The sequence below is a fragment of the Rutilus rutilus genome (genome assembly GCF_951802725.1).
Source record: "Rutilus rutilus genome assembly, chromosome: 17".
NCBI classification, from domain to species: Eukaryota; Metazoa; Chordata; class Actinopteri; order Cypriniformes; family Leuciscidae; genus Rutilus; species Rutilus rutilus.
Window position 1 is genome coordinate 31,255,784 of NC_140230.1, and position 60,948 is coordinate 31,316,731.

Sequence of the window (60,948 nt, forward strand, 5' to 3'; positions counted from 1 at the left end):
ACATACATACAAAGTATGATGTTTCGTGTGTAATAAAAGCAAATTAGGCTCCAAAACCTTAGGTGGCGCTACTTGGTTTAGAGCATAAGCTCCGCCCCTCACTTCCGGTTCTGTGGCTGGGGTTCTGAAAGTGGTGGTGCTGCGGGTCTGCAGCTGGATACTATTGGGAGGAAACGAGCCCTGCTGTCCCCTGACACTCGATGAAGGGAGATATTTTATCTCACTATCTTGCATTTCATTGAAGATGATTCAAAACATGCGGAAGATAAAGAAAAACGTGCACACAAATTACCAAATAATTTGAGAACTTTTTTATAATTGGTCATAATTATTATGCTTTAAATATCAAATAATCTATGATAAACAAACATAAATAGGCTATATACATAATTTTAATTTGTTACATTAAAAATGTTACCTTAGCATTTGATGGTTTATGTAATGCAGGTTTGATGTTGTAGGGAATTAACCACGGGCTGATATTTAGTACTACAGCAACATTGCAGGTGTAATATTGCTTTTATTCATTTCTATAAACAAGCAGATAACATCAATTTTACTGAAATAAGTCGCACGTTTAGTATCAAACTTAGGCTAACTTAATAGCCAAACAAGTAAGAGATTGAAAACAGGTCTGGAATTCCGAATATGAGTGGAGTGGAACGACTCTGTACTCAAAACGTAACCACTCCGCTCGAACTCCACTACAGAGTATGGCTTTTATTTAGACTGTAAAGTCCATAGACTGTAATACTTAAAACTCTTGCACATAAAATCTAGTTGCGTGCCCGTTTCCACTTGACTATAGCGAGATAAAAAGTGTGATCATGAACCTAGAGAAAACGCGAACCGTTGTACCGGGGACAACCAACCCGGGTAGGCTAGATGAAAAATAAAAGAACTAGTTACCCTTCGGCAATCGCAAAAGAAAACGCCAATGTTTCGACTTTTTAAAGAAACAATCTAAAAGCGATAGGACAATCTTAACCAATTTCGCCACATAAGAAACAAAAATCATGCTTGTAAATCATAATTATGACATAAAAAGTTAAAGATAAAGTTAAGTTAAAGACATAAAAAGAACTGACATACTGACATATGACATACTGTAAGTCATATTTATCCGATGTCGAAATTGTGACTTCAGTCATAATTATTAGCCTAAGCCTACATAAAAAGTTCCAACTTATTTGGCTACTTAATTGATTCTACTTTTTAATATCATAATTATGACATTTAATTAAGTAATCATTTGTAGGCCTATTAGGCTACATAAAAAGTCATTTATGACATAGGCTACTAAGTCAGTTAATATGAGATTGAAAAGTAGAAATTAGATTATTATTATCATAATGACTTTTTAAGTTGTAATTTTTACTTTTTATGTCATAATGACTTTGTATGTCAGAATTTCGACTTTTAATGTAGCCTAATAGGCCTACAAATTTAGCCTTAGTAGTACACACAGATGTCACAAGTAGTAAGTACCATGGACCTCCTGTCAAAAAATGATTGATTGACAGGTAGTTTTGACTTTTGATTGACAGGTTGTCCCCTCCTAGCCCTTGATCATGTAGTTTTTGACAGCTAGTTTGAGGTTTTGAAGTCTTTTGATCGTTTGATATTGACAGAAGATTTCGGGTTTTGAAGCCTTTTGAACGTGACAGAAAGTGTTATAACAATATGTCATATTGTGACAGTTAGTCTTTGAAGCCTTTTGATTTTGACAGAAAGTTTTTGGGGTTTGAAGTTGATATAATAATAATAATAATACATCATGATTTGGACAAAGTTTTAGGTTTTGAAGCCTTTTGAAGACACTGTTATCACACAATACTCCTCCTACATATTCCTGAACTATCCGGGCTGTAATGTGAAAACTGATAAGGGAAAAACTGTGGAAGTTTATCTCTCACAAATGTTGAAAAACCATTCAGTTCTTTAAAAAAAATATAAATGATTCTAAAATAAATAATATAAAATAAAAGATCTTACTAAAACCTCACACCAAAAGTTTAAAGTAAGATGGAGTCACAAGAAATTGCAATGAGTCTCAAAGCACCGTCTCAAAGCAGGACTAGGGACACGCGCATCTGTGTGTGTGTGTGTGTGTGAGTGTGTGTGTGTCAAAGCATGGCTAGGGGCGCGCGCATGTTTCTGTGTGTGTGTGTGTGTGTGTGTGTGTGTGTGTGTGTGTGTGTGTGTGTGTGTGTGTGTGTGTGTGTGTGTCACAGGATTCCCCTCCTTCCATTCCTGAGGTAACAGTGAGAAAAAGAGATTAAACAACGTTGCGCAAAAACATCATATACAATAATATTAAACAATATCTTGCTAATTTAACTAAAGTTGAAAAACATTCTGTTCTTTAAAAGTATATAATGAAATGCTTATAAAATATATCTTACTGAAACCAATTCTTTCAGTTTTAGATAAACAAAAATAAAATCATCTTACATTTTTAGAGAGTCACAACTCTTGAACTTACATGTTCAAGAAGCTCTTAAGAGAGTTAAACATAAATAACAGAGTGGTTCTCTCTCACACCAGAGTTTGTCTGTCTCTGAGCCAGAGGGGTGTATTCAGTGATGGGATGAGACATTGTGAATGTTGTGTTGAATTTACTTCAAAGTAAAATCTTAAAAGTTTAAATTATATCTTTTAAAAATAAAAGATGTTTTAAATAAATTATTAAAAGTCTTAATAAAACCAAATATTCTACAACGATGGTCTGTGGAAAAACTTGACTTGAACTTAAAGTATATTTTTTATTTATCATGGGTATGTAAAATAATTTGAAACGCCTGTGAAATGTTCAATCATTCTTTAAGTATATTTAGTAATTAGTCTGCTAACGTCTTTCCAGAGCCAAAGTTTTGTTCATACTAAATTGATTTCAAAGCATAATCGTAAAAGTTTAAATATGATCTTTTAAAATGAAAGATTGTTTAAATGAAATCTTTAAAGTTTGAATACATTCATATCTTCTATTTATCTTTTAGAAGACTTATGTATGATATAAATAATTTTGTTTAATGGTGACCTAAAGTATAATTGTTATTAAACAATGTCTGTTCAAAACCTTTAGATTGTTGAAAAACTGTACTTAGTCGTCTTAAATCTCATTTATATGAAAAGATTCAATCAGCATTTTTTTTGTCCATGCGGGGTTTCAGTTTTTATGGTGGTGGGCCATAATGATTTTTTTGTACCGTAACTGTATATTCTATCCCGTACACCTAAACATGACCATCACAAAAAACTACATTTTCAAAAATGAAATAAATAAATAAATAAATAAACAATTTAATAAAATGTAAACAAAGTTTTAGCTAAATAGCCCCAGACCCTCCCAGTGATTAACTACAGTGTGAACTGAAGCTTCAGACCTGTACAGAGACTACATGTTCTACTGTTATGCTGCCTATATAATGATTTACACAACCAAGCAATGAAAAAAGCTTGTAATTTAGACCGTAACTTTGACTTACTTGTCGAGAAGAAAGCAGGTAACTTCAGCATCCCTTTCAAAGTCTTTCCACCTGTGAAAAGTTACCCCGATATTTACCCTCGTTTTGAATTCGCCGGTCACGTTTCCTTTTAAATAAAATTTTTGCTTTTTGGCCATGAGGATTCCTTCTCCTGTGGCTTGGCATAAGTATGATCCAGCATTATATTGTCCCGTGCAGTGCGGCCTTTTCAAATTTGCTGGGGGCAGTATCAATGCCTCCCATATGGTCTAGCGGTTAGGATTCCTGGTTTTCACCCAGGCTGCCCGGGTTCGATTCCCGGTATGGGAAGACAATTTTTTTATTTTGCCAACAAAATTCAAGTTATTCAAGTTCATCAATAATCATTTTTAGTTATTCATAGTCTTAGAGGCCTACACAAACTGCAGAAACAAGCAGAAATTAGAGCTGCAAGCAGCATTTATCGGGGTTCAAGCAGTTAAGGCCTTTAAGGCCTTTAAGCACATAAGCATCAAAAGACATTAAGTTTTATTTAGCAAGCATTTAACAACTGTCATCATAGATGAAAAAGTCCATTTACAGCCAATACAGGCAGTTTACCATAGGGAATATATGGTTTTAAAGCGTTTTTACAGTTATAGCACCTTTTTGCCTGAGTCTTCTTACAGTCTTGCCTGATCTCCACCACTTTTATTAGTAGTACTCAAAGTGTGCCCATATATATGTGTCAAATTTGTTGTAAATATGTAATTTTGATAAGGAGTTTAGACAATTATATTCAGTGGCGTAACGAACCAACACCGGGCCCTTAAGTAGGATTATCAAGGCGGGCCCCTTGATGATGCAATTGATGACATTGATGACGCAATGTCTGCGAGTAGGCTACCATGAATAGGGCAGGATATGATCATACACAGCATATAAGAGATGAGATGACTAACAAAATCAGGAGTAGCCTACGCTCACCAAAAACAAAAAAAAACAAAAAAAAAAACACTGTGACAGCGCACCATAACACATTGTTAGGCCTAGGTCCAAATACATAAAAAAGATGCTCTCTTACATTATAGCAGGATTTTCCGGGCTTTCCTATGTGCAACTGCAAAGTTGTCGATTAGATCAGGATTGTGCGCACGGGCATTCTCAATTGACCCTTCGCAGGGAGTTTGATTGACAGGCGATCTGACTAATTATAATCCGCCATTTTGTCCAACAAAGCAGTCAGGAGAGTTAGTAGATTAACATTGGAGGATTTAAATTTGAAAAACAAAGTGTACTGACGTCTCAGCACTTTAAAACAACATTCCTTTTATGTTCATTCATGTTTATTTTAATGCTATAAATTAAATGAAAGCTTTAGCTTAAGTTCTGCCAGGAAGACTCAATTACTCCGTCACTTATTACCTTCATTACTATCCAATCACGTCTCTATACTTTTCGTATAAAAGATCGGTACTTACACATGTTTGAGTTCGCAGATGCCGACGCAACAACAACCTCCACCCTCCCCACCACCACCAGGATGGTCCTGTCCTTACCTCCCAGGGGGGGTCGGCTGCGCCCCTGCCTTCGTCTTCAGGCAGGAGATGCAGATCCGCTACCCTCGGATTACGAACTATGGACGGGGCCTACGCCAAAGAACTTTATAATAATGCTTGCTGAGCTGTCAATAAATGTATGCTTCGTTACATCATTTTATCTCCCGAGTCTTTCTGGTAGAACTAGAAGGAAGAGATGATTGGTTCACGAGCAGCTTTAACTGAGCCTCGAGTCTACAGCGATCTGTCAGACACATTAAAGAGTCACAAAACGGTATTTATTGTTTAAATGTCTCTAAAAAATGACTACATTTGAAAGGTGAGACTTTGTTTCATATCAAAAGTACTTGTCTGTCAGCGTGCAGTCTCCTCTCTGATACGCAATGTATTTTTCACTGCGTGAGAACTTGGTGTGGTGTGAGAGTGGCTTCGCTTGTCACATAGCAACAGTAACTAAAGTGGGGGGTCTTTGCGAACGGTCATTGACAGTATGGACGGGGATTCGCCAGTCCCAATTCAAAACAAATTTCATCACAATCCATCATTGTTCGTTTCAAACATGTGAGAGCATCAAAATGATCCATGGGTGAAATTGATTGGATTTAATAAAAAAAATTGTCAGTTCCTATCATAATTTTAACATTTTGGCGGTGTTGTTTAGCTATTTACCTATGTTTTCAAATTTCCTTTGCTTTTTTGTTGTTGTCTCGATCGGACTAATGGCTTTGAAGATAACCACAATTTTTTAAAGCTCTAAATGACACTTACAAAAACCATAAGGCGAAACCTGGCATGTTTGGTATTGTTGGACTCGGCAAGGGTTCAGGAGTCTTAGGAGGTCACTCCTGTGAAAAAACACTGGCTTGAAACTTCTAAGGCTCCTTTAAGGCATTGTGCCAATGACGTATACTGAGTTTTTTGAGATACACCAATGTTCTCATAGACTATCATGGCACCCTCGACAAAGACACTGCGTGCCAATTTTCAGTAGACTAACGGTTGGGTGCGCTTATAGTTATTTTTATGATTTTTTTCACTGTTATAGCGCCACCAAGTGGTCAATTTTCACGATTTTTTTCATGTCAACTCAGATTGAGCTCAGGAAGATGTATCCCTAGTTTAGCAAAAAAATCTCTTTCCGTTCACAATTTATAACCGTTGTAGTAAAAGTGGCCCTGGTGCCATCAAATATTTTGGTTCCCCTTATCGACCGTTAATTGAAATTTTGAATTTTTTGGATGATTATTGATTGTCAGACTCCAGAGAATATTCTTGCAGTGGTTTGGTTCCAATCGGGCCAAAAACCTAGGAGAAGTTCGCAAAAATAGGTTTTTCAAAAAACTGCAATTTACTCGAAATTAGCGCCGAAGGGCAAGCAAATCCGAGGCATGCATCTGGTCCGCCTCGAGCCACAGAATCCAACGATATAAGACATTTGAGCCTAGGCCTAACGGTTGATGAGTTATGAGCCATTTCGTACTTTTGAGTGCTGTAGCGCCCCCGTCAGGCCAACCGGGGCGGGCCTTGGTGACGCTGTAGGCGGTGTGAGTACTACCAGCCCCCAAAGTTTCAAGTCTCCACGACTTACGGTTTGGTCTGCCCGATCAGTTTTATGTCTGAATGTTGCATCATGGGAAAATTAACAATAACAATAGGGTTTCAGCACTTCGTGCTTGAACCCCTAATAAGTGCCTAAAAAAGGGCCACAAAAAGGCCTCTAAAAAAAAATTATAGGGTCTAGGCACTTGCCGCTTGCGCTGCTGCGTTCCAAAAACTTTATCAAGCCTTTTAACATGTGCCTCGGAGAGGAAAAAGTAAGTTTTTTGCCCTTTTAGCTCATATATCATGTAAATGGGGTGATTTTTTTTTTTTTGCCTTTTAAACTGTGACACCTCCACTGATGGCCCGATCTCCATAAAAGTTTGCACACTTCTTTAGAATAATATGGCGCATGTGCTCAGCTAATTTGGTGAAGTTCTGCTCTTTTTTTCCCCCATTTTTCAGTCATTTAAATGTCATTTTGCATAGGATAATACAGAGGCCTTCTCACCTTTATGACAGTTAAAGCGCCACCAATGGCTCGACGTCCATGAAAGTTTCCAAGCTTCTTTAGGATCACGTGACGCATGCGCATGCCCGATTTTGTGAGGTTGTATGCAAATCAGACAGCAAGATGGCTGCTTTCAGCCATTTCATGGGATTTGCCATAATAAAAAATACCATTTTGACACCCTTTTAACAGTCATAGCGCCACCAAGTGGCCAGTTGCCGCATCCTTTTTCACGCGACCACAGAATGAGCTCATACATACGTGTGCTGAGTTTGGTGCAAAAATCTCGTTCCGTTCACGAGTTATAGCCAATTAAGCAAAATGAGCTCCTCCCACTTCGAACATTTTGGCGGCCCTTAGGGACTGTGAACCGAAATATTTTTTAAATAATTATTGACAATCAGACTCAAGAGAATCTTGCCACACTGGTTTGGTTCCGGTCGGGCCAAAAACCTAGGACTAGTTCGCGAAAGTAGGTTTTTGGAAAAACCCCAAATACCCGAAAATTTTCCCAGGGTGACGAGCAAATCCGAGGCATGCATCTGGTCCGACTCGAGCCACGGAATCCAAAGATATAAGACACTTGAGCCTAGGCCTAGCGGTTGATGAGTTATGAGCCATTTGATACTTTTGAGCGCTGTAGCGCCCCCGTCAGGCCGACCGGGGCGGGCCTTGGTGACGCTGTAGGCGGTGTGAGTACTACCAGCCCCCAAAGTTTCAAGTCTCCACGACTTACGGTTTGGTCTGCCCGATCAGTTTTATGTCTGAATGTTGCATCATGGGAAAATTAAGCACTTCGTGCTTGAACCCCTAAATATGTAAAAACTCATAAATGCTGTTTCAGTACTGAATCATTTTCACAAATACAATTATATTGAATTCAGAAAATTTCACTATGGAATATTTACTTTATCTATCATAATTTCAATTTAGTTATGTCATCATTTAAACTTTTCATCTCATATTAAATTTTAATTTCAACTTTTAAGTCATAATTTCGACTTTTTGTCATAATTATTACTTAATTCAGAATTACAATTTTTGTCAATTACGCCTTTTTAATGTAAAACGTTAAAACGTTTTTAAGTCATAATTTGGTAACACTATTTTGATGGTCCTTTTGAACGTGCTGTTGACTATAGTAGTGTTGCACCTGCATGTCCACTAACTCGCTTGTGAGAGTCAGAGTGTGTAAAGTAAACTCTCATTAGTGTTAGTAGAGTATTAGTGGACTGGCAGGGTTAGGGTTAGAATAAGTTGAGATATAATTTAGTTACTTTTAGTCAGTAGAATATCTGTTGGGGAGCATCACAATAAAGAGTTAGCAGATATTAAGCACAGTCTATTTTTTCAGATGTTTAAAGCCCCACTAGGTAAGATTTCCGTTTTGGTCAAACAACGACCCCTACAGTCGCTGTGGAATACTTGTAATTAACGTTACTGTCGTAAATACCACTCACGCAGCAGTCTCTTCACTCACGGCCTGATCCCCTGTATACCGGTCCCTGTTCAGTCGGATGGAAGCTGTAACGAGTGGAAATAAGGTGTGGCCCCTTTAAGAGCTGCGCGCGCCCTGTTTAACTGGCAGTCTGTATTGTATGTGCGCCTCGAACACCCCGTAAGCTGGTTGTTTCTGTTTGATGCTCATTCTTGTCCTATTTTTGTCTATCAAGTAATGCTGTGGACGGTAGAACGTGTGACAGACAGTTACACGAGTTCGATTGGGGAATAAACACAACGCGTTACAAATCGTCGGACATCGAACAAGCACAGCTAGCCTCTGAAGATGTCTACTAATCCATCAACAAGAACGCCAGGTGCTTTTTAGCTCACACCAACCAGTGAAAGCTTGTCCGAGTGATGTACAATATAAGCAATATAACGTTATTTACAAGTCCAACAGCATGTGAGGACGTGTTGTGGGAAGTGAGGTAGCCTTTGCCGTAAAGCAGTCGAATTTTGTAGTTCTTTTTGTGCTGCTCGGGTTACTACCCGAAACCCGAAGTTTTAAAGTACGATTAAAAACGATACAGACCCCGTCAGGCTATGGCAGACGTGTCATTCAACCTATTTTAAGTCGATGTACCATCACAAGAGTCTTGGAAATATACTATGAAGGTTGAAAAGTTACCTAGTGCTGCTTTAAATGACAAAATACCATTTTTCAACCGAGTGAATCTAAACATGAGAGGCCTTCAGAAGTCATAACTTCAGGGGTCAACGGCTTAGGTCAGTTGGCGAAAACACTACGGGCCCTATTTTAACGATCTGAAACGCAAGTGTCAAAGCGCAAAGCGCAAGTAACTTTGTGGGCGGGTCTCGGCGCTGTTGCTATTTTCCCGGCGGGATAAATGACTCTTGCGCCGGGCGCAAATCTAAAAGGGGTTGGTCTGAAGTAGCTTCATTATTCATAGGTGTGGTTTGGGCGTAACGTGAAATAAACCAATCAGAGCATCATCTCACATTCCCTTTAAGAACAGACGCACTTTTTCCTTGGCGGATTGCTATTATAACGGCGGATTTGCCAGGCGCGCGCCAAGAGCGGTTCACAGCCGAGGAGACCAAAGCTCTCGTCACGGCCGTAAAACACAGAGAAGTGACATTGGGGATGGGAGAAACACACCCAAATTAGCTTCGGTTAAACAGGCATATAATAATGTGGGTAAATGTGTAAGCTAGATGTATGCTTTTATAATAAATTATTATATTTATAATAAATGATCTATCTATCTATCTATCTATCTATCTATCTATCTATCTATCTATCTATCTATCTATCTATCGTTAATATGATTTGCAAAAATGAAAACTGCTGCTTCTGTGTAGATTAGAGAATCACAGTGTATGAGCGTTGTGCACTCTATACATTATGGTCAAGCATGCGCCCTAAAATAGCATAATGAACAACGCGCAACGCGCCACTGACTTTAGACTAGGTTTTTTTCTGGCCAGTGGCGCAATTGTTTTATGGAACAGTAAAATAGCACCAGGGAACGTTTGCGCCGGTACACGCCTCCTTTTTTGCGCTGAACCGCCCAGGGAGCGCATGTTCATTCCCTAGTTTAGCGACGTGTTTCTGTGGAGGGAAAAGCGCGCTTTGCGCGGGTGCAAAATAGGAATGAAACATGCGTCGGTGTACAAAGTCAATTGCGCTGGGTGCAAGATAGGGCCCTACATGTGTAAAAATCAAATACTGTATTACACTTTTCAAAGGATAATCTAGCTCTGAAAACCAAACATATCTTCATACCTGTTGTGTTCTGACACAAGGCCATTAACTGGTTCTTTTTGTTTTATAAATGTATTTCTACAAATATCAACCTGATAAATATGGACTTAATACACGATTAAACAAGATAATCATGCTACCAAATACGTCTGACACAACGTTTTTAAGAAAAAGCAGTTTTAAAATACAACTAAACCATGAGAATGTTTAGTTTAGATGTTGATGACTAGTTTCAGGCGTAGTGCAACCATGCAATGTTCGAGAAATCTAATATTGGTGTAATCTTTGCGAGGTCAACTTTGTGTTGGGTGATCCAGGCATACCTTTACTAAAAGAAAATATTATGGAAGTCATTGTACTGTAATTGTAATTTAACCATATTTTATTTATTAATATTGTGGCTTCATGATGATTTAAAGTTTTTGTTTGTTTGTTAGTAACTGACATCCGGCACAAAATGAAAGAGATGTATGAGCTAAGGATGTTCTCTGACCCCAAATAAACAGATAATGGAATGTTCACAATCTACAATATATAGTTAGATATTCTCCTACTTAGTATGTGTGTAAATAGTTGCACGGCAGTATATTTTGCCACACCATAGTGATGCAAAGTTCCACACCCTATGGACTAACTTTAAAAAACAAAACAAAAAATACTCATACATAAATATATATAACATACACAAATCATTTCTTAACTAAGCAACTGTTTCTTAAATTATCAGACACTCACCGCACTGATGTTAACATCACCATATATTGTGTTTTCTACCATGATTGTAGTAACTATTGTCCCACCATTCTTCTGGGCAATTGTTAAAGGCAGGGTAGGTAGAAATGGTCTAAAAATTTTATTTTTCAAATTTGTTTAAACTTTATGTACATATCAATACATAATTAAAATGTAAGTACTCTGAAAAAGAAAGTATCAAAATCGAGTGTCTGTAGACCTCTCACGACTGTTTTAAAGACATCTCATTATTTCCATTCACTCCACCCCCTCATTTCTGTGCTTCTTCCAAAGCCACACCCCCAAAACACATGAACGCGCGACTCCGACCGCTGAGCTAGAGGACGCATTATTTACCTGAGACAAGCGGAGGGGAAGGGGCATTTTTTTGCCTGGTTTGCCTTCACTAACTGCATATGCCGGTACTGTAAATTTAGATTGCTCTTTCTCTGCCATTGTTTTGGTATTCCTAGGTTCAGTGCCTTCTTCTTCTTCTTCGATAGATTTTATTGGCAGCTTGCAAACATAGTGCATTACCGCCATCTACTGGACGGAGGTGTGATCAGGTTCCGTGCCTCTCGCACTCCTCAAATCAAACGGTCGCGCGCAAGTGGGCAGGTGCTATGTGGCAAAAGGGTGGTTGCCATGGTTGCGAGAGAGTGACAGTCGCCTAAGCCAATCCTTTGATTCGTCCCGAATCGAAATAATGAGCTGTGTTTAATACAGATTAAACGGTCTAGAGTCACTTGATTTTTATACTCTTTTTTTCAGAGTTCTTACATTTTAATTATGTATTGATATATATAGAAAGTTTTAACAAATTTGGATCTTTAATTTTTAATAAATCCTACCTACCCTGCCTTTAAGTTAAGCTGATTAGGGTTCTGAATTAATGGCTGTCCGAATGATGTAGAATTATTATGCTGTCGGTTTGGAAGGTTGTTAGGCTGTTGATTTGTCATGTTTCCAGAATGTGTTTGAAAGCTCAGCGTTTGAACGTCACCATCTGTTAAAAAAATTAACAATTAAATACCCAACCAAAACCATGTAAACATTATAGTAAAGCTTATTGAAGACTGAGAAACATATTGACTACTAACAAAGTAAATTATAAATCTTTTCCTACGTTTGATATTCTTTTTTCAGATTTTTTTTCACTATGGACTTGATCCTTTTTAATGCTGTTTTCTCTCCATATTTATTCTGTAGTTCCTCTACTGTGTCTTCCAACCTCCCTGTTGTTCTTCTCCAGCTGTGTTAACCAAAGACAAACAGTAAGAAGAATAAAATGTATGTACAATAGCAAAAATAAAGTTGGTCATTAGTTGTTAGGGTTAGATACACCTGTAGACACATTCATACACCTGTTCGCCTGTTTTCATTTAGCATACACCAGAGTTCAAACATTCACTTTTTCAAAGGCCAGATAAGCTTATAAATATGGCAACCAAAGCCAAACGGAGAAAGGCGGCCAGAAATAACAATATTCTTCATATAACACACCAGTTCAAAGTCAATGAACCGGCTGATGCTGCAGGTGTTAGAGCACATGATGGACGGTGAACAGACGCAAAGCAGGTTAAACCAGAGTTAAAACAATAGTCTATGTTAGGACAATAACAATAATTGTCTATGTTAGGACAATAGTATGTTCACAGGAGCCACTGAGAGCGAGTTCGAGCTGATAACGGTCATAAAGTGCGTGATAAGGTGCAAGTAGCTAAACTAAACATTTCATATTTGACAGAAACGTTTTGAGAAATGTTAAACAACGACAAAAATAATCAGGCAAACTAATCAACTTTTTTCTAATTTCACCATTTTGAACTTAAAATAGGCCTATATAATACATGTGATTTAATGTGAGAGGAGAAGAAACAAATAACAGCCATTTTCATCATATTAGGCATAAGATTAATAATGAATGTGTACATATTGTGAATTAATTTAATAAACATATTTACCTAACATCCATAGCCTTAAGTAAATTAAGGCTAGACAAAGTTGGCTTAAAAAAAGGCTTAAAGTGTGGGGCTCAAAAATAAGTGTCATTTGGAACTCTTTTATAGTGATTTTTATCAAAAAATATGTTGATCATGATTAAAAACTTCAGTGCCCTTCGAAGGCACCATTTTAGATAGTTTGGCATGCATGGGATTGTGTGTCCATATGCTAGTGAGAGAGAGCGTCTGGTGCTCAGAAATACATTCTACAATGATATAAAAAATATAAAATATGTCTTCATTAAATGCCGCAAACTGCTGTGCTACTGCATCATCTCATTGTCTGGTTGTTACATGGACTGTCAAAGCCCGCTTCAACATTCCTGTTTGCCTGAACCTGACGCAAACTACGCTTCTGACCCAGAAACACAAACTTCTGAGCGTTAACGCACAAACCCTGGACGACTGTGCCGCAAGGACTCACTCAGGAGATTCCAGGAACGAAAAGCATCTTTCATCATCGAATAGTGGACTATTCGAAAAGTTGAAAAAATGGCGACGCAAAACCTGATGGAGAGCGACTCCCCGTTGAGTTCTGGCGAAGCTGGGCACAAGTATCATCCGGTGTGTGAGTGCGCCACGGGCAAAGAGTGTCGTTTAAGAGATACGCTGGACTGTATGTTTAAAGATCATTTTAGAGGCCAGATGGTTGGCTTGATGCACAGGATCATCGATGCTGCGTGTGATATGAAAAACGATTGTGCGCAGGATACCAAACGTGTGACAAATCTCAAAAATGAAATGGATGTCGTAAGAGGCTTGACAAAGTCATGGCCTGATGTAACGCCCATGTTTTTTAATGGCAAAGAGCCGAACGGCGTTATCCTCAGAAAAGTTCTGGATGTGTTGCGTGCATGTTTTGACGAATTCGGAGTCACCGAGATACTCTCTATATGTACTTTTACATAGATACTCTCTATATGTCACTGGTGTCAAAAAATGCAAAAACTGACGTTGGTGAAATAGTTGAAAGTCTGGTCAACTATACCCTAGAGCAAGACATGATAGCCTGCAGAGATTTTCTATTCTGGTTAGACCGTCTGTAAATGTCGTTATTGTTTGACTTTATGTACGTAATACCAATCTATCATTTTCTTCACTACTTCAACGTATGAAAGTATAATGTTGAAATAAAAAAATTACAAAAATGACTATTGTGTTAATGTCTGACCTCATAAAAAATAGTATACATAATAATAATAATAATAATAATAATAATAATATTTAAAAGATAAAACATTTCAGAGATCCTTGTAAAGAGTTGCGGAATGTTTTCTGCATTTTAATTACCGTATTGTAACACTGTATTCAGTTGGCTTTAAGTTAATTTGACCAACTATTAAGATGTTAAAGTTCATAGACCTTTAGCGCATTCAAATGTATTGAGTTAAAATTAAAACGTGATATCCATATCGCATTAAACGCATCATTACCGAATTCAGGGGTGTTTATTAACTTCAATAGTTATCTAGCACCAGCTAATTTAAGTTTTTCTTCAAACAAAAGTAATTTTCTGATAAATCATTGTACACATACATGTTGTATACTCTACTAACACTGTTTTGTTGTATGCATTTTGAGGGTCGCTTATAGAAAGAGGCATCCTTGTCTTTGTTTCGTGGCATTTTAAAAAACATAGCTAGATCTACATAGATGTTTTACACACGATAAGATATGTCAGAGAACCTTGTGCGACATTCTGTATCGGCATAAAGGGTTAAAATATAAAATATACATTTTAGCGCTATTTACAGTACAATAATAATATAATGTAAATGTCTCACATGAAGATGATGGTTTAAACCATAATTTTATCAAATCAAGCCAATTCATGTGAATACTGTCGTATATGAACAAAGTGATATATAACAAATATGATATCCGGGGGAAAGTGTAAAGAAAACACCATACAAAACATTACAATCACACCGACAATCCGACAAGTGTTACACTAGTGATGCATTTTGTGGTGTTGAACAAAATTTGATTTTGTTCTTAGCATCGGCTCCTGCATCATAGAGGGAGGAAGCACATACCCCCACGTAGACCTTCTATCTGTTCAGGAGTTCATTACATTTTTTAATAAGATTATGTGTTGTTGTAAACTTTTTCTTTCTTCAAAGCAGAGACCAGGAGACGTTTGGGATCTCGTTCAAGTAGAAGTTATTCTTTATTGAGCGTGCTGCAGGTCTTCCAAAACAGTCTAACTCAAACATTATACCTTGTAGGTTATATACCTTCCAAGAGGGAGGGACTTACATTGAGGTTGAACAAAGCATGCAAATGAAGTAGGAACACACCCTACTCTGAGAGCGCTACCAGTTTCAATTGAATATGCGTAACTCTTCAAATGCTGATATTGGCCAGGAACTCCGGTTCTACGAGCCATCACAGAGCCATTAAAGACAAACGGTTAAAGTCTCACCTAAAGCTAATCCAATCAGCATAAAACAGGTCTGGCAGAAACTGTTGGTACCATTATCCTAACCTAACCTTAAAATGCTAACTTCAATGTACTCAACTTTTACTGTTGCAAACTAAATTAAACATTTAATAAATTTGTAATCCAACATTTCCCCCTTTGAGAGTTCTAATAACTCTCACATAATATACAAATTTATACACTTAAAAGTTAATTCTTGTAACTTGTGTAAGTTACAGGCACGTATAACTTATTCTGTGTTGTGTCCTTGATTTACATGAGTGTCATAGTTCTTCTCAAAACCATAACTGTTGACACATACGTCGCAGGGTGTAAAATGTCGTATAAACTACATGATTACACAGAAATTATGTAGCATAAGAGTGGAAGTCTTGAAAGTTCATGGCATCTGAATTGCTGTGAAGTCTGTTTCCTGTAGAGTCAATTTCCCACGTAGAGTCGCTCTGATGACTCGTCCCTCATGAGGCTTGTTCATGGAAATCTGAGGTGATGCTTTATACCAGGATGCCGCTTGTGAAGACATCATGGCATACACACATACCTGTAACACAATAAAACAAAGAAACGGCAGACCAGCAGTATTCATGCATGGACTTTCATTCTTCCATAAGTCGCACATGTTCTGTGTTGATTTTCTGTAGTTGCATGTTGACACAGAAACGAACATGCGATTAGGGTCTGTGAAGTCTCTGCGTTGTGTATTTTTTTCTTTTTCTTTTGGGATAGTTCGTTCAGCAGTGGGTCTAGTTGTCTTCTTGAGGTTGTGGCTTCATATGCAGGTGAGACGGTCGTTGCATATGGATCTCGGAACAGCCATCAAGTGGTATCTGCACAGAGGAAGAAAGAAAACAAGAGATGACAGAGCAGTATTTGTCCAAACACTAAGGTTGTAACAGTATTTGTTTAAACACGGGTTGTATCGTTTTCAGAGTCTGCTGTTGTTGTTTCATTCTTTCCCTATTTCTTAATTTATTTGACACCTATGAACCAGTGAGGCAAGGATGGACTAAATGGGGAAAGGCCTATGAGGTAGTGTCTTCACCCTGGGTTCACCCCCGGAGCCTGTTGCGTTCAGTTCCTCCCAGGGCACCTCACTTGTCCGTGTGTCCTATCCTATCCCTGTAGGTGCTGTAAATAAGTTAGCAGATGACAGAAACGTATTGTACTAAGCAACAGCATATCCTGCCTGATTGTTGCCTTTCAATAACCTTATGCAGTATGCAATTATCCTTATGCAATAACATTTATATAAATTTACGAAAATTCCCAGAATAATGCAATTATGAATTGCCACATTTCCATTCTCCAGTGAAACATCAGTCCTAATAGGCATCATACAGTGAATGGGTGTCTGACTGGAATATTCTGTGGTATAACATTTAAGGCTGTGAGTATACTGAATGTCCCCCAAACAAAGGCTGTGACAGTCGATAAGTCTTTCATCTTTGTTGTAAGTTACTGGGGAGATTAAGCAATCACAGCCCAAATGGTTAACACCTCAAAAAGCTTACCCACGAGTCCAATGACGAGGGGAGGGGTTGCTTCAAAGTAGCAAACCAATTTAGTAAAAGCTGCATAACATTGTTAACTTGTCTTAAGTTATTTTTGTTTTTTCTACATTCTTTTCCAAGATGTCCGTGCTTGCCACAGTAAGAACAACTGGCTTCTCTAGGACTTTTGCGTTTCTGTTTCTCTGAGTTGACCTTAACAGAAACTGCTGCAATTCTTACTCTCTCTTTGACATCAGAGTCTCTTTCCCAAGTAACTAAATTGTCCAAGTTGTCTTGCAGGGTTCTCGTACACCATGTGATGTTTAAGTAAGGCAACGCCTTTCTGTGTTCTGGCAAAAGACAATGAAACCATGTGCGAACCAAAGGACCATTATCATCTAACACCTTCTCTGAAGTGTCAGCAATCCCGCTGTAAGCTGCAGCGGTCTGGCAAAATCTTTCTGTGTACTCACAAACAGTTTCACCCTTCTTCTGTAAACAACTAGTGAGCTTTGACCAGTCCACGTTCGGGTCCAACAATGTTTTTTAACACTTTAACAACTTCCTCTCTCAATTCATCTTTACTGGCCTGTTGAAACTCAGAATTGTTTACAGCACTTTCAAAATCATTGAATTCTGACTCAGTCAAGATCTGTGATATTAGCTGGGTGATTTCAGCTAGAGACATATCGTAGAGCCGCATCTTTTTGGACAACTCTCTCCTAAACTCAGAAAAATTTATTTGCACTGATGGCAAACTTTCAGAAATTCTCTCAATATCTTTAGGACCTAAAGATGATTTGACTGCTTGTAGCTGCAGTCTGGGGGTTGCAAATGGAACTGTATCAACACCTTTTCCCTGAGGCTTTTGTCTAGCTACACACACTTCAACTGCATTTACATCTGCATTGACATTGTCTTCTATTCTATCAAAAGACTGTAAATCAGGATAGCTTTCATCTGACTGTTGGTCTTCTGAGTCACATTTGGTTGAGGCCTTGTTATGGCCCAACTTTTTCGTGAAACAGGACACTTGAGTATGCAATTGTTTGTTCTGTTCTTTTAACTTATCAATACAACGAGCTTGTTCTTGTACAATGGATAAGCTAAATTCTCTGTGACAGAAGATAATACCTTTCACATTTTTCTTCCTGATACATGCACCCAACACTTTCTTGCAATCTTCAATTGACCATACTTTGTCTGCATCAATGCCAAATTTCTTTGTTAAATTCAATCTGACTTCCTCAGTCACGATTGAGTCCATGTGCTCTCTTAACAAAGACTTAAACTCCTTGTCTGTCCATAACGGGCTAGCTAATCCACCTTTCTCTGTTGTGGGAATCAGCCTAGTATTCATTCTAACCATTTTGTGAGTTGCTTTGTTACCACACAAACAAACACTAAAAACTTCTCTCTACTGTCTTACAAACAGAGGGTACAATCTTATTAGCACATGACGCTAATCTTCTCTAGCTTACAGAGGATAGGTCTTCTCTAGCAAGAGGATACACACAATATTAACATGTAACTGTTAATCTTCCCTGCCTGAACAACAACAGAGGATAAATTTCATCTCTAAAAGAAAACATTTTTAGAGGATAAACTTAATTAACCAAACTCTACAGCTGTTTGTTAACTACTTCTCTGAACGGCGCAGAGGAAAACAATTTTGTACTGGTCTGCAAAGGTTCTTTGAATGGAGTGAAACTCACCAAGTCTTTTGTTTGTCGTGAAAGATTCCGTCTGGAAAAATTCAGTCTTTGAGATCTTTTTGGAGCTTGAAGTTTTCAATCTGGAGGAAGCTGGAAAGATTCAGTCTGGCAATCTTTGTCTGATCTTTTGTTGAGCTTGAAGTTTCAAGATTCAGATCTTTGAGCTAGAAGTTCTTTGAGTTTCCTTTTTCTCCATCCGGGTCACGGCACCATCTGTTGTAAAGTTTTTCTTTCTTCAAAGCAGAGACCAGGAGACGTTTGGGATCTCGTTCAAGTAGAAGTTATTCTTTATTGAGCGTGCTGCAGGTCTTCCAAAACAGTCTAACTCAAACATTATACCTTGTAGGTTATATACCTTCCAAGAGGGAGGGACTTACATTGAGGTTGAACAAAGCATGCAAATGAAGTAGGAACACACCCTACTCTGAGAGCGCTACCAGTTTCAATTGAATATGCGTAACTCTTCAAATGCTGATATTGGCCAGGAACTCCGGTTCTACGAGCCATCACAGAACCATTAAAGACAAACGGTTAAAGTCTCACCTAAAGCTAATCCAATCAGCATAAAACAGGTCTGGCAGAAACTGTTGGTACCATTATCCTAACCTAACCTTAAAATGCTAACTTCAATGTACTCAACTTTTACTGTTGCAAACTAAATTAAACATTTAATAAATTTGTAATCCAACAGTGTTCTGTCATGGACGACTAGACACTAGTCATAGGATGTCCAGCAGAGAGAAGGGCTTGAGTGGACACGCCCTGTGGTCACATTTTTATGTCTTCATCCAGAGTTTATATGAAATTTTCGTCCTCTCACTCTGCCTTTTCCCCGCTTCGCAACGTAGCCATCCTACAGATTTCCGCCCCTGCGACACCCGTGACATCTACCACCACGGCATCCGTTTCAGGCCAAACGGAGGAGCAGGTGGGTTACTTAAACCTGGCCCCCTCCAGTCCCATTTTGTCCCGTGGAGTTGAGGATATGTCTCACCAGCGACCTCCGGCTTGTCACAATCCTGGCATGCGTCGGGAACAGGAACGCCTTGACACCTTTCAGAATTGGACTCTTGCTACAGTCACTCCAGCCAAGCTTGCCAAAAATGGTTTCTACTACCTTGGCCAGGGAGACAGAGTGGCTTGCTTCAGTTGTGGAGGCCAGCTTAGCAACTGGGAACCGGGAGATCGGGCAATATCAGAGCACCAGAGGCATTACCCCAACTGCCGCTTCGTTCGAGGTGACCTTACAGATAATGTACCTTTATCTGGTGGTGGCCTTTCCAATGTATCTAACTCGGCAATGCAACAGTGTGAAGAAAGGATGTTCACATTTGTCAACTGACCCTCAAGAATAACTGTTCGACCAGACCAATTGGCTAAGGCTGGTTTTTACTATGTTGGTCGTAATGATGACGTGAAGTGCTTTTGTTGTGATGGTGGACTCAGATGTTAGGAGTCTGGTGATGATCCATGGGTAGAACATGCTAAGTGGTTTCCAAGATGTGAATACCTGTTGCAAGAAAAGGGCCAAGAGTTTGTTCATCAGATTCAAGCAAGATTTCCAAGACTATTTGAACAGCTATTGACTAATGGAGACAGCAACTCGAGAGAATTTGTTGATCCACCTGTTGTACACCTGGGTCCTGGAGAAGACCGTTCAGAAGATGCAGTGGCGAAGTGTGAAGTCTGCATTAGAGATGGGATTTGAGCGTGGCCTGGTGAAGCAAACCGTTCAGAGCAAAATTCTAGCAAGTGGAGAAAATTACAAAACCGTTCAAGAGTTGGTGTCTGATTTACTAAGTGCAGAAGATGAGAAGAGAGAGGAGGAGCGAGAAAGTAAGTTTCTTACTTTTCTTAAGAAACATCATCTTGTCGTGTCACAGCACCTAAAAAGTGTGCAGAGCTTAATGGACCATCTTCTAGAGGAGAACGTCATCTCACAGAAAGAGTATGACATTATTCGTAACTGCACTACAGTCAAGCAGCAGACAGGACAGCTCATTGAGTTAGTCCTGTCGAAAGGAAATGCAGCAGAGGTCTTCCGCAACTGGATCAAGAAGAATGATGTCTGCCTGCTGAGAAAACTGATGGCCCAGACAAATGAAGCTGCATCACCGAGTCAAGATCTTTCAGACTTGCCTATGGAGGAACAGTTAAGAAGACTTCAAGAGGAGCGCACATGCAAAGTTTGCATGGATAAGGAAGTGAACATTGCCTTCATCCCCTGTGGTCACCTAGTTGTGTGCAAAGAATGTGCGCCTTCTCTGCGCAAGTGCTCCATATGTAGAGGATTGGTCAAAGGCGCTGTCTGTACTTTCCTATCCTAAAGTGAAGATATTCATCATCCAAGTAACAACAGTTTTTGGATTTGCAAATTTACATTTAACTTGATGCATAAAAACAAAGGTTTCCAAAATGTTACGCGCTAATATTTGGTCTTGTTTCAGAGTCGGTCCGGTGAAAACTATGTGAACTTTGATGAGGCCGAGAACACTAGCGCTGTTAAACATGCGGTTCAATATAAGCAAGAATCCAACTCTAATGTGGACTAACTCTTAAAATATTGCCGATGAGGCCAAAAACTGCTTACCACATAAAAAGTAAGAACAATTATTAAGACATAAAACACAACGTCTGTGTGATGAGGTTCAGTTCTTTTACAGTCAGGGAAGGAAGAAGACCGGGGTCGGCTTTAACTGGGACTCTCGTTTATTCACTCGATTAAAAAATACAAACAAAAAGGTGCGCACGTAGCGCGTTCACCGTGCGACAGCACAGCATAAACACAGTCAATAATTCAGAATATAAATCGTCAGTCTTTCTCTCTCGGTCGGCAGCAGCACACGAGGTCCCAGTTCCTCTCTCTCTCCCTCTCCCTCTCTCTCTCCCGGTCGGGTTTATATCCAGTCTCTCCACGGCAATTACTGAAATCAGACACAGGTGTTCATCATCTGCACTTGACCTACTTACTCACCGCTCTCTTCCTTCCTCTCTCTCCCGCTAAGGACTCCGCAGAACCACGCCCCCCTCGCCACATACCCCCACCGCCCGACTCAGGCCGGGGAGCCATCCGGCCTGCAGCCTCCCCCCCTCTCCTCCTGGAGAGGAAGTCGGCCACAGCCATCTGTGCACCCGGTCTGTGGATCACCTGAAATTTAAAGGGTTGTAAAGCCAGATACCAACGGGTGATCCGCGCGTTGGTATCTTTCATGCGGTGGAGCCATTGCAGGGGAGCGTGGTCCGAACAGAGTGTGAACTCCCGCCCCAGGAGATAATACCGGAGGGTGAGAACGGCCCACCTGATGGCCAAACACTCCTTTTCTATGGTGCTGTACATCGTCTCTCTCTTCGAGAGCTTCCGACTGATGTACAGCACCGGCCGCTCTTCACCCTCCACCTCCACCTCCTGGGACAGGACGGCGCCCAACCCCCTGTCCGACGCATCTGTCTGTAGAATAAAAGGGAGAGAAAAGTCAGGAGCATGTAAGAGCGGTCCGCCACACAGAGCAGCCTTTATCTGGGTAAAAGCCTGCTGACACTGCTCCGTCCACTGAACCGTATCTGGTGCTTCCTTTTTAGTTAGATCAGTCAGCGGGGACTGGAACTCCAGGAACTGTCTAACCTCCTTTTTGGTCTTGGGTCTTGGACAAGTCGCAACTGCTGCAGTCTTGTCAATTTGGGGACGCACCTGTCCATGACCCAAGTGGAAACCCAGATATCTGACTTCCACACGCCCAATTGCACACTTCTTCGGGTTGGCCGTGAGCCCAGCTCTTCTCAGCATCCTCAGTACAGCCCGCAAATGCTGCATATGTCGCTGCCAATCACCACTATAGATGATGATATCATATAGATATGCAGCGGCATATGCAGCATGCGGCCGGAGAATTCTGTCCATCAGATGCTGAAAGGTCGCTGGAGCCCCGAACAACCCGAACGGAAGAGTAACAAATTGGTGTAATCCGACCGGCATTGTGAAAGCTGTTTTTTCTTTAGTCATGGGAGACAAGGGGATCTGCCAATAACCCTTGGTTAAGTCCAGTGTCGAATAAAACCGAGCAGTACCCAGTCGATCAAGCAATTCGTCAACTCGGGGCATTGGATATGCGTCGAATTTCGACACAGCATTCACTTTTCTGTAATCCACACAGAACCGTACTGAGCCGTCCGTTTTAGGAACTAAAACTATCGGGCTCGCCCAGTCACTGTTGGATTCTTCTATCACTCCCATCTCTAGCATTGCTTCTAATTAGCTCTGAACCACTTTTTTCTTGTGTTCAGGCAAGCGATACGCCCGGCTCGGTCTCAACATGGTGCTGAATGAGATTCGTTCGACCAGGCAGGGGCGAGAACACATCAGCAAATTCTGCTTGTACTGTTTTTACATCAGTGAGCTGTGAGGTTGAGAGGTGGTCTCCCCCAGGGGCCAGAGAGAGATTGAGACTTCGAACTCACTTCTGGACCAAGATCCTCCTCTCCGCTCACTACCATCGCCAGCATCACTGATTCTGCCTCAGACCATTTTTTTAGCAGGTTGAGGTGATAGATTTGATGTGCTCCGCACCTATCTGTTCGAGCTACCTCATAGTTGAGATCCCCAACTCGCCGTGTGACCTCAAAGGGTCCTTGCCACTTCTCGAGTAATTTTGAACTAGAAGTAGGGAGTAATACAAGCACTTTATCTCCCGGTGCAAATTGACGCAGTCTAGTCCCCCTGTTGTACAGCTGACTCTGTTTGTCCTGTGCCTCTAACAAATTCTCCATGGATAGCCGCCCCACCGTGTGGAGTTTTGTTCTCAGATCCAGGACATATTGAATTTCGTTTTTACTATTAGAAGGTCCGTCCTCCCAAGTTTCTCTAAGGACATTCAACACCCCACGGGGCTGACGTCCATAGAGAAGCTTGAAGGGGGAAAACCCCGTGGAGGCTTGCGGGACCTCCCGTACAGCGAACAAGAGGGGTTCTAACCACTTATCCCAATTTTTGGCGTCTTCTTGTACGAACTTTCGAATCATGGTTTTCAACGTGCGGTTAAACCGTTCCACCAGCCCGTCTGTTTGTGGGTGATAGACGCTGGTTCGAATCGATTTAATGCCCAATAATTCGTAAAGTTCGCGAATAGTACGTGACATAAACGCCGTGCCTTGATCGGTGAGAATTTCTTTCGGAATTCCCACCCGGGAGATTAGTTGAAACAGTGCGCTCGCCACGCTTTTCGCGGAAATACTGCGGAGCGGCACTGCTTCAGGATACCGTGTTGCATAATCCACCAGGACTAACGCAAAGCGGTGTCCCCGCGCTGACCGTTCTAATGGCCCGATGAGGTCCATAACAATTCGTTCGAAGGGGACCTGCATTAATGGTAGAGGGCACAATGGTGCTTTTGGGTTGGCCGGTGGATTCACCAACTGACATTCATGACAAGACGTGCACCAGCTGCAAACGTTCTCGTGAATGCCCGGCCAGAAGAACCGGGCCATGAGACGGTTAAGTGTAGCCGTTTGTCCTAAATGCCCGGCCATTGGATTACTAAATGCCCGGCCATTGGATTACCTATCCTTTTAGGTATCAATAACTGAGTTGTATCTTGTTTTGTCTGGGCGTCTTGGGTCACCCGATACAACTTATCTTTCAAGATTGCAAAATATGGATAGGAGAGCGGTTGTTCAGGGTGAAGAAGCTGACCGTCGATAGATCGAACCTGATCAAATGTGTAGGATTGAGTGCGAATCAAACACAAATGAATCTTCCAGGTGAATTGTTACAAACATAATTCCACACAGAACTCAACATTCCAGACCCCAAATCAGCAATCCAGAGCCATAAAATCAGGCTCCAGCCAGTCTACCTAACCAACGAAAACCCCCAGCTAAGAACTTTACAGCCATGCAAGCTTCAAAGAGATGAGCCAAACTAAAGGAAGAACTTGTCAATGTGAGATAGCTTGGAAAAGAATGATTGGCTCAGAGATGGCACAGCTCAGTGCTCGATCAAGATAACAGCAGAGAAGCTGCTGGACTCCACACAGACACAAAACAGACCCCAGTCTCCTCTGAATGACCCAGAGTTTTGAAATCACTTCAAACCAAAGAGACTGAGACTTTGACTACAAAAATAGATAAAAATCATCCCAGAACAATTCTCGATGGACTTATAATCAAACATCATGCAACTACATGATTCTATTTTGTGTCTACAATATATGTGTGTGTCTAATATGCTTAGATCCCATATAATTCATGTAATTGTTATAACTATTAGATGCTTGAATGAAAGTGTGTCGTGCTTCCTATCAGTACGATCGTATGTTCTTAATTCAAAAGATGGCTTGAGTGAAATCTGTGTGAAATGTTCCGTATTCTTATAATAGTAATAATGTCTAAACTGTGGCCTCTTTCCTCTCTGCTAGAGCTTAGAGAGTAAGGAGAGCACAGATAAGCTTGATTTATGATAAGAAGTGAAGAGAACGCCACCTCCTAAATAAAGACAGTGTCTAATTGGTCAGAACTGATCCAGGAGGCTGGGCGGACATTTGAGTTTAAAATCTTAACACCAGAACAAAGTTTAAGTTTAGTGCAGAACAACAATGCAGCGGGAGATGAAGATCTAAACCAGACTAGTAACCATGTAAACACGCAGACGAAAGAACCCAAATCAAGATCAGAAGAACATGGGTTAAACAACTTCATTCAAGCCATCATCTACTCTCGTCTCAATTTCCTTTCTTTTCTTAGTTTCCTTTCTTTTCCGTTGTGAGTCTCGGTTCTAAGTTAAGTTTTGCGGCAAGATTTCGGTCCACATTTCTTCTGCAAAGCCAGCTTCAACAAAGACTTTCATCCGCCAGCACACCACGTGACTGGCCGCCCCAGACATCAGGCACGAGGAGACCAGCCAACGAACGAACTCGGGAAACCCCTTTGACGCTGACCAAAGGAATTCCCAAAAGGAACGCAAAACGAGCAAGTAACCTCCAGACTCTTAAGCTGAACTGGTGTATTGATATAACTTTAATAACCTGTCTAAGAAACGATAGAAGGGTTAATTAATGATTGATGGTTCGTTCCAGGTCATGTCTTATAAGTGCATATAGAAACTTGGGATTTCATCATCTCACTCTTAAAACTCATTTCTTTCCTCACTCTCTTTCTTGCTGCAACTCGTATGAATGTGTGTGTGTGCGTGTGTTTGTGTTAGATATTAGTTTTATGTGTTAGAATAATCAATAAAGTCTCGTTTGTATTTTAAAGAGAAGTGTTACTTGTGTTATGTGCTTACGAATTTAATGTCTTAAACTGCTGATCTAGTTACCCTGCTAACTATAGTGTTTCACTATAGTTTGGGAAATTTATATCCGCTGCAGAGCGGATGGTTACGGCCAGTTCAAATGAACCCTGAACGAGTCATTTGCTCGGTCGTAATAAGTGATTCTTTCGAATTCCCTATAAATTGATTAATAATTCCTTTGAGCTAAATTAAGTTGTCAGAATCACACAAATATCTTACAAATGCGTTTTTCAGCATTTCATCCTGGGACTGTTCCCCTGAGACAGACCCCAGAGGTTCCGGTTCAGCCTCTCCCAACTGAGCAACCGCTATTCTACTCTCATCTCTTTTCCCCCAAGAGGCATTCGCACATAAATACCCCAATAATTGATGAAACGCGGGCCAATTGGTCCCCAAAATTATCGGATGCCGGAGGTGCGGGTTAACTGCCACCTCTAGTCTATGCTTTTCTCCCCTAAATTGAATTTCCACAGGCAAAATAGGATAATTCACCACTTCCCCGTGCACACACCGCACCTTAACCATGCGGCTATTATCCAATGCCCTAGGTTGAATCAGGCTTTGATGTATGGAGGATTAGTTACATCCTGAATCCACCAAAGCCTGATAGGTACCCCCCTTGATACTCACTGGTATTTGGTATAGGCCAGCTTGATCGAGGGCAGCCTGTGGCGCGTCGGGGACCCGGATCAGTGTCCCCACCTCCATCACTGGACACCGGTCGATGAAATGTCCTGGATACCCGCAGCGCCAACAGGCCGGCCCAGACTTTACCGCCGCCCTGGCGGCAGGAAGCGGGTCAAGCGATTGGCGTGGAGAGAGCGGCGGCGCACTTTGTGACGTGAAAAGTCCACTGGTCGAGCTCCCTCCCCTGGGAGGAGCCCTGGGCGCAGCCGTTGGTTCCGTCGACGAGCCCGTCCTCCACCTCGGTGCTGGCTTTGGCGGGAACCCTCCACGCGACCTGGGGAGTGGAACAGGTTTAGGGGAGAGAGAGTGAGAGGGAGGAGAGAGAGAGAGAGAGAGAGAGAGAAGCAGATGGAGGGGGTTCGCCGACCCCTGGGCACGCCACCATCTGGTCCTCCGCCAGCTGGATGGCCTGGTTCAGTGACGTCGGGAGGTGGCACTGGACCCACTGAGCAGTCTTCCTCGGCAACCTAGCCACGAACTGCTCCAGTACCACACGATCGATGACTCCCTCGACGTCGCTTCGGTCGGCCATCACCCATTTGCGGCAGTGCCATGACGAAGGGTCGGCCGGACTCTTCCAGGGTCAGCGTCCTGAACCTCTGTCGATGTTGTTCCGGAGTCCGACCGACCCGCTGGAGGATGGCACGCTTGAGGTCTTGGTAGACCAGGAGATTCTGGACTGGCAGTTGGTGTGCGGCCACCTGCGCCTCCCCGGACAGCAGAGGGATCAGCCGCATTGGCCAGTCCGTGGTGGGCCATCCCCGATCCTCCGCGGACCTTTCAAATAGATCCAGGAATGCCTCTGGATCATCTTGAGGCCCCATTTTGTTGAGCGGCAGCGGTGATGAAGTCTCTTTTGCTGGGGGGATGGCCCGAACCTCCCGGTCTACCCAGCTCCGGAACAGCTCGCGGTCTTCATGCTGGGATCGGAGGAGCGCCTCGAACCGCTTGTCTTGCTCCTCCTTTATCGCCAGCAGGTGTTGATGTTGTTCCTGATGAAGACCGGCGAGCGACTGGATGATATCCGCAAATGGCGTGCCTGGCGGGGACTGCATGGCGGCGGCGATCTTCTCCCTTCCCGGGTTTCGGCACCAGTGTGATGAGGTTCAGTTCTTTTACAGTCAGGGAAGGAAGAAGACAGGGGTCGGCTTTAACTGGGACTCTCGTTTATTCACACGATTCAAAAATACAAACAAAAAGGTGCGCACGTAGCGCGTTCACCGTGCGACAGCACAGCATAAACACAGTCAATAATTCAGAATATAAATCGTCACTCTTTCTCTCTCGGTCGGCAGCAGCACACGAGGTCCCAGTTCCTCTCTCTCTCCCTCTCTCTCTCCCGGTCGGATTTATATCCGGTCTCTCCACGCCAATTACTGAAATCAGACACAGGTGTTCATCATCTGCACTTGACCTACTTACTCACCGCTCGCTTCCTTCCTCTCTCTCCCGCTACAGACTCCGCAGAACCACGCCCCCCTCGCCACAGTCTGTTTTCTGGATCAGGCCTAAAAGACCGATGCCTAAAACTCAAAGTATTGCTGTGGACAGAATAAAAAATGAATCAACCCTCCATTCACGTAAAAACTACCACGTATCAACTGTAATTCATTAGCTTAACTGTTGTTTAGTGACACACACACACATACACAAAATAAATTAACTGTGTAATAATAACAAAATAAGTGTAATAGTTAGACGAGTTTGAAGTGTAATACTCATCTTTCACATCGATATTTCATAGACATAGCAGAAAGATGTTCCAAAATAAATATGATTTGTTTAGTCTTAAACACTCTCGTACTAGAAGGACCGTGATTTAATTCTCTTTATGCAATATTTGTTCATATTTTTCATACATCCCTATATGAACATGTTTGACCACGCTCTGAGACTATATACTTTTTGCAAACTGTACAAAACTAAAAGAAGCAAGATGTAAACGGCGTAATTGAATAGTATGTAAAATGTCAATTACAGACATTCAAAAGCTAAAACTGATCACTATAGTGGCTTTTCTGTATTTGTTTTAAATGGCTCATGATGATGTATTTACTTTTAACTATTTCTATAGACAGCTCTCAAAGAAACATCTTCACCTAAAACACACACAGTCCAACATACAAAATGTGAAACAGCGTTGTGCTATCTGAACAGGATGACTAAATCTAGCGGGGTAATAAAACCATAATTTGGAAACTTTTATGTATTTATTATAAACGGCTCTTTTCTTAGTGATTTGGTCTTTTGAATCTTACATGGACACGTGTGATTCCTGTGTAAAGATTATGTTTTAAAGTTAGTCCATAGGGTGTGGAACTTTGCATCACTATGGTGTGGCAAAATATGCTGCCGTGCAACTATTTACGCACGTACTAAGTAGGAGAATATCTAACTGTATATTGTAGATTGTGAACATTCCATTATCTGTTTATTTGGAGTCAGAGAACATCCTTAGCTCATACATCTCTTTAATTTTGTGCTGGATGTTAGTTAAAAGATAAAGGTATTAGTTACTAACAAACAAACAAACAAAAACTTTAAATCATCATGAAGCCATAATATTAATAAATAAAATATGGTTAAATTACAATTACAGTACAATGACTTCCATAATATTTTCTTTTAGTAAAGGTGCCTGGATCACCCAACACAAAGTTGTGCGTTGTGAGACCTCGCAAAGATTACACCAATATTAGATTTCTCGAACATTGCATGGTTGCACTACGCCTGAAACTTAGTCATCAACATCTAAACTAAACATTATCATGGTTTAGTTGTATTTTAAAACACTGTTTTTCTTAAAAAGTTGTGTCAGACGTATTTGGTAGCATGATTATCTTGTTTAATCGTGTATTAAGTTCATATTTATCAGGTTGATATTTGTAGAAATACATTTATAAAACAAAAAGAACCGGTTAATGGCCTTGTGTCAGAACACAACAAGTATGAAGATATGTTTGGTTTTCAGAGCTAGATTATCCTTTGAAAAGTGTAATACAGTATTTGATTTCTACACATTCGCCCACTGACCTAAGCCGTTGACCCCTGAAGTTATGACTTCTGAAGGCCTCTCATGTGTATTCACTCGGTTGAAAAATGGTATTTTGTCATTTAAACATCTGAAAAAATAGACTGTGCTTAATATCTGCTAACTCTTTATTGTGATGCTCCCCAAAAGATATTCTACTGACTAAAAGTAACTCAATTATATCTCAACTTATTCTAACCCTAACCCTGCCAGTCCACTAATACTCTACTAACACTAATGAGAGTTTACTTTACACACTCTGACTCTCACAAGCGAGTTAGTGGACATGCAGGTGCAACACTACTATAGTCAACAGCACGTTCAAAAGGACCATCAAAATAGTGTTACCAAATTATGACTTAAAAACGTTTTAAGTATTACATTAAAAAGGCATAATTGACAAAAATTGTAATTCTGAATTATAATAATTATGACAAAAAGTCGAAATTATGACTTAAAAGTTGAAATAAAAATTATGACTATGCGTCATAATTATGAGAAGAAAAGTTTAAATGATGACATACAAAATTTAAATTATGATAGATAAAGTAAATATTCCATAGTGAAATTTTCTGAATTCAATATAATTGTATTTGTTAAAATGATTCAGTACTGAAACAGCATTTATGAGTTTTTACATATCTTCTGCTTGTTTCTGCAGTTCGTGTAGGCCTCTAAGACTATGAATAACTAAAAATGATTATTGATGAACTTGAATAACTTGAATTTTGTTGGCAATATAAAAAAAATTGTCTTCCCATACCGGGAGTCGAACCCGGGCAGCCTGGGTGAAAACCAGGAATCCTAACCACTAGACCATATGGGAGGCAGTGATACTGCCCCCAGCAAATTTGAAAAGGCCGCACTGCACAGGACAATATAATGCTGGATCATACTTATGCCAAGCCACAGGAGAAGGAATCCTCATGGCCAAAAAGCAAAAATTTTATTTAAAAGGAAACGTGACCAGCGAATTCAAAATGAGGGTAAATATCGGGATAGCTTTTCCCAGGTTGAAAGAGCTAATGAAGGAGAAAGACTTTGAAAGGGACACTGAAGTTGCCTGCTTTCTTCTCGACAGGTAAGTCAAAGTTACGGTCTAAATTACAAGCTTTTTTCATTGCTTGGTTGTGTAAATCATTATATAGGCAGCATAACAGTAGAACATGTATAGTTAAACTCGATGATGTGCTATTGGAAGACATGTTGTCATAGCTTCTTGGCACATAACGGCTCCCGCAGTTGCAACACGCATTTGAAAAGCGAGGCGCTAGAATATGCAGTTACGGTACAAAAAAATCATTATGGCCCACCACCATAAAAACTGAAACCCCGCATGGACAAAAAATAAATAAATGCTGATTGAATCTTTTCATATAAATGAGATTTAAGACGACTAAGTACAGTTTTTCAACAATCTAAAGTTTCTGAACAGACATTGTTTAATAACAATTATACTTTAGGTCACCGTTAAACAAAATTATTTATATCATACATAAGTCTTCTAAAAGATAAATAGAAGATATGTATGTATTCAAACTTTAAAGATTTCATTTAAACAATCTTTCATTTTAAAAGATCATATTTAAACTTTTACGATTATGCTTTGAAATAAATTTAGTATGAACAAAACTTTGGCTCTGGAAAGACGTTAGCAGACTAATTACTAAATATACTTAAGGAATTATTGAACATTTCACAGGCGTGAGATGACTTGTGACGCTTCAAATTTCAAATTATTTTACATACCCATGATAAATAAAAAATATACTTTAAGTTCAAGTCAAGTTTTTCCACAGACCATCGTTGTAGAATATTTGTTTTTATTAAGACTTTTAATAATTTATTTAAACTTTTAAGATTTTACTTTGAAGTAAATTCAACACAACATTCACAATGTCTCATCCCATCACTGAATACACCCCTCTGGCTCAGAGACAGACAAACTCTGGTGTGAGAGAGAACCACTCTGGGATCTTTTGTATTATATTTATTAATTTATATACTTTTAAAGAACAGAATGTTTTTCAACTTTAGTTAAATTAGCAAGATATTATTTTATATTATTGTATATGATGTTTTTGCGCAACGTTGTTTAATCTCTTTTTCTCTCTGTTACCTCAGGAATGGAAGGAGGGGAATCCCGTGACACACATACACACACACACAGATGCGCACGCCCCTAGTCCTGCTTTGAGATGGTGCTTTGAGAGAGTCATTGCAATTTCTTGTGAGATTTTTTTGTGTGAGGTTTTAGTAAGCTATTTTATAATCATTTATATTCTTTTAAAAGAACTGAATGTTTTTCAACGTTTGTGTGGGATAAACTTCCACAGTTTTTTCTTATCAGTTTCACACAGCCCAGATACGCTCAGGAATGTGGAGGGGGGTCCTGTGACAACAACTTCAAACGATCAAACTTTCTGTCATTCCATGTATTATTATTATTATTATTATTATTATATCAACTTCAAACGATCAAAAACTTTCTGTCAAAATCATGATGTATTATTATTATTATTATTATATCAACTTCAAAAACAAAACTTTCTGTCAATATCAAAAGACTTCAAAACCTCAAACTTTCGACTTACGACTGAATTCCTTCACCAATCGACCAACGCTGCAAACTACAGGGGTCAGCCCTATGAACACTCAGAAAATAACACTGAAAATGTGGAAACAGAAAAATGTCCAAAAATGTCCCATTAGGCCAATCTAAATCTGTCCCAATGGGCCAGGGGCCGTCTGTAAGAACGGATTTTCCTGCTAAGACAAAACTCACCCTGCGATAAAGCCATAAAACACACCCTGGACAGAAGATAGCAAAGACAGAGCACAGGACATTGTCCTGTCCAAACTTTTCTCCTTCCTTATCTCTGCATCCCCCTCCCCCTCCATCCTTCCCCCTGAGTCAAGTCACCAAAAGTTCACTAAGAATGTCTACAGTGGGTACGGAAAGTGTTCAGACCCCCTTAAATTTTTCAATCTTTGTTATATCGCAGCCATTTGCTAAAATCATTTAAGTAATTTTTTTTCCTCATTATTGTACACACAGCACCCTATAATGACAGAAAAACACAGAATTGTTGACATTTTTGCAAATTTATTAAAAAAGAAAAACTGAAATATCACATGGTCCTAAGTATTCAGACCCTTTGCTCAGTATTTAGTAGAAGCACCCTTTTGATCTAATACAGCCATGAGTCTTTTTGGGAAAGATGCAACAAGTTTTTCACACCTGGACTTGGGTATCCTCTGCCATTCCTCCTTGCAGATCCTCTCCAGTTCTGTCAGGTTGGATGGTAAACGTTGGTGGACAGCCATTTTCAGGTCTCTCCAGAGATGCTCAATTGGGTTTAAGTCAGGGCTCTGGCTGGGCCATTCAAGAACAGTCACGGAGTTGTTGTGAAGCCACTCCTTCATTATTTTAGCTGTGTGCTTAGGATCATTGTCTTGTTGGAAGGTGAACCTTCTCCAGAGTGCTCTGGACCTCAGACTGGGCCGAACCCAGTCTGAGGTCCAGAGCACTCTGGAGAAGGTTTTCGTCCAGGATATCCCTGTACTTGGCCGCATTCATCTTTCCCTCGATTGCAACCAGTCGTCCTGTCCCTGCAACTGAAAAACACCCCCACAGCATGATGCTGCCACCACCATGCTTCACTGTTGAGACTGTATTGGACAGGTGATGAGCAGTGCCTGGTTTTCTCTTCATATACCGCTTAGAATTAAGGCCAAAAAGTTCTATCTTGGACCAGAGAATCTTATTTATCACCATCTTGGAGTCCTTCAGGTGTTTTTTAGCAAACTCCATGTATCTTGCACTGAGGAGAGTCTTCCGTCGGGCCACTCTGCCATAAAGCCCTGATTGGTGGATGGCTGCAGTGATGGTTGACTTACTACAACTTTCTCCCATCTCCCGACTGCATCTCTGGAGCTCAGCCACAGTGATCTTTGGGTTCTTCTTTACCTCTCTCACCAAGGCTCTTCTCCCCCGATAGCTCAGTTTGGCCGGACAGCCAGCTCTAGGAAGGGTTCTGGTCGTCCCAAACGTCTTCGATTTAAGAATTATGGAGGCCACTGTGCTCTTAGGAACCTTAAGTGCAGCAGAATTTTTTTTGTAACCTTGGCCAGATCTGTGCCTTGCCACAATTCTGTCTCTGAACTCTTCAGGCAGTTCCTTTGACCTCATGATTCTCATTTGCTCTGACATGCACTGTGAGCTGTAAGGTCTTATATAGACAGGTGTGTGGCTTTCCTAATGTTACGGGGTGTTGTGCAGGTGGAAGGAAACTCAAAGTCCAAAGGCTTCAATGCAACAATTTACTTCAAAAGATACTCAGCAATACAGACAGGCAGGAAAACACTCCAACATAAACGCCATAATGAACAAGTAGAACCGACACTGAAGACTGAAACACTCAGGGCTTAAATACACAGGAGAACAGATCAGGGAAACAAGACACAGCTGACGAGACTAACGAAGAAACAGGTGAAACAAATGAACTAATGCTGCCTTCACGTGCTATGGAAAAGATGATATTTTCCACTTGTGAACTGGTATTTACCAGTGTGTTGTGTTCAAGTGCTTTTGTTGTCGTAATGTAGTACCCGCAAGGTCTGTGTCAGTAGAGTATCTTTTTTATCTTTACAAAAAAAACAACAAAAAAAAAACGTAAGTGTGGTGCTTTCTGATGATTAAAACATAATTAATAATTAAAAAATAAATAAAACATGACAAAAAATTATTAAATATGAACCAAGGATATTGCGGCGAGGTTGAAAATTGAGTGTTAACGCATTATATTACAATCGTTAATGACACAACATTGTATAGGCTACAAAAACTATCCGCTAACAGTATTCAAGACTCTTGCGTTGCTCTCCGCCATTTTGAAAAGGTCAAAGGTTATCTCATCTCGGCAACTCGTGCATCAAAATATTCTACGAGTTGCCCAGTTGAAAATACCACATGAGGGGGTGTTCATGTGCATTTTCCATGTCGGCTTTTGGTATTTACCATAATTACCATAGCACGTGAAGGCACCATAATTACACAGACCGGGGAAAACAGGACTAGACCAAAATCAACAGAAGACAGGGGAGAACGGAGTTCACAGAAAACTGAAAACAATGAAACAGACTCAAAACCAGAACTCAGAACACATAACATGTAACACCTAATCAAGTCCAATCAGTATAATCAAACACAGCTGGACTCAAATGAAGGTGTAGAACCATCTCAAGGATGATCAGAAGAAATGGACAGCACCTGAGTTAAATATATGAGTGTCACAGCAAAGGGTCTGAATACTTAGCACCATGTGATATTTCAGTTTTTCTTTTTTAATAAATGTGCAAAAATGTCAACAATTCTGTGTTTTTCTGTCAATATGGGGTGCTGTGTGTACAATAATGAGGGAAAAAAATTAACTTAAATGATTTTAGCAAATGGCTGCAATATAACAAAGAGTGAAAAATGTAAGGGGGTCTGAATACTTTCCATACCCACTGTAGTTCCTGTATGTGGCCTCCTGGTGTAGCACTGGAACTAAATTATGCAATACAGATTATGGTAGGATAGACACCACCCATCTCCTATACACAAACATACACAATACACACCATTACTACGACATCCTCAGAACATCTCTACCTGGCATAGATCATAAGACTATCCAGGCCAAATTTATTCACATCATTCAAATCTATAATACATCATTCACCTTCACACATATAGGACAAGGGAAATTATTTTAATAATTTCTTTGCAGCATTACAGTCTTGTCAACTTCCGTTGACCTAATGTAAATACCGTTCTGTGCATAGAACGAGCATGGCTATGGTCACACATCAATTGGTTTAAATTCCACATATAAAATCAAATTGAGACCTATTAATCAATACATCTGGTCTTTGGACAAAATGTTTATTATGTCCAGTCGTTAGCATTGTTGCAAACCAGGAGGGCCCCCTAGTTTCCAACAAATGACTAATGACAATAAAAAATTATCGAAACAGTTCAATTTAAAATGCAGGCATTTATATTGGTCAACTATACAATTCCCAGTCAGACCTGCATTATTGAGTGTGACTTAGCCTGTACATCAAATGCACAGAGGATGATTACAAAAGTTAAACAAGAGAATTTAAATCTCTGTTTCTATGCATTTCATTCTCTAATTGAACGTATTAAAACCTTAGGTTTTATTAATGATTTGCACTTAAAACAACTAATGTAGACAATTTTATAATTATAAAATTGTGGATTTACATGATTAATTATGTGATATACTCTAATTATGCATACCGCTAGTAAATATACTAGTTTTGGTGACTTTCTGCTACCCTTCCTTATTTTATCGAGACTAGTCTAAATTCCACTAAAAGATCACCGTGGTAGTCAAGAATTTGGGGATGAAATGAGACCTGCTCACTAAATATATGATTCTGAAAAAGAGACCTTCTTTACCACTTGCACTTTTGATTACATCATGTCTTGTTATTTTGTGTTCTTGTGTTTATCTAATAACTTTTTTCTCATCTTACAATAACCACAAATACATCAGTGTTCAATGATTGCATGGTCATTCAGAAGTTGTTCAGGTGTTTCACAATCAATGGAGCGTCATCAGTGAAATGATTCCTTCAACGATGGAGTTCTGACCTGCCCGGCAAACCAAACCTTCTGCTTGAAGGTGACCGAGGACTTCTCAAAGGGTCAGTTAAAACATCCTAGGGAGGACACAGATGTTTCCGCAAAGCGTTATAATGACACTTTCCACTGACACTTTCTGATCATGCTGACCAACGCAAACAGACTTGATACAACAAGTCATTCCACAGACTGAACACCACTGCAACCAAGTGCAGGTGGAAGCAAACCCGGCCAAGAGGGTCATGTGACATCCTATCCAGCTGCTGCAGCATCCATGCATTCTGCCATGCTTTCATTTTAATGTTCAACTTGTCTTAATGCTGTTATTTCAGGTGACGACTGAATTCCTGCACCAATCGACCAACGCTGCAAACTACAGGGGTCAGCCCTATGAACACTCAGAAAATAACACTGAAAATGTGGAAACAGAAAAATGTCCAAAAATGTCCCATTAGGCCAATCTAAATCTGTCCCAATGGGCCAGGGGCCGTCTGTAAGAACTGATTTTCCTGCTAAGACAAAACTCACCCTGCGATAAAGCCATAAAACACACCCTGGACAGAAGATAGCAAAGACAGAGCACAGGACATTGTCCTGTCCAAACTTTTCTCCTTCCTTATCTCTGCATCCCCCTCCATCCTTCCCCCTGAGTCAAGTCACCAAAAGTTCACTAAGAATGTCTATATATCACATATGATGTATCTTGTGAATCTATTGTTTTTCCTTTTCATGTTTGGTATAATTTTAAATGTCTCAGTGCGATTGGAAAAATGGTCTTAATTTCATTGCAGTCATTGGTTTAATGAGAAAGATTGAGAACTTAGGAGACCTGTTCTCCTCTCTGGGTGATGTCTCTTCAAGACATCTCCCCTCTCCCCAAAAACCAGGTGCTACCCCCTGGGGTACATGAATTGACCCAAAAATATTGGTACAACCCTTTTGTTCTGGTCTGGGTATTTAAGGGTACACTGTAAAAAATTCTGCTGTGATTTTACAGTAAATTACTGGCTACTAATTGCATTACTTTCACAGTAATTTACAGTAAGAAATTTAATGTAAATTATAGTAAAATTACACTTGTGCACAGTGATTTCACAGTTAATTATATCACATTATTACTGTAATTTCACAGTGATTTATTGTGTTTCGGCTGTAAAAGTAATGCAATTAGTAGCCAGTAATTAACTGTAAAGTTACAATTAAATACAGCAATGCAATGTGATCACAGAAAAGTAGTAATAAAAAAAACAAGATTAAACAATGCTTTCCTCAATTGTTTTATTTTTTACAATTGATACAATAATATCATAACAAACATGTTGCATTAAGCTGTTAGGACTGCATCCCAAACTCTAACTTGACTGACACTATTCTCAGAACACAGATTCTAATTCTAATTCTTCCAAATGCAATGACACAAGAACTGGTAAAGGTGAATGTGTATGTATGTTGAATGCATGTTGGCTTGTGAATGTGTGTTTTACCTTATGAATGTGCACAGGTCAGGTAATGGGTAAGGACCCAAAAAACAAAACTGTTTATTCATTTATACTGGCAGCGACCCCAGAAGGATGAGGCAGATTAAGTGTGAGAGCAGGCAGGAGTAGGCAACGAGATTATCAGTCCAAAAAACACAGGGAAAATCCAAAACAATAGCCAGGTAGAAGGTCTCAACCATAAGGGCAGTCCAAAATATTCAGTGGCAATGGCAGGTGAAAATGAAGAGAGGCAACAATGACTGGAGCAAATGGAAAAAAAGCACAAAATCTGCTTTGCCATCCATTCAAAATCCACAAGTTTTCACAATAGAGAACAAACTTGCTGATCAATGCCACCCTGCTTCTTTTTGGATTTAGATCCTGTATCAAGGTTGATGCCCAGGAAGCACCTAAGACGACAAGTAAAAAAGTTACATTTCAGAGTCTGATAGATTCCCTATTTATTTTTATAAATTTGAAAAAGCAGTCTAACTTCACAATATATTTTACAGTGATTATTTTTCAATAATCCATTAAGTTTTTCCACATTTGCTGATCACAACAGCACATGCAAAATACCTTAGGTAAGAGGTGCTGGTCCTGTTGCTGGGACAGATATCCAGGAACAGGAATGAGCACCCTTTAACATAAGGCGTTTTAAAAATAGTCTTAATGTTATGGACAGAAAAACAAGAGTCATGATATAGAGTGAAATAGGATTATTAAACTTCAAAAAGTGATAGTTTAATTAAAGAAATGCAATGCACGCTTGCAAAAGCGTAACGTAATGCGATTACAAGACACGTGACCAAGTGCACATCACAGAGCGATGGAAAAGGTGAGCGTTTGCAGTTAAAAACTACATAATTATCGTTTTGTTTATAAAAATGATCAATCGTTTCAGATCAGAAGACTTTTATTTGTCGACTAGAATCGTGTGGATTATTTTGATGCAGCCTAAATATGCATTTTGGACCAGCTGAATTTTAAGCTGCAGATAAATAGTCACAAATGTTAAAATGTCATTCACAGAAATAAAATGACAGACACAAACTTGTACTCTTTCATTCACATTCCCAGTATACACTAAATTAGGCACTTCCAGCTTCTCAAATCTGCCATTTCAAATTGCCGCGCCTATCTCTCTTACTGCCACTGAGTTTGAAAATGCAAAAGTTAGTTACGCATCTAATATATCGCAAAAAAAGTTGCAAAAGTCAATGTGTGAAGATTTGATATTGCAATGGCAGATTTGAGAAGTGCTTAATTGAGGTTGTGCTGCGAATGTGAATGAAAGAATACAAGTTTGTGTCTGTCATTGTATTTCTGTGAATGACTTTTACATTTGTAACTATCTGCAGCTTAAAATTCAGAATGCATGTTTGTGACTATTTTCTGCAAGTGCTGATCTCAACATTCAACAAGTTTTCACATTGGAGATGTGAGTGTAAATTTTAGTGTACAAGTACAAATATTAATTGTACAAGTTCTCAAATTCACATCTAATCTCGAGTTTTGCTACTCTTTTACCTTCATAAGATCACGCTGGCAATTGGTGGGAGAGGAGTTGAAGCTGGCCGTTGGGTCTGTGTGGAGGACTGGTCTGGTTCTCGTGGATCTGATACGATGACTGTGCCGATGACTGTTGTGTCAACAAGGTCTTGACAGGCGTTTGTTTCTAGGTCTCGTCTAGTTGTCATGGTCTCTTCTGACATTCAGGGCTCACTGTGTTCATCTTAGGGTGCAGGTAGAGCATCTGATCTGGATACGGACTAGATCCGGCTGACAACAGTAACCTCGGGATAAGAATGAGACAGAGAGACTAACATTAGCAAAAATGCCATTGTTCATTGTTATGAGAAGTGTTTCCGGTTCTGGTTGAGCTAATTTATGCGGCCTAACAATCCTTTTTGAATTATATAGGATTATAGGGATTTTAATGATATAAATGTATTATGTTTATGCTAGGTTAGAGAGGTGTGTTTTTAATATAGATTTAAACTGCCAGAGTGTGTCTGCCTCCTGATCAACACTAGGAAGACTTACCTTGTGTCTGCTCCTCGATCTACTGCCAGTTAGACGGCTGGATCCACCAGTCCATGATCCCTCGACCTCCATTTCAGAAGCATTAGCTGTCAGGGTTTCTCTGAACTGCATCTTTTAAATAAAGCAATACATATTGTGAAGTCATTATTAAATCTTAAGCATTCGTTTTTAATGTGCATAGGTTTGATAAATGTTGTTGTCAGAGTTCACGCAGCAGTATATGCAAAATATCGGTAACAGTTTACAATAAGGTCTCATTTGTTAACATTAATGTGTTAACTAATATTACCAATACATTTGTTACAGTATTTGTTAACATTAGTTAATACAAATACAACTGTTCAATGTTTGTTCTTGTAGTTCACAGTGCTAATGTTAACAAATACTGTTTTATTTTAAATGTCAAAATGAAAATGAACTAAGATTAATACATTTTGAAGTATTACGCATGGTTACTCTGTTAACTAATGTTGAAAACTAATATTAACAAATAAAACCTTATTATAAAGTGTAACCAAGACTGCAAAAACTGTTGGTGTCAGATTCCAAACAGTGCGATCAGATAAACATCAATTAAGTTAGTATGTTCGCTCATAATCATCATATATCCCCACTGCAGTAAAATGTTAAACCATTTTAATCGCAATATACAGTGATATATACTCTTTCATTTTTTCTTTCACTCTAAAGTGCACCTGCTCTAAAGCAAATTACGTTGACGTTAACGTAACATTCAATAACAAAAGTCGAGCAAAAGACAAAGAATTAATAAGCTGCACTTATCTATAACGCTTTCACGTTTCGGAGCTCCCCACAGAAGTGTTAGCTACAACAAAATAAGTCTTTTAATTTCAGATTGTACATACAGTATAATGAGTTGTCTCCGCGGGTGTTATGCAGCAGCGTGGTGGTCAGTGTAGTTCGATTCACAAGTAAATGACTCTTTTGAAATGTTAGTGAATCAAATCTATGCACCGAAAGCATAGTCCGACTCCTATGATTCGATAATCACTCGTTGAAAAACACGAAATAACTGACTAAATTTTAGCAAACAAAATGGAATATAACTACTAAATATAATTTCATTAGCCAACATTACAGTGCACTGGATCCAGCTCAGCAGTTTTTCTAATAAAACAAATACACAATCATCCTAAAATGAAACCGTAACGTTAGGCCTTTTCATCAACACTCCGTATCTCCGCGACCGAATGGGTATTCTGATGTTACGAAGGCCTAATTACCATCGCAAACCATCTCAATTAAAACATCAAACAATAGAACAATAAATGAATTAAATTACTTACCCGTTTTTTTCAGCTGAATGATTCCTCTCGGAAACGAAATGGTCTGCGACGCGTCTGTTGGATCATCCTCAGGATTTAACCGCCAAAATCTTTTTTTTTCTTCAGTTTTTTCGTGGCCCGCTTGTGACAAAACGAACTCGGGTCGAAGGTACACACAGCAACACCGAGTATGGACCTGACACCATTACAACTGATTTCAGCGAGGCTCAGGCTGGCCCATACAGAAAAAGCCGTTGGCCCAACTGTGCTTGCTATCTGGGTGGGGTCTTCGTTCTCAGCTGAACAGCCTATTTTTTTTACAGTAATTTGCTGTCATATCACAGCAGATAGTAAAAAGTCAGTGTGCGAATCCACATTACTGTGAAATTACAATTGTTTACAGTAAATCAATTAAAACAGTATTTTACTGTAATAAAACACAGTTAAATATTGTGAAAGTCTGGAAATATTTTACAGTGTAGGTGACAGAGCAGTCTTTGGGAACCTTTAACCAGGAACATCCCCCATACAGTGCTGTTTCAGTGTTTTCCCGTTGGAAAACACTTACACACCACTGTGTGTCTCTGTCAGGAATGCATTGCTTACTTTTTGAGTCATCTTTGAGTAACTGATGTTATGTATTTATTATTTCTGAATTGGCTTTTAATCATTTACTTGTGTAATTGGCATGGTACATTTTTACTTGACAAATAAATGTTACATCTTGATTTATTCTGAAGTTTTCTGAAATCATTATTTTAGTAGATTATGAGGAGGCTGGTGCTACCGCAGCTCTGTGTCCAGGATAGGTCAAACTAAAGGCGCATATGAACGGAGCAGTAGGCACATCATCTGAAGACCTTTTGATTTCTGTCTATCACTGACTTGGCAAGTTGTAAGGAAGTGGCTAAATAAACTACACTTTTTTGTATGAGTGAGCAGTAGGCAACCCACTTAAGAGGAATTAGCAAACCCTGCACCCTCTGACCAAGAATAATGAGCTTTAGTAAGCAGGTGTTGTAGATATTTTTCTCTTTTTATTTAAAAGAAATAGTTGTGAATGCATTTACACTGAGTACAAAATCACCATAGGTTCAAACATTAGAATGAGTATAAAAGCATTAAAGAAATGATATATACAATGTACAGTGAAGGTAAAAAAATCATTAATAAATCTATATGTACATCTTTATGCATGCATCTGTATTTACATCCACGATTAACGTCACTTGACCCCCCCCCCCAAAAAACTAAAAAAACATACACAGTGTATTTATGTAACAATATATGATTTAGAAATAACACTTACAAATAAAATGCAAAGTTATATCTATATTAAAATGGTTCCTTTTTATTATTGTTCACATAAATTTTTTAATTCTGTCATCATTCACTCATCATCATGCCAAACCCTTTAAACTCCTTTAATCAAGATTTTATACAAACTATACAAGCATAGGTTAAATGCGCAATAAATTAACAATAGTGATGCGTCTGCGAAATATTATGCTCCCATTATGACATTCATTTTATACTCCAAAATATCAACATCATATTATACTTAGCTGCATTCTGCATTCATCTGCTCACTACTGAACATACATTCAGCTCAAGCAGCATTTGTCATGTACAGAATCTTCTGTGCTAGATCACACTGATAATGCTTTCAACATCCTACATTTAATAACAAGCATAATCTAAATCTCGAACGTGTTCCTGCAAATAACAGTCGTCTTTCATGATGTTTATATATTTGTTCCAGACTACATCACTTTAAGGTCAAGCGTGCCATTTCTGTGCTCGAATTTTTTTCATCTTTTTGAAAACTCCCCCATCTGTGATTGGTCGGACCAACAGATAGTTCCGCCCAAATCTCACACTATTGGTTGAGCCGTTCTTGCGATGTTGGGCCCGTTGAGATGCTCAAACAAACACAGCAATGTTTTCATAGCACCACAGAGCCATAGTGTTTAAACCTTCATGGACTACAAATGGATTATGTATAGTATTTTCACACACAAAAAAGAAAAAAGACACACTTCACCCTTAAGCTCACAATCGGATGTCTCGAGATTTGTGTGAAATTTCTTCACTCAGTGAATTTAAATTGTCTCCTGTATAATCTCTTCTTCTACGCCTCTCCTGTTGGATCATCAGATTCTGCTTTCTTCCTACAGAAAAGAGGGAATATATCATTATTTCTACAGTGCAAATGATACAGAATACAAAAAGCTGCTTTCTGGGTTAATTAGGCAGCTGAATTGTTTTACTTTTTTTCAGGGGGAATTGATAATTGAAAAAAGAATAAAACTTGTGGGACATGGGTTGAAAAATGGCAATACGAGTAAGTTATATCATGGCTTAAAGGAATAGTTCTCCAAAAAAAGAAAATTCTGTGATCATTTACTCATTGTTTACTATTTAATGGTATTTTATGTTTTTTGGATCTGTGCAACCGACGCCATTTTCAACTAAAAAGAAAAGTTTTAAAAACGGGTTTCAAAGAGCAAGTTTTTGAAAACAATACCATTATCGTCTCTTTGTAAACTACAAAAATGCGAATTTGTGAAAACGGTGACATCATGCGCATGCATGTTGCATGTTCATTCTAAAGACACGTAGTGTTTCTTTACAAAGTGACAGCGCCAACTACTGGCCTGGCAGCAGAGTACAGCGTTTTTAGTCATTCTCGTGGATGCGTGTGAATGGGGATCATTTTTACAATGTTGTTGTCTGTACGCAAAAAAGCAAAGGAAAACCTAGTGTCGCGTATACTAAAGGAAGACATAAGCTCAGACATTTTGACTAACATCTCCTAAAGTAAGTCAAATACAGCTTGAGGATGAGTAAATGATGACAAAATGGTAATTTTTGGGTGAATTAGTCCTTTAAGTCAGGGTGCATAACACAAAAACCCACATGCCATTTTTTTGTGAATGACAGCTTTGAAGCAAAGCAGCATTCAGCCCTTTGAGATTGGCACCTACTCGAATTTGGTAAGAGGCGCTTTGTCACACGTGACCTCTGAATGAACGCCATTCACTGCCCCATTGGGTGCCTGAAGCTTTGGGATGCTGCCTCGTGGAAGCGTTAGACCGCTCAGCTTCATGTCTCTGTATCAAAGGACACATGAGGACTGAAGCTTAGAGCGGTGAAATCACACACAGCAAACAGTAGATCTGTCTAAATAAAAACCTCGAAAATTGGACTTATAGATGAAAAACACTGTTTAAAAAACACTGGAAGATTCATTGACTCATGTCAAAATATAATAATAAATAAGGGACACTTAAATAATTGTTTTTTTTTTATTGACACTTAAATAAAAAATGGTAAAAATTCATTAATAAAAACATTTTATTATTTATTTATTTATATAAAATAGAATTAGGCTATATATAATTTAACATTAACCAAGATTTGAAAAGACTGCAAAAATATTTTATTCTTTATTGTTAGTTTGTCTTATTACATTACACTTTGTATAACCTTAATTCTGTCAACCATAATGCTGTGTGTTATCATCATTTCAGTTATAATCAGCTTTTTATACAAATTCAATTATTTCTACTTTTCGGCCAATTTTTGTAGTATATATACTGTACATACAGGAATAGTTCACCCAAAAATGAAAGTGATGTAAGGACTTTTCCTCACACAAAGCTATCATATAAAGTCATAAGACTTAGTGTACAAGTCTTGTAGATTAACTTTATAATTTTATGGTGCTATTTGTCCTTTTTTTTACATCCACTTTTCTTGTATAAAATTGTCTTTTGAAATCGAGAGACAACATTTTGGGGTGAACTATTCCTTTAAAGAACTATATGCAATCACCCTGATCTAACATTATGTGCAAACAATGGCTCTTTGTAGGAAAACTAAGAACAATCGTATTGTGCATCTCTGCAACACAAACATCGAAGGATGAAGTTATCTTACCCAGTTGAATTATTCGCCTCTTCATCCATCCCTTTAGACTCTGGCATGTTGTGTCCAAATAGTTTACGAGCGAGGAAATTAAGCAGGCCGCAGTGGTTGGTGTAGCAACAGAAAGCATCTACTGATACTATCAGCACCAAGAAGATGAACATTACTATTCCCACCACACCACCTTTCCCTAGCATCGGCTGACTGACTGCAAGAGAAAGAAAGGGGAATCAGTTGATTTCACTAAAGAGTTTGCATTTAAGCATATAATACATAATAACATTTGGCTCGCTCTAATCAATCCTACCAGGTTGTGGGACGGTGAAGTTAACTTTGGCAGAGCTGGAGGAGCCGTTGTGGTTTACTGCATAAACTTCCATTTGATATTCAGCGTTGTACTGGAGATCATGGAGCTGGATTCTGCTGGAGTTTCCAGGAATTTCATTTTCAGTCCATTCCTCATTCTCCTTGTTCTATTCGAAATGATAAGATAAGATAATTTTATTGTATAAAGAAATGAAATGTGAAATGGCACATTTTACACTGATATAAGGCTTGTACTTCACATATTTAATTAAAAAAACATGAAAGATACGATAAAGTGATTCGGACTGACCCCTTTGTAGCGTACAACGTAGTGTAGGATGGGAGAGCCTCCGTCTTTCAGCTGTTTAATGGGGATGGAGACAGAGTTCTTCTCCAACTCTTTCTCGTTCAGAGAAAGAACAGGGCTGTCGGGTTCCCCTAAATGAGGGAAAGAAGAAACATCAGACGAGAACAAAGAAACAGTGTAACGGGTTGATCTTAGGGCTGGGTGGATTTGTATGGAGGTAGATTTGTGTCTTTATTATTCAATCAAAAAAAAGGTTGCTTCAATCAAAAAATATATTTTCAATCAAAAAAAACCGTTTCAATCAAAGAAAAAAAGTGTTTGAATGCAAAAATATATTTGAGACTCAAAAAAATGCATTTGAACACTATTTTTTTTTGCTTGAAAATGTTTTTTTTGATAGAAGTGAAGGTTTTTTTGTTTGAAGCAACTTTTTTGATTGAAGTATTGTTGTTTTGTGTTTGGGCCATATTATGGGTAGGACATTTGTGTCTTTATAATTCAATCAAAAAAGAAGTTGCTTCAAACAAACAAAACATATTTTCAATAAAAAAATCACTTCAATCAAAAAATAAACCTTTTCAATCATAGAAAAAATGTTTTTGAATGCAAAAAAATATTTGAGATTCAAAAAATTGCACTTGAACACTTTTTTTTTGATTGAAAATGTTTTCTTTGATTGAAGTAATCTTTTTTGTGTTTGGACCATGTTATGGGTAGGACATTTGTGTCTTAATTATTCAATCCCAAAAAAGTTGCTTCAATCAAAAAAAAAACATTTTCAATCAAAAAAAAATAATTTCAATCAAAGAAAAAACTGTTTAAATGCAAAAAAAAAAAAAATCATTTGAAGTGTTTTTTTTTTATTGAACTTTCTTTTTTTTTGAATGAAGTGAAAAAAGTTTTGAAGTCGTTTTTTTTTTAAATCATTTTGACACAAACGTACCGCAGTGGGGGCGGGTGCTTCCCCATTGGTCAGACATGCTTGAGTGACAAGTGTCTACACCAACGACGTCTTTCTGACAAGCAAGTCATGGTCGCCACTCGCCAGCGAGCCAGGAAGCAGTGGTGGAGTTGTTGGTAAGTAGATAAAACCGTATTAAAATGATTGGTGTCACGTTATTAGCCTACTCTGTTTGATATTTCGATTAAACATACAGCTTGCTAACTTAGCTCACGTTGACTAATTTGTGTGATGGTGTTAGATATCTGACGCCTCATATTGTCAGGCAGGCTAGCAGGGTGCGCTAACGGCTAATTGAATTGTTTATTTCACTTAAGTAACGTTACAGAGGCTTGCTATGTGCTAGTGCTATATTGTGTTATAATACGTAACGTCATTAGTGGTCAAACAACAGTCCACAGGCCAACTGTTGCCCACAGCGCTGCCTGTTTAGCAGCAACAGGTCATGCAGAGCCTGAGTCTATCTTCTCACACAGCCCACAGGATTACAGCTATTTGACCGTCCCGCTCTCTCTCTCGCTCACGGGTAGTGGTCTCCCCACCATCACAGTCAAATGCTCGCAGACACAGAGGCAGATGCTGTTATTTTGAGAGCGATCAAATACAGTTTACAAATACAAATTAGCTCGGTGCGCAAACTAGCTGTGTCAGGCATTATTTATAAGTAGCCTAATAGTGTACAAGTAGTTACTAGCTTAAAGTATTGTGCCAATAATGATCCTTCTGGTAAATTTGGCATTCAGTTATAAAACATCTTACATAAACATGTCAATAAATCAACACTGAATAAGGCAAGACTTGTAATGGGTTGACAGGACAATACTATATGATATTAGAAATATAAATAAATGAATACTAATTAAACAAACCATCTTGTCTTCTTTTCCAAAGATTTTCATTAAACTAAGAGCTTTTGTGTCTCAACTGAATGCCAAATTTACCAGAAGGATCATTATTGGCACAATACTTTAAGCTAGTAACTACTTGTACACTATGTCAGACAATAAGCATCACTTCATTGAACTGCCAGTTTTCCATGTGGAGTTGTGCAGGACTAGCCTGACGTCGTCATACTCAATTCTAGTCAGAATGTGAGTCTGATACTTTTCCATAGAGATTTGATTATGGGGCGTGTCTCAACCAAACCAGGAAAAAAAAAAACTCTGCACTCAATTGGATAGACCTACAACCAATCAGAGCAACGGAGTAAATGACGCATGTTCTTCATTCATATTTTCAACCAACAAAATGTCGCGGCTCTCTGTTCCTCTTTTAAAATGAATGCGCTGTCGATATGTTTAAGATGTTTAAAATGAACAGACGCGATGGCGGAATCTACACATGATGTTTCATAAACAAAGTTCGGGAGGAGCACGTACAAATAATCAATCCAATATAAACTTGTCATCAAACAATACCATGTCTAACGTTACCCTATCTATCAGCATGAGGAAGCATATTCACTCTGTAAACTTACCTAACACTCCTTGACAGTTTTTCAGCATCCCTCCACCACCCCGAATCCTCACTCTTGTCTTGTTCTCTCACAACCAGGAATACGGGGGAGTATGGCTACCGAGCCCACAGCCCTCTCCTCGGACAGCACGTCATATACGCATTTATTCTATCGACTTATTTGTGTGAAATCTTATAAACGCATTTATTCTATCTGACTTATTTGTAAATGTGAACTCGTGAAATCTCAATTCTCCAGCAGCAGTCGTCTTTGTTGTAAACTAATTCAAATCAAGCGCTCTTTGGTGACGTGGACGATTACGTTGCATTGCTCATCTGTCCATCATCGTATAAAGCCCGCCCTGACAATTTGATTGGTCCGAACAATTTTTGTTCGGGCATAATAGCTCCTCAACGGAGCGAGTCCAGACCGAACTTCCCGACCAAAAAATATTGTGGGCGGGGTTCGGGCTGGCACCCAGGCTAGTGCAGGACATTAGGCTACTTATAAATAATGCCTGACACAGCTAGTTTGCGCACCGAGCAACGGAATATATATTCATGTTACCGGTGGTATGCAACATTATTTTCCGTACGGGACGGCATATGTAAGCCCCGCTCTCAAAATAACAGCATCTGCCTCTGTGTCTGCGAGCATTTGACTGTGATGGTGGGGAGACCACTACCCGTGAGCGAGAGAGAGAGCGGGACGGTCAAATAGCTGTAATCCTGTGGGCTGTGTGAGAAGATAGACTCAGGCTCTGCATGACCTGTTGCTGCTAAACAGGCAGCGCTGTGGGCAACAGTTGGCCTGTGGACTGTTGTTTGACCACTAATGACGTTACGTATTATAACACAATATAGCACTAGCACATAGCAAGCCTCTGTAACGTTACTTAAGTGAAATAAACAATTCAATTAGCCGTTAGCGCACCCTGCTAGCCTGCCTGACAATATGAGGCGTCAGATATCTAACACCATCACACAAATTAGTCAACGTGAGCTAAGTTAGCAAGCTGTATGTTTAATCGAAATATCAAACAGAGTAGGCTAATAACGTGACACCAATCATTTTAATACGGTTTTATCTACTTACCAACAACTCCACCACTGCTTCCTGGCTCGCTGGCGAGTGGCGACCATGACTTGCTTGTCAGAAAGACGTCGTTGGTGTAGACACTTGTCACTCAAGCATGTCTGACCAATGGGGAAGCACCCGCCCCCACTGCGGTACGTTTGTGTCAAAATGATTTAAAAAAAAAACGACTTCAAAACTTTTTTCACTTCATTCAAAAAAAAAGAAAGTTCAATAAAAAAAAAACACTTCAAATGATTTTTTTTTTTTTTGCATTTAAACAGTTTTTTCTTTGATTGAAATTATTTTTTTTTGATTGAAAATGTTTTTTTTTTGATTGAAGCAACTTTTTTGGGATTGAATAATTAAGACACAAATGTCCTACCCATAACATGGTCCAAACACAAAAAAGATTACTTCAATCAAAGAAAACATTTTCAATCAAAAAAAAAAGTGTTCAAGTGCAATTTTTTGAATCTCAAATATTTTTTTGCATTCAAAAACATTTTTTCTATGATTGAAAAGGTTTATTTTTTGATTGAAGTGATTTTTTTATTGAAAATATGTTTTGTTTGTTTGAAGCAACTTCTTTTTTGATTGAATTATAAAGACACAAATGTCCTACCCATAATATGGCCCAAACACAAAACAACAATACTTCAATCAAAAAAGTTGCTTCAAACAAAAAAACCTTCACTTCTATCAAAAAAAACATTTTCAAGCAAAAAAAAATAGTGTTCAAATGCATTTTTTTGAGTCTCAAATATATTTTTGCATTCAAACACTTTTTTTCTTTGATTGAAACGGTTTTTTTTGATTGAAAATATATTTTTTGATTGAAGCAACCTTTTTTTTGATTGAATAATAAAGACACAAATCTACCTCCATAGATTTTCTTCATGATATTTTCAACTTTATTTTGACAATATTTGATGTACACTAACATTCTAAAGTTTGGGGTTGGTAAGTTTTGTAAGTCTCTTATGCTCACCAAGGCTGCATTTATTTGATCAAAAATACAGTAAAAACAGTAATATTGTATCATTTAAAATAACTGATTTCTATTTGATTATATTTTAAAATGTAATTTATTCCTGTGATCTAAAGCTGAATTTTTATTATCATTATTCAGTGCCACATGATCCTTCAGAAATCATTCTAATATGCTGATTTAATGCGCAAGAAACATTTCATTATCAATGTAAAAAAAAAAAGGTTTTTGCTACTTAATATTTTGTGGAAACAGTGATAAAAAAATTCAGGATTCTTTGGTGAATAGAAAGTTCAAAAGAACAGTATTTCATTGAAAAAGAAATCAATAGTAGTTACATTATAAATGTTTTTGCAGTCTAATGCAGCTGAATAAAAGCTTTCATTTCTTTAAAAAAAAAAAATCCTAATGACCCCAAACTTTTGACCAGTAGTGCATATATTGATATTTATGAATTTGCCCTTAAACAGCTAATTTCTTAAATTATTCAAAATGTTTAATTTAATAACTAAAATACAGTAAAAATCTAGTTAAAAATAGTAAATGCATGTTTTGGATACTAATTCACTTAATAAACACAAGGAAGACTAGCGTGAAGAATGAATCACTGAATCAGTGTTTTGAACCATTGAACTGAAATGGACAGTGTTTTTGTTAAGTTTAAAGGAAATGATAGTAATATTTTCACAAACTAGTCATGGGCAAATAAACAGAACATTAAGATCAATGTGAATATTAGTTATATTAAGTTATTAGGGTATGTCAGTGTCACACTTAAGTAATTGACAATCCAGTGGATAAGCTCCAAAATCATTCACTACAGTATAGATGTATGAGTTCAGCCGACCAACATTGATTTCATGCTGAAGGAAACCTAGCAATTTTCAGTTTTTTCCACTTTCTTCAGCATTGAAACCATGCAGGTAAACTCATTTTCACACTTCTATATCACAGTAAACAATTAGGCTTTTGTTTTAGCCTATCAACTGGAGATGTATGCATTCAAAACTTTGATTTACCATCTACAAAGGAAGGTGAGAATAAGGCAACGGACGGGCCCCGGGACCAGGAGCAGGTCGTATTGCATGGAGAATGGTCATCGTCAAGCAGGAATGAGAAAGAATGGGCAGCGAAAGCAAATCATGAACATATGTGATGAGCAAACAGGCATTTATGCATGACAAGAATGACAGCATGACACAAAATCAACTGCAATAAAATGTCTTATCATTATTAAAAACTGATTTTGGGACTGTAGACCAATTAATCTGCAGATGTTTTAACATTTTCTGCACTGATTTTGTGGGAGATCTCATTTCATATAAAATTCATAATAGCTATCAACATCAAAAATGGTGGATAAGCAGCAGATGAAGTGAACAGACCGGAGAGAATCCTGCTGATACTCACGTTGGGACTGTGTGAAGATCATGTGTTCTGTGGAGAAGTTCCCCTGGTAATGCGAGTTTTTGACCGCGAAACGAACTGAGTACTCTGTGTACGGCTCAAGGCCCTTGAACACCAGGGGATCTACAAATATACGTTTTTTCATCACACATTCAAATTTAAAAAAGCATCAAAATATAAACTACACTTCTCATAGTCACTTATTTACTTGTGGGTTTGACGAAACTTTGACTCCAGGTTTCTTCGGACGGTTTCTTCCACTGGAGGATGTACTGGGTAATAGAGGACCCTCCATCCAGCACTGAGACCCTCTGGATGAGGAGAGAAGATGAGGACCCTGAGGACACACTGAACTGAGCGGGTGTCCCAGGCCAGGCTTGTGAGAGAGAGGGAGAGAAGTTATTAATGAGAAGAAGCAATATAGAAAGTTTATGCCAAAATAAATATATATTAACAAACTTTGGTTTGCTTCACCATTATATATATATGTATATATATATATATATATATATAAAAATAAATACACACACACATATATACATATATATATATATATATATACACATGTATGGTGAAGACAGACTTATTCTTGGAGTTCAAATTCCTGAAGCCACTAAAAGAGCCTTACTTATCAGCTGGAAGTCCTCAGTGGCTGTGCCCGCCGTGTTGCTGGCTATGCAGGAGTACAAGCCACCATCAGAGGGCACTACATTTTCAAGAATCAGCTCAGATCCCTCCACACTCGTCTGCCCACACATGTCCATGCAAACAGGAAAGACAATAAGAGACAGGAAGAGGTAATTAAGAGAAAAGTACTGAACGTGGGTCACACTTCCTGTAGATACAGAATCCCCCCTCGTCGTCACCACCATCACAGAAAATTACAATCCAATTATACTCCATTTCCCATTTATTCCCACTGGTTTAAGACAATATTTGATTGTATTAAACATATTTCCAAAGCCAATTAATAATTTCAGTTTTTTTCAATTGCAAACAACAATAGAAATGGAGCAGCTATTTAGATGTTCCTCACCATTTTTTCTTGGGTGGCCTTCTTGACCCACTGTACGGTTGGAGTTGGATGTCCTGTGGCGTTGCAGAGCACAGATCCAGTTTCTCCTGGAATAATGGTCAGCTTGCTTGGATCCAATGTTATAGTTGGACGCTCTGAAAATTATCAATAGAACAAGCAAAAATGAAATGAAATTAATCTTCGAAAGCTAAACCATAAAATAACAAAATACACGAGCCAACTACTGCAGACATGCATTTGTGTATAAAAATCTATTTTAATATTTCCATTATCCTACAATAGTTTTGTTTGGGTCTGGCCTATTGGAAAGTGTCAATGTGATGCTTGCATGGGATCACATTCCCCGTATCTGTGTTTGCAACTATAGTAAACATCTGACTTCATGGGAGAAAAAAAGATTTCCTTGGAATAAATCTTTGGCTAGACTAAATAAATAAAAAAAGGAAATAAAGCCGAGGAAAAAAAAACAGTTGAGCCATAAGCAGATAAATTTGCTGCAGTTTAAAGTCAACATTCACAACCCATTCATAACCCATTTGATGTATAAAGTGAACAGGATATTTTGACTGAAAATATGAAGCTGGTCTTGATTTGATCCATCAGGAATTGATTGACTGGATCATAAAAATGGGTGTCGCCATCCAAAAAGGCCATTATTTATCATTTTACAACACGAATGGGCTAATTGACAGAGCTTACTGGCCATACAGACCTGAAAAATTCATCAAGATCGTAAATAGTGACAATTGATATCATGTTGAGATTTGGTATTGATTAAAAACAAATTATGCAGACCAACTGCCCTCATTCGATGCTTTCAGCCAAGTACAAACACATCACTTTATTCAAAGTTTTGAGTCTTCTAAGAGGGCCTTGTCTCACCTGAGACATCCAGAATAAACGTGTCACTGTTTTCCCCGATCTTATTGTTAGCCATGCAGACATACTCTCCAAAATCGCTCCTGGTCACTGCAGAGATGGTGAGCACACTCTTATCAGTGTTGTATTTGTAACGGGAGTCGTCAAAGGTGGAAGGGCTGAGGGGAGAGATACAGAAACTCAGTCTTTTGCCACTATTGTTCATTGATACAACACAAATATACTCATGGGAGGACGACTAACAACTAAGAGACAAAAGGAAGCTCTAAATATACAAAAACAGTCTGAGACTAAAAATATGAATAAACACATACAGGCTCCGTTCCAAAACCTAGTGAGTTGCCTTGCCTTGATTTAAATAGAGTTTAACATCAGCATGCTGCTAAACTAACAACACGATAGCAATGCTTATGGGTAAAACAGTATTTTTTTACTAGACTGAATACAAAAGTTTATATCAAAACATAATTAATTATGCAAAACCTTTGAGCAAAGTTTCTCAGGGAAACGCAAAAGTTTTACGAGGGAATGCAAAGTTTCTCTGTGTAACGCAAAGGTTTTGCAAGAGAACGCAAAAGCATTGAAATTTTTTTTTCCTCTCATATTATATGTTTTCTATCACCATGTCCCTTTAGGGGCTCCATTGACGTCCCTACATCCAAGAGTTTTCTTAGACATTTAAAAAAAACTGGATGTTTTAAATCTTTGGAGCACATTCAGGAACAATTTTTTCATAACTTAACATTATGTTATCAACGTTAGGAACGTAAGCAAAACATTCTTAGAACATATTTTTGTTAGCTGGGTTTGATGCTGCCTATGGAGGTACAGTAGCTCACTAGGTTTTGAAATGGAGCCTTAAGAAGTAGTCTAGATGGATTATTTTCACATATCGTCGACAAACTTTTGATTTCAAAAGTAGATTGACAAATATAAAAAGACGTGAAAGAAAAATGATAGCATTATCTCTTGATGTACATACAGTCTCCATGAAATAATTGGAGTGGGTACTCCTTTGACCAGGCAGACTATAGACACACTGGTATTGGGTCCGGCAAACACACTCGTTCTCTCCTGATGAATCAGTACGGTGGGTGGCTCTGGAGGATGGGATATTGAAAGATATTTTAGAGGACATATTCACCCTGGCCACACTAAGAACAAACATGATTAGTTCCTCTACGTCCTCACCATTAACAACAACAGAGATTTGGAGTTCCTTTTTTATGGGGCGTCCCTTGATCTTGCCTTCACATGTGTAGATGCCACGGTCTTCTGGCTGAATTCTCACAATCTGCAGGGATCTATCATTCAGGATTTTGAGATGACCTCGGCCTGTACAAAGAGAAGAAGGATGGTAGAGCATGATCAGCGTCAAAGATGCAATCTTACAACTTTAGAATTATGAGGCGAAGCCTTTTAAAGCCCACAAGCACACTCTTAAGGCCAGCTCACCCAAAATGAAAATTCTGTCATTATTTTGCAACGTACCTCATTGAAAAAAAAAAAGTGCCTCTGCCTACAGTACATTTTTGCAAAACTCAAAAAACATCCCTATCGATATTAATTCACTGCAGTTTCACTAGAGGCTGTCAAACACCAACAACTTTTGTTCCCGTTCAATGTTCACACAAATTATGATTACAGTTAAAGGGACAGTTTACACAAAAATGAATCTTCTGTCATTAATTACTCACCCTCATGTCGTTCCAAACCCTTAAGGCTTTCGGTCATCTTCAGAACACAAATGAAGATCTTTTTGATGAAATCTGAGAGCTTTCTGATCCCTCCATTGACAGCTACGCAACTACGTAGCTACATTAATGCAAGAACACATGCTTGAGCTTCTGTTTACCACAACTGATGTGTGCGTTGATGAATGTTTATATGTGAATAAAAGCCTAAATTCAATCTGTTCATCATATAAAGCGATCAAGTCTCTTCAGAAAATTTGGACTAAACCGCTCAATTAATATGGATCAGTTTTACGTTCTCTTTATGAACTTTTTGAAGCTTCAGTTGCATAGCTGTCAATGGAGGGACAGAAAGCTCTCAGATTTCATCAAAAAGATATTCATTTGTGTTCCGAAGATGAACGAAAGTCTTACGGGTTTGGGAAGACATGTGGGTGAGTAACTAATGACAGAATTTTGAACTATCCGTTTAAGACCACAAAACACTTTTATCATAGTGCATGATCTTACCACAGAGCATATCCATATGTATGGCTTGCCAAATGTTGCCAGTTTTGATTCAAACTAAATGTGCTGTTAGCGACACTCACTGTACCTTTCACTTTGAAAGTGTCGCAAAACATGCAAGAAGACGTCAAAACAAACACCAAAGGAGAAATGTGAGGTGAGCAAATAATGATTGACTTTCCATTTTGGGGTGAATTGTTCCTCTATGGTTGTCAATGGTGGCGTTTACTTGAAATGGGGCAAGACTGAATGTTTCAGAGCTGTTTCTTACGGCCTCATGCCCACCAACAGACAGGAAGAAAAAACACTAAATCAAACTGTTCACCGATGTTTCCCCGAAAACTAGCGAGAAACATCTCTCGATTTGGTTGCAAATCGGTCAGAAAGCGAATGCACAGATCCCTCCCACCCCATCATGACTCGTCCACCATCGCCATCCTGCCATTCTGCCAACTACAGGCATCACAGAGAGCTAGGAAGGTGAGGAGACCCCCATACCACATAAATGATTGGAAGAACCTGCAGCATGGCCACCACCCCTACCGTCATCATTCACGATGCGATCGTTCCGATACCAGTAGACCTCCACCCTGGGCTTCCCAGAGACGAAGCAGGGAATGGTCACAGTCTCGTTCACCAGAAATTCATGGTATGTCCGTGTGTTGCCAAAGTCCGGTGTTTCTGATTATAGGACAGAATTTCACATGAGAATCATTATGGAGAATCAGCGCTTGATGGAAAAATAACGGAACATTAAAGGAACACTCCACCGTTTTTTGAAATAGGGCTTATTCACCTTCTTTCCCACATTTAAATAGGTGGGCAAATGCATTTTTGTCTCAGTGCATGCATTGTTTTAGTTTGACAGGGTCGGCGCTAGTTTAGCTTAGCACAATGAATGGAATCCTTTGTTGCCAGCTAGCATGTCCTGAGTAAAAGTGATAAAAAAATAAAACAAAACCACACCTAATTACTTCTTGTGGCCTGCGTATTCACAACAAGTACAAATAGCGATGCAGATTAACACTAGGCGATTTCCTAGGCAGATACTGACTTGGGACTATATTAGGGGGAAGCACAGGCGAAGCACTGCTACTTGGGCACAGAGATATCACGCAACACATGAAATCACACGACTTCCGTCAACATACCGGCGTGAATAGTAGCTGGCTATTTTTCCTACAGTACATGAATGGCAATGAACATGGCTAATTTTGTGAAAGACAAAGAGGGTGACTTCTCAGACAGTCAAGAGCCAGAGCTAGAACCATACCTGAGTTTTCAGAAGATGAGTTGCGTGCTTTGGAAATAGAATGACAGGAGGAGGAGGTCACGATCGCTCAACAGCCTGAGGACGTGAGGATGAGAGCCAACACGAACTGGTGGTGTGAGTGTGGGGGAATATGCCAATCTATCCCGACTGAAATAATGTCTGTGCTGTGGAGAGTGGGACAAGTTACCGCCGTTGATGACCAGGCTCAGCGCGTCAGATCAAGATGAGCGCGCCCACAGTTGTGTCACAGCTACCGAGGATTTCACGGCGCTGATCCCTCCTGCAGTAACTTTTACTCTATTTTTTTCCTGGTGTGATAAAGTGAACTGGAAAAAAAGCCCCACGCCGAATGGACCAAATTGACAACTGTCCACAGAGTAAGTGATTATTTTAAACATGACGCATGTATAGATCGACCCATATTATACCTGTACTCACATTCACATACCACATATTCACATTTCATGTGTTGCGTGATATCTCTGCGTCCAAGCAGCAATGCTTCGCCTAAGCAGCAGTGCTTCGCCTGTGCTTCCCCCTAATATAGTCCCAAGTCAATATCTGCCTAGGAAATCGCCTAGTGTTAATCTGCATCACTATTTGTACTCGTTGTGAATACGCAGGCCACAAGAAGTAATTAGGTGTTTTTTTTTTTTTTTTTATCACTTTTACTCAGGCCATGCTAGCTGGCAACAAAGGATTCCATTCATTGTGCTAAGCTAAGCTAACGCCGACCCTGTCAAACTAAAACAATGCATGCACTGAGACAAAAATGCATTTGCCCACCTCTAAATGTGGGAAAGAAGGTGAATAAGCCCTATTTCAAAAAACGGTGGAGTGTTCCTTTAAGAGTTTTCAGGAACCTACGGTAGACATAAAGCTGGTAGGTCTTCCTCTTTGATTCGTGTTCATTTTCAAACACACAGGTATAGGTTCCACTGTCACCTAACTCAATGTTGTTCAAGTTCAGCGAACTCGAGGACTCATCATTTTTCTTGACTTCATGGCGATCTTCATCAACGTCTTCATTATCTTTCAACCAAGTGATTTCTCCCTCTGAATCAGCTGAACCACAGCATATAGAAAGACAGAAAAGAATAGAAAATAACATCTTCTTGGTTATTTTATGACAGTAACATTTTATCTCTGTGACTGGAACAGACTGTTCGTGATATACAGAGGCCCCCAAAATATTTGGACATATGAAAATGTATTAATGTCAGTGCATTACATACACTGTAAAAAATGTGACAATATGATCATTAAGTTATGACAACATGTGACAGCAATTTTCATCTTTTTTATAAGTTATACAAGATTCAACTCATTTTTTAAAGTCAATTTAATATAATTTAAGTTGAAATGACTAAAACATCCAAGTTGATTGTACTTAAAAATTTAAGGCAGCAACTTTTTTTAATTTTTTTTACAGTGATAACAAAACATCATACTAAGTGCCACTTATTTTAGAGCAAAAAAAAATAATGAATGAAAACAAAATGAAACAAATATTGTTGACACTTGAGAAGAACTGATCTACATTCAATAAAAATCATCTTGAGCCCAGCTTAGTTCAAGCTCCCCAAACAGCATCATTTGTTTGCATATGAGTTTAATATTTTGTTAGTCATTAAGACATTTCTAAGTGTGTCCAGATATAATTTGGGGCCATTCTTTGTGTCCGTTAGTCAGTTTTTACAACTAAACGCACTGACCTTTGCACAAGAGCAGAACTTTGCTTCCCACCACCACATCTGGGTCACTAGCGATGATGTCTATTTTAGCATCTAAAAATGAAAGGAAACACATTCCACAAATCATGAACAATCATTTTTACACTGTACATGAGTTTTAGCAGTGAAACCAGAGAAAAAAGTCAGCTGGCAATGCTGATTATTTTCAAGCCAAAGCACTGTTTTACTGCGTCACAACCACAAATAGCTCTGCTTCTAATATTGGACAGCTGATGAGGAAAAGAGTAAATGGACATTGGAAATGACCGGCTTCCCTTACAAAGCAATATTTCTTCCTGTATAAGTGATCAAAGACAACCAGCTACAAAGAACAGAGCAACAATGTAATGGTTTTCTTTTCAAAGGGAAACCTTATCTCTCCTTCTCAAGAGAAAGTGTAAGCACATTTATAACTGCATATTATTTATATTGATTGATCTGTAATTGTTGAAATAATTGTGTTAAATGTAGATTGAGTAATTCATTTTTGAATGCCATGGTAGCATCTGAGGCAATTTTCACGGCAAGAGAAACTACATCAATTTAAAAAAATTGGTAAAGACAAATTAATAAATGAATCAACAAACAGGATAAATAGCTAGCTATATTTATACATTTCTGAAAATGCTAATATTTTCTGATTTAATCTAACATTTTCAATACAAATGATATTGGTAACACTTAACAATAAAGATTCATTATTTAACATTAGTTTATGTATTAACTGACATGAACTCCAATGAACAAAACATATGAATCTCTGTTAATGTTAGTTAATAAATATCCAGCTGTTCATTGTTATTTCATGTTAGTTCACAGTGCATTAAATAATGTTAACAAACACAACTTTTGATTTTAATAATGTATTAGTAAATGTTCAAATTAGCATTAATATAGATTAATAAATGCTGTTCATTCTTGTTCATTCTTAATTAATTTGAACTAAAGTAGTAAACTAATATTAACTAATTAAACCTTATTGTAAAGTGTTACCATGACACTGTCAGCAAAAAAATCTGAAAAATAAAAACTGTAATATTAATATTTGCTTTAATTAATATGTAAACATGTTTGGACCCCACTGTATCTAAAAAGCAAGTAAATATGAAACAGAGATACTGAATTAAACTCAAAGGTTAGGAAAGTAAATCCCGGCTCACCTATTAGTCTTGAGCTTATAAGAAGAAGTCCACACAGTCTGAGTAAAATCATGGTTGCAGTCTTCTCTTCCTGCGCAGTTCTCTTGGAGTCTGACAGACAACGTATCCCCCATGATTTATATGCAATGACAGAGACAGTCAGGAACCTGGTTATCTGGAGGATCTGACCCCAAAACTCCCTCCTCCCGATACTTCATTCAGATGATGGAGCGCAGGGATGCGGAGACGCCAGACGCCAGCGGCCCTCCCCTGCCCTGCCCTCCTGCGCACCGGATGAAACGAGCCCTGCTGTCCCCTGACACTCGATGAAGGGAGATATTTTATCTCACTATCTTGCATTTCATTGAAGATGATTCAAAACATGCGGAAGATAAAGAAAAACATGTGCACACACGTTACCAAATAACTTGAGAACTTTTTTTAAAATAATTGGTCGTAATTATTATGCTTTAAATATTAAATAATCTATGATAAACAAACAAATAAATAGGCTATATACATCATTTTAATTTGTTACATTAAAAATGTTACCTTAGCGTTTGATGGTTTATTAAATGCAGGTTTGATGTTGTAGGGAATTAACCACGGGCTGATATTTAGTACAGCAACATTGCAAGTGTAATATTGCTTTTATACATTTCTATAAACAAGCAGACAAACATCAATTTTACTGAAATAAGTCGTGCGTTTAGCTTCAAACTTAATGCTAACTTAATAGCCAAACAAATAAGAGACTGAAAACAGGTCTGGAATTCCGAATATGAGTGGAGTGGAACTCAAAACGTAACCACTCCGCTCGAACTCCACTATGGAGTTTACTATGGCTTTTATTTAGACTGTAAAGTCCATAGACTGTAATCTATCTATCTATAAATTACAGAAACGTCTGTCTGTCTGTCTGTCTGTCTGTCTGTTTGTCTGTGTGTCAGATGTCTTATTCGCATATCTCTCGAACCGTTAGTCCGATGGATTTCAAACTTGACAGGTGTCTACGGGCACGAGTAAGTGCAGTGCCAAGTTTGGCGTTGTTTGAATTAGAAATGCAAAAGATATGATGATATGGAGGGTTTTGACAAATCTTGGGGGCGGACTTTTT

General features: G+C 38.8%; 1 protein-coding gene and 1 pseudogene across 2 annotated transcripts; one reads left to right on the plus strand and one right to left on the minus strand.

Annotated features, from left to right (window-relative positions):
- Positions 1–19,466: 19,466 nt before the first annotated feature.
- LOC311276402 (putative inhibitor of apoptosis) lies at positions 19,467–20,994 on the plus strand (annotated as a pseudogene). Its single transcript has one exon. The product of its transcript is annotated as a putative inhibitor of apoptosis (transcript).
- A 16,595-nt stretch (positions 20,995–37,589) lies between these two features.
- LOC311276016 (neural cell adhesion molecule 1-like) lies at positions 37,590–60,074 on the minus strand. Its single transcript, XM_084385435.1, has 20 exons — positions 59,853–60,074; positions 58,675–58,746; positions 57,827–58,024; positions 56,230–56,367; positions 54,677–54,820; positions 54,468–54,585; positions 53,489–53,643; positions 52,607–52,740; positions 52,199–52,316; positions 51,779–51,946; positions 51,574–51,693; positions 45,685–45,812; positions 45,376–45,541; positions 45,081–45,276; positions 44,126–44,251; positions 41,160–43,309; positions 39,853–39,963; positions 39,337–39,602; positions 38,386–38,446; positions 37,590–38,216 (listed from the first exon to the last, which is right to left on the minus strand). The coding sequence occupies exons 1-16, from the start codon at positions 59,902–59,904 to the stop codon at positions 43,270–43,272; spliced, it is 2,073 nt and encodes a 690-aa protein (XP_084241561.1). The 5' UTR covers positions 59,905–60,074; the 3' UTR covers positions 37,590–38,216; positions 38,386–38,446; positions 39,337–39,602; positions 39,853–39,963; positions 41,160–43,269.
- Positions 60,075–60,948: the final 874 nt, after the last annotated feature.

Bases quoted from the DNA above. Each gene is read 5' to 3' on its own strand.
- LOC311276016 (XM_084385435.1), bottom strand. From the start codon at position 59,904: ATGATTTTACTCAGACTGTGTGGACTTCTTCTTATAAGCTCAAGACTA. The intron at 54,821-56,229 runs GTAGGGGTGGTG...CTCTTTGTACAG, and splicing joins TCGCATCGTGAATGATGACG to GCCGAGGTCATCTCAAAATC. The intron at 44,252-45,080 runs GTAAGATAACTT...CCTTTGATACAG, and splicing joins GAGGCGAATAATTCAACTGG to AGACATGAAGCTGAGCGGTC.